This window comes from Elaeis guineensis, chromosome 2 (assembly GCF_000442705.2).
Source record: "Elaeis guineensis isolate ETL-2024a chromosome 2, EG11, whole genome shotgun sequence".
Taxonomy (NCBI): Eukaryota; Viridiplantae; Streptophyta; class Magnoliopsida; order Arecales; family Arecaceae; genus Elaeis; species Elaeis guineensis.
In genome coordinates, this window is record NC_025994.2 from 8570876 (window position 1) to 8632464 (window position 61589).

Here is a 61589-nt window from a genome sequence, read left to right on the forward strand (position 1 = left end):
TAGAATTATCAAATTCTAAATCTTCCTTTGGATCAACCACTCCTAGTCCTCAAGATCTGGATTCTTTGATCCTCATCTAAAAACCCCTAAAGAAATTAATCTCCATTGCCACCATAGGATCCTTAGTGATTTATCTGATTCCTTATATGATGTATACTAATGGTGGCAATTAAAATAGATTAGATCATAAATAGATTGAGTTAGATTCAAATTTGGATATAAAATTCTAAATCTGAATCCAAATTATTTATTAAATATGTCAGATTTTGAAATCTGAATATATTTTGTTTAGTAACTAGATAATCTGACACAACCTATTTGACTAGGATAATTAGAGTTACAAATTCCTAATTTTGATCTAGAATAGAAAAAAGCCCACCTAGACAAAAACTAAATCCTTTAGCAAAAGAAAAAAGGAAAACCTAGAAAATTCCCAAACCCTAAAACTCAGATAACCAAAAAAAAAAAGAATTACCAAATTCCTTTTCAGTCTAGAATGATACAATATACCATAAAATTCAGCAAGAATTTCTTTTTTGAATGTATGAATAAGAACTTGAATAATCTCGGAATCAAGTGGGGAAAACAGATTAGAAGAAAAAGGAAATCACTTCCGCTTATTCCTTTTCAAAAAAAATTAAAAGAAAAAGGAAATTAGAAGCACCTTTGTCAATTCTTTTGTGGAAAAAGAAATAAGAAAAAAAGGAAAATCAGAATCATCTCTACTTATTCTTCTCCTACTTATTCTTGAACCACCTTCGCCACTTGCACTCCTGGATGACCTTGACCTTCATCACCTATCACTAAAACCTCCTTTAAAGGACATTCTTAGGCTTACACTCGCCACCACTATTTGGATATTGTAATAGCCCCTCACGTAGAACATTACGTTCGCCCAAGCCAGAGAAGGGAAGCTACTCCACAAAACTCCTACGATCTCTAGCACTACCTCTATGGGAGAATGAAGGACTATGGTATATATTAATGAAAACCAGGAGAAACGTATTCTCTTTGCTTGTTGAGAGCTTCCGCCATGGCCAAAGCCTAAGGAGAGGAAGATATTTCTTTCTTGGCGAAGAGATGAAAGGAGGGAAAAAGGTTGGGTCGATAGAGGGTGGTATAGATAGGGTAAAGCTTAAGGATGCTCTGTATAGTGTAATCTGCTCAAAACTTGGGCCGAATTCAAGAAGTTTTAATTTGCTACTTTGCATGCTGAGTGGACAAATTACTAGGTTAAATGGGTTCCTTGATCCAATCCGACTTGAATGATGAATGGATTAAATGGGTTAAAAGATTGGAATCTAAATTTGATCTAAATATCAAACAGGTTAAATAGGTTAATGCATTTATAATATGAACCTATTTAACCTAAATCCAAACCTACTTATGGTAGGTCAAATACAGAATGGATTACGTTTTGCCAACCCCAAGGTTTATCTTTCTATCAAATCGACTAAGGAGCTTTGGGATGCTCTTGAAGCTAAATATGAAATGAACAATATCAATCTAGAGAAGTTCATCATATCTAGATTTCATAAATATGACATGATAGATTCCAAATCTATCTGTCTAAATTGATGAATTTCAAGAATTTCTTAGAAAAGCTAAACTAATTGATTATAAATTCTCTGAAAGTTTTGAAGTCTAACACTTAATTGATTCTCTCCCTCTTTCTTGGTCAAAATTTTCTCATGAATTAAGTCATAAGCAAAAGGACTTAACTCTATCAGAGGTCATAAGCTCTATTAGGCTTGAAGAAGAATATCAACTTAAGAATAAGCTCAAATTTGATTTTGGACTCAGGATCAATTTGAAAAATTCTTTAAAAGAGAAAACCCCTAAATTCTTTGAAAAATTCTTTAAAAAAGAAAACCCCTAAATCCTTCATGGTCTCTTCCTCCAAACATCCTAGAAGCCATAATTGTCCGAAGCAAAAGCCAAAAAAAAAGGAGATCTTCTGCTTTATGTGTGGATAGATAAATCATATGTTGAAGGACTATTACCATAAGAAGATTAAATCATGGAAGAAAGACATACTTAAATCTTAAGTGAACATGATTAACTCAATATTAATTAGTGCAGGTGCACCCGAGAACTTGTTGGAAAAGCTCTTTTAGCAACTTGTTACATCTTAAATAAAATACCTTTTAAGGAAGGAAAGTAATAAAAATTCTTTTAAATTTTAGAAGGGTAGAACTGCTAGATTAGATTATTTAAAAGTATAAGGATGCTTAGCTAAAGTAGATATACCAAAATCTAGAAAAAAGTATTGATCCTAAAACTGTAAATGCAATCTTTGTATGGTATTTTTTAGATAGTAGCACTAGTAAGTTTGTAGTAATAAATTTTGAGACAAGTGACATCTTTAATAATGCTCTCATAGAGGCTAGAGATCCAACTTATTTTAAAAATATTTTTTCTTCTAAAAATAAAGTTCTGAATCCAATTCAATTTGATCTATCCTCTAACTCTAACCTATTGAATCAAAGGTTCATTGTTATTCAAGAAAGAGGAAGAGATCTAGCCTTGATTATGGACCTTCTAAACCTAAAAAAAGCACAAAGACTAAGAAGGAAAAAGATCTTGATGAAGGATCTTTACCTTTCTAGTTGAAGGTCAATCTTTCACTTTTGCATAGGCAATATCTTCATCTAATATCTTTTTTTTGAAAGAAAGACATTAACTCTAATTTAACTGAATAATCCAAAATCAAACCTAGATCCTAACCGATCTTTCTTCCGATAATAAACCATTAGCTTGTAAATGGCTACTTCATAGGAATCTTAGACTTAATATATCAATAAAAAATATAAAGCTAGATTAGTAGCTAAGAGATATAATAAAAAAAAAAAGATTTCAATTATTTTGATACATATTCTTCTGTAGCTAGAATCTCTCCACTCAAAATTTTTCTTGCCATTACTTCTATCCATAAGTTGATCAGTTATCAAATGGATGTAAAGATTACATTCCTAAATAGAGATCTAGATAAAAAAATCTATATGAAACAGCCTGAGGAATTTGTTGGTGAGAAATAAAAGAATAAAATTTATAAACTTGATAAGTTCCAATGCGATCTTAAATAGGTACATAAACAATAGCATAAAAGATTTGATAGAACCATCCTTTCTTTTGATTTCTCCATTAATAATCATGACAAGTGTGTCTAATATTCCAAAATCATCGATAATGATTATGTGATCCTTTGTTTGCATATCAATGATATTCTGATCTTTGAAACTTCTCTTAAAATTAAATATGAAATTAAATAATTCTTTTCAAATCACTTTGACATGAAAGACTTAGGTGAAGTGGATGTTATCTTAGAAATAAAGCTGATCAAATTTCTTGAAGGGATAGCTCTCTCCCTTACTCATTCCATCAAGAAAATGATCGAAAAATTTGGATATTTTGATCAGAAACATATATTTAATCCTTATGATCCAAGTAATTATTTTAAAAGAATTGAGGTGAACCAATTGATCAACTCAAATACTCTCAAATCATAGGTTTTCTCCTTTGTATGGCAAATAGGATAAGATATGATATTGCTTACGTTGTAGGAAGATTAACTAGATATACCCAAAAATCTAAATTAATCTCATTGATTTACTGTTGGAAGAATATTTTGATATCTTAAAAAAATTTTTGATCTCTCTCTTGTATACTCGATACACTGAGATGGTTGAAAGTTACTGTAATAATATAGGATCTCATCCAAAAAAATTAGTCGAAAGATATTATTTGGATTTGTTAGTTCTATATAAGTATCCAAAATCTTCTAAATGAATAACTGATATGGGACTAAATACACGCCTATATAGATCCTTATATACTCCCTCCATTTAAGCTTTGGCATTCTCACTAGACTAAAGGTTCACATCTATATATCTACTCATAAATACCATGATCAGTCTGTAGTTAGCCCCAATGAATCATACTATGGTATCTTCTAGATTATAGGTTAGATCAACTCTGATATAATTTGTAACAAGCTATAAGCTTCACCAAAGGCTAGTCAAATGCTATTATTTGAGTTCCTTACTCCTGTATAAGTATTCAAGATCCTCTTAATGAATAATCTATGCGAGACTAAATACAAGCCCGTATGGATCCTCACAACTATAATGATGCAAATTGAATTATGGATTGTCTTAATCTAAGTAACTATCATATCTTGGAGCACCATGAAGATCTAGTTGATTGCTCTAGATACCATCTATATTGAGCCAAAGTGGATTAAAAATCTTATCTCAAAGCTATCTTTAGTACCTAGCACATCAATCCATGGATTGTAAATAAAGTCGTAATTGAACTGGCTAATCTAAAGAGACTAATAAAAAGATTTACTGGCATATATAGATTTATCATAAATTTATAAAATAACTCAAAAAAATAATATCTTTTTCTTGAAATATATCAAGTCTGAGAAAAACTTAGTAGATCAATTAGCCAAGGGTTTGTTTAGGAGTGGAGTCCTAGAATCATCAATGGAGATAAGTCTTAAGCCCACTATTTGGTCATCGACAGTGAATACTCAACCTGTATGATTGGAGATATCATGAAGAAGATTCAATATGATATGAAGCTGATTGAGTAACTATGTGAGAGCACTTTCTCAGTGTACATCTTCTCTCTATGATGAGTGCTATTATTAGTAATAAAATAAAATTAAAAAAATCAAGTTATGCTATTAATGTGTCAAAATCTATAGGATATTAGGGTACAATATCCTTGGAGGACTTATCTATATAAGAGTTATCATATAGACTATGACTAGGAGTTTAGGCTAACCCTAACAAAATTCTAATAAAAAATAAAGATGCTAAGCACAAGGCTTTTAAATGGTACTCACCACATGAAAATCCAATTGATCCATATTGTATGTGATTAGTAAAAGTCTGAGTCAAAAGACCTAATTTAAGATCTAATCTACTATGGTTCCTTTATATAGATATAATCAATACTAAGTGAGATTCAAGTCTATAGGATACCTCACTCATTGTACAGTATAAGTTGCTTGGATATTCTTTTTTATGATTTTCAAAATCTAAATCTTTTCTGAGAGATTATTAGAGTTTTATTCAAAAAAAAAAGATTAAAATTTTTATCCATAAATTTTAGTTGTTTAAAAGCTTTAAAATATCTTTTAGTTCGATGCCTCTTTAAGAAAAATTATGACTTTTTGAAAGAAAATGTTTAATGCCTCTTGAGAGGCTCTTCTTCCACTCTGGGATTCTACTTTCAACTTTCTTGTTTCTTTTCCTTTCTAAGTATTTGAAGAAGTCATTTGGTTTAGGCCTCCCTAGTGATCGTGCTCGTTGGAGAAAGATCGAACTGAGCTAGATTGTTGTATCTTGAAGATAAGATTACTGTAGATTAACACATAGGAGATGAATCATGTTCTCAAGACAATGTTCTTATATGTCTCAATCCAGGTAAGCTCTTTTGAATCTTTTGTTTTATATTAAATAGTTTGTCTCTTTATAACCTTATTAAAATCTATTAAAGAAGATAGCAATTGTCTAGGCAAGTTGCATGATTTAAAATCATAATAACAACAACATAATAATTTCTAGATAAGATTTACTTCTAACAATTTTATTTGGTTCGAGTTGTATCTACGAATGATTAATCTTCTTTCTTGAGGCTGACCATTGGACCATACCCTAGTAAGCTCTTAAAGCATTCTAAACTTCTTTAATCATTTATCTATACATATACATCTCGGCCATTGAACAACCCAATGATGGATTTATGCAAAAATGGTAAATCATTCTTTCATGCAAAAAATACAACCATTGTCCAAGAAAGCCTCCCAACTCTCTTCCCCCACGCCGCCTCTTTGTGCGTCCTTAAGGTGCATGTGGAGGCCCACACAATAAAATTATCCCATTCGAGTACCTAGCTTAATATATATGTGTGTCCTTAAGGTGCATATGGAGACCCACACAATAAAATTGTCCAATTCGGATACCTAGCTTAATATATACCTCCCCAGTTGGAACCTAAAACCTCCTCCAAAAGACGAATCTTGGTGGGCCTCCAGCAAATTAATTGTCTAATTCATGTTTTGGACCTCGAATTCATGTTTTGGACCTCGGTATCATACAACTATACGAGTTATTGCAATAAATTACAAAAAGATCTCATGTCCAACTGAGTTTCCTTGGTTCTCTCTTCCACCGACTAGAGGTGGCAATCAGATCGGATCAAATCATAAATGGGTCGAATCAATGCGGGTTGGATCAGAAAATAGATCAAAAATTCAAAATTGAATCCGACCTGTTTATTAAACAGGTAACCCTATCCGATCTATTTAATCCATTTATTAAATTGATCAAATTAGATTAAATGGATTAAACAAATTAAATGGGTTAAACAAATTAAACGGATTAAACAAATTAAACGAATCAGGTTAAATGAATCAAAAATAGGTTAAACAGATTTTAAACAGATTAAACGGATCTTAAATGGATGAAACAGATTAAATAGATCAGATTAAATACGTTAGAAATAGGTTAAATAGATTAAACAGATTAAATAAATTATCTAACTCAATCCGACTTGAATATTAAATGGATTAAACGGATCGAATATATAAAATCCAAATCTGATCCAATTATTAAACGGATTAAACGGATCGATCCGTTTATGATTCAAATCCATTTAATCTAAATTCAAATCTGTTTTTGATGGATTGAACACGGATCAAATTGATATATCAGATCATATTTTAACAGTCCTACCATCGATATATTTTTTTAATGGTAACTAAAAATTATCTCGCTGCACGTGCTATTCCAACAAAGCATCTTTATTAGAGATGCGCCGGGACTAAATGCAGGGGACGGATATGCGTTTGTATTAAGTTACTGGAGTGGGTATATGTCTAGCTGCTGAGCTAGAATATTATTCAACTATCCTATAAACAAAGTACTTTCTATTGCATTGACTGGTAACTTGTGGCATCATTTTAGAACTTAAAATATAAAGGCCGAATAATCCATCATCTCATGCGTCTTGTTCCTCCCTTCCTCCTTCCTTCCATCTTCTTGCATGAGCTTGGCCATGATAGAGGCTTTAGACTATATATGCTTCCCGCCCTAGCACTTTTGACCAATGGAAATGATGGCACTCTGAATGAGAATAAACTATGCATCTCTCCTTTTTTCGGCAAAGAGAATCTAGTTCTCTCTGCTCATTGTTCGATTAACTCATTCTATTGAATCATGGCTCCAGCATTCCAAACATGCAAAATTCGCTAGTTTTTACCGCGGCTTCGTGTCTTCGTGGCTAGCTAGACTGGCTTGAGTCGAGTGAAAGGAGGCTCCAGTCCCATCAAATATCGTCATCCTCATTGAACTGGATGCACAAATTATGATGGCTTGATTAGACTGATATATATATATATATGTTTGCTGTTTCTTTAAATTTCAATTAGCATGGTTTTAGTGTGAAGAGAAACTGGGTTTTCCACTTACTAGCCTCGGGTATCATGAGCACACTGGCGGTGTATTCATTCTTTTTTTTTTTTTTTTAATACATCCTAAATGATAGGGCTTAGATTCACCACTCATCTAAAATCGTGCCCGCCATCTCAACTGACCAATAGGAGCGCGACATGTTACATGTACAAATAACAACCGAGCAAATCTCCGTGGGTTGAGACAGATGGTTAGAATTCGCCACGATCGTGATGCATTAGATGAAGAAGATCGTAAGCATCCAAAGTAACAGATAAGAAAAGAGCATAACAATCCATTCGAAAATTATGCAATCTAAATCGTAATAGATCAGCATTCTTCTCTTTATACAAATCAGGCCAAAGGATCTTCAGATAAAAAATTTTTCATCCTGCTATGTTTCCACCATTCTATTTAGATCTTTATTGTTCCTTTCAAACAATTTATCCGTCTTAAACATTGAAGGATTATCCACTAAATAAATCCTGTTAATCTCTGATTGCTTCTCTCTAGCTATAAGTCGGAGCTTATATCATGCAGTCTATTATGGATCTATACCTCGACCTCGACTGTCATATCCTCGGTTCCAATCGAGCTATAGAAGATGGACACTTGTCGGGTAATGAGTATACGACAGATATGAAGTTCGTCAGACACGATCCATTGAATTACAGTAATTTTTATCCTTCAATCCGTGCCTACTTCATCTCGGCCTTAGACGATCTACTATAGCTCATTTATGGTCGACCAATCTTGGATCACCTGAGGACAATGTGCGCTCCACAGTCTCCAGAACCTCGACCCTAGATGATCTATTATAGATCGTCTGTAGCCGATAGGGATGAGTAAAAATCGAACATGAACCAATCAAATCGGTGAAACCAAACCAAACTACAAGTTTGGTTTGGTTTAAAATTTTATTCGGTTTGATTTAGTTAATTTTTGACATATAAAAAATAGATTTAGATTGGTTCAAATTTGTCGGTAAATAAAACTGTTCTCAAATCGAATCTGATCGACTTTAATAAAATGACGTCATTTTGATTAGGATGTTGTTTATATTGGAGTATTAATGTATTAGAAAATAATTTTGAATTTATAATATTGTTTATCAATTTGATTTTGTGTTGATTAGCCTTAAATCCTAAGTGATTTACTTACTGGATTATTTATTTTTTTTGTAATGTGTTGGAGATCTTTATCTTAATCCTCAATGATAGTGTTTGTTTAAGAATTTCATTTAGTCAAATAACAATATCTTATGCCAATTTAAATCATTTTACTTGATAAATTTTTTTGATAGTATATTTATGTAAAAAAAAAATAAGTCTTCACGATCATATAATAATAATAATATAAGCTGGTAAACCAAACTAGATGTTTAAATCATATTGGTTTGGTTTGATTTCAATTTTCTATTGATCTGATTTGGTTTCAATCTTCTATTGGTCCGATTTGGTTTCTACAAATATCAAACCATTTAGGACTGGATCGACTTAGGTTTGAGCATGAAAACTAATCCAAACCAGACCATGATCATCCTTGGTAGCCGAGCTAATGAGTTTCTTACCATCAAATCTATCTTTCTTTGTCCCAAATTGAGAAAGTCCAGATAAAGAAGAATTTTTCTGTAATTGAATCTCCCGCAAAAAGAAATAACTTCTCCGAATCAATCTACATGCCAAATTCAGAAAGTCATCCAGACTTCGAGACGGATACGACTCCAACTTTCTTATAAATAAAGAGATTCTAGGACCTTCAAAGTAAGTTTTCTACTCCTCGCTCTCTTTCTTATTGTTCTCCATCTCCTGACTTAAATGTCGGAGGGTCTTCACCATAAAATCTCTCGATGAAATTTTTTTGCAAATATTCTAATGATGCTCCAACAATGATTTCATCTCTCCTAGTACTCGATCTCAGGTGGAGAGATCAGAAGCAATACGGCCCATTTCTAGTTGAGGCGAGTAGACCGCATTTGTCAGATCCCCAATCCTGCAAGATTGGGCTTTTGGCAGCAACACTGATAATTTTTTAAAATGCACCAAGTACACAGTGATGGTGAGTGTGAATCTCAAAATCTATGGTACCGGCAAAATAGAAACTTAATTTTACATCAAACGGACTAAACTATATCCCTTTTTTATTTCTAGCGTAGGTAAATTGAATCAATGTAAACCGTCACAAGTTCACATGCTATCAATTCAATTAGGACTGTGGCGTAATTTTGCCACTATTAAGCCTAAGAACAAGCACGACCCTCTTAAGTCACTTAATTTTTTATTTAATATTTAATTATTTTTAAATTACAGAATCATTCAATCAAGGTCAAGTCATATAGTACCACATTGACTTCTCAGAACAATAACCCAACATACTCATAGATGAGGATAAAAATATTAGCACAATTCAAACCAGAGACATTTCACTTGCTACGAGGAAGAGAAAGAGGAAAAGGGTGGAAGAGATGGTGATGTACCTCTACCTCTTGCCTCTTTTGTAGTCCAACTCCAAGACAGTGATCTTTCTCATGGAAAGACAACTAAAACCCGATTTCGAGCAAAAAAAAAGAATAATTTAATCTTTATCATATAATTAGTAAATTCCTATGCAGATTGATGTTGAATTTGCATCTGTAAAAAAAAAAAAAAAATTACTATTCTTTATATTTTTTACATTTTGGAAACAATAAATCTTTAATCATTCAAGGTTTTAAAGATTTTATAATTTAAAAAAAGTGTTTCGTAGTGCATGCCGCTAGGCAGGGTTATATTTTTTTATTTTAGTAATATTTTGTTCTTAAATTATTTGAAAGCAAAATCCGGAAAACAAAAGCAGCCCAAATTTCTTACTCCTTTATAAAATATCAACCCAAGTCGCGGATTCCAAATGCGTGTCATCTCGAATCATCGTAATATGCATGCATCTCCGACCAGCCCCATGAACATCCACTCATCAAACCTGTTCCCGAGTCAAAAGTAATGCAAATCCAACGGCTAATACTCGATCACAAACAGACCTACGTAGGACTGGGTCCAGTCCCATCATGCGTGACGTGTCGATTATATATTGGCTAGATTTACGGCTCGCCTATCAAGAAGCCTTCTCCCAGTCAGGGGACGCAGCGGCAGTGGGGACTCCTTGTCGGGCACTGCGAGGATCTCTCTGGATACGGATCGTACGGCTAAGATTGGCCACGTGGTCCCCGCCTCCTGATTCTAGTCAGATCGGACGGTTGGGAGTCGATCAGGACCGGGAGTGGGCCCGGGAGTCCAGATATCCGGTCAACTGGGCTGACTCACCGCCACCGGGACGGTCGGCTCACCGCCGGCTTTTTCGGGACACGAGGTTTCGTGAGGACTGAGGAGAGCCATGGCAGGTGAGGCACAAAGTGCCCCCAACATTTTACTGAAACCACGAATATGCCACCAACGGCATCTTGTAAAAGCTTTCTATGCGAGCCTGATCTGCCACCCACCACGCCTGGAGGCGAGACCACACGGCAATGTGATATTTCCAAGCGGCAATTTATAAGCAAATGCAACTTGTTAGGCCATAAAAATAATAAAAAAAATATTATACATAATTGATGCCTGATATTTCTTCTATAAAATGAGAAATAGAATTACTGATTGGATGGCATCTTATATGACCGGATATCCTGATAGTGTGATTGGGACATCTATAACTGAGATTTCATATTATCTCCATGATTTGATTTTGTCTAATGCCTATTTTTAACACAGATGGATTCAATATATATATATATATATATATATATATATATATATATATAGGTATAGATGCCCGCGTGCACATAATTGATGTGGTTAGAGCATGAATGGCTTACATGCCACAATGGATCATAGTTCATGTTTCCGAATAATATTTGACCGGAGATTGGTCCAGGAAAGAGGTCAATTCCTATCTCTCCCCATTTTGGGGCCGCCAGGGAGAAAGATACTACATTGGAGCTCCCTACTTCCACCCCATGGGATTCTCCGATATTAGTGTTGGATCCTATGGAGTTTAGAGGGTGTTAACATTTAATAAGAGACATAAACGGTGGAATATTATTTCATATATGAACTATCAATATTTTTCTTTTATAAAAAAAAGAAAAAGTATAGATGAACAAGATGCTCCAGGACATCAACCCTCTATTTAATTGGGATCATGAGAGAAAGGATGAATAGTCCCCATCAATTTTTTGATTAAAAAATTTAAAAAATAATGGATGAAAAAGAAGAATTACACATCAATCGGATTGATAAATTTACATCCTTCTAAATTGAGAGGATACAAAGAAAAATAGATGGAGTATACGAAGGATGAATTCTACATTAGTAAAATTATCCCTTGCTAACTTTTTGACAGCATCCTAACACTTCTTCACTTTTTTATTTATTTTATTATATATTTTTTATTTTTACTTATATTATTTTCCCTATAGTACTGAATTTTATTGTTAATTCTTTTAATTTTAGCACATAAAATTTATAATTATAAGTACATAATTAAAATTATCTTTTATTTTTAATTTATAAATTAATTAGATATTTATATAATTAATATATGAATAAATTGATTCATCTATAATTAATTTATTAAATTATTTATTAAATTTAAATTAAATATGTATAATTTTTATATAGTTATAAATTCTAAAAATTATAAATTTATATATTATTTTATTTTTTTAATATAAATAAGTATTATAAATTGATAATAGTAATACTTTTTATCAAAAGATAGTCTAATAAAAATATCATATAAATATTGTTCATCTTTCTTTTTATTTTTTCCATAACAAATAAAGGAGAGAATATTCACATCCATCCTTCTATGTTTCACTAAATACATGAGAGGATGAATGGATCTTCTATTTATTTTCTTTTCTATCTATCTTTCTTTCAATCTATTTTTGGTATATTGCATAGAAGGGGAAGAAGAGCCAAAAATACTGGTTTCACAATAATAGAGAGTTGAATTCTTGAAAAATCAATAATAATTACTTATTGAAAATAGTTACGACATTTTGCCAAGTCTTGTATAAGACTACATTAAGTTGTGATGCAGATAATGCGGCAGTTAAGCGAGCACCAGGGAGCCTTTGAGTTGTGCCAACTTCAAATGCGAGCGAAAAAAAAAAAAAAAAGGCAAGCATGAAATATTTGATAGGCTCAATGACAACATAATATTTTGTTTCGTGACTTTACGTAAAGGCATACGATTCACAAAACTAAATGCAATTCAGAATTTTTTTTAGCAATATGGTGGAAATGTGGTACCATGAAGGCTCCGATGTTGGGACTTTTTCAAGAGCAAACACTTATCAAAGTGGTGCCAATCAGCTGAGACAAGACTAGTTGGGATGTAAACTTAGAAACTAGTAAATATAATACAACTGCTTAACATGGGTAATCAAACATGTAGTCCTGCGGATTTATAACAAAGATAGTGTTTTGGTTCCAAAATTAGATTGGCTTGTACTCGTCAAGATTTTTTTTAACTTGTAAATAGCTCCACGCTCAGATCTTTTTTATCATTACAAGAAACTCTCTCTTGCATGCTAAGTTTTTTTCCCTTTTTTTAATATTGATTTATTTATTTGAATTTTCATGTTAAGAAAGTTGAATTATCATATAACAGAAGTACCATATAGTTTGTTAATTCTAGAAGAAACAATACGCATCCTATGGTATCATATGAAAATTTCTGCTAGTTATAAAAGGAAACCAGCTTACAGATTGCACTACTAAATATAGAATTATGCAAACAACCATCGTCTAAGTTGGTCAGATATTCAAATCCTAGGTGTTGCGGAAAATATAAATCTAAAATTATTCTTATCACAGAGAACGAGAGTACTCTGATGGAAAATACAAAAGCTTGCTTGAGAGGATATTTATTATATGTGTTATGAATAGATGACAATACGTATGCAGTCAATGTAACTAATTAACTTATTTTGCGTTAAGAAATTTCATACTTTCTGACGTTGAAAATACTATAGGCCTCATCTAAATCATCATGTCAACTTATGTTGGAGAAAATTATATCCGACATTGCATCTCCTTTCTAAGAGTCTCATTCATCATATGCTCATATCAATAATTATAAAAATTATATCTTATATTATATGCATCGAGATGAAAGTTCGATGAATACGACCCATAGGTATTAGCAGTTATAATTAGATTTATGAATAATTTCTTCCATGAATGGACCAATATATCATTTGGTGCGCGCCCCCTGGTCTATAATTTCTCCCGGTGTTGTCAGCATAGATTAGTCCCACTATAATCATTATGATTTGACCGTTTCCCCAGCAATTGTTATTGTTATCTCCCCATACCATCCTAATGCATGAGACTCTTATAGACAACAGAAGCTAAACCCTCGCATTTTTCAAGGAGTGGGAATAATAAGAAGAAAGCCGACATCAATCCACATGAGGCTATTCTGATTTGGGCCACTCTTTCAATCAGCACTCTCTAACTTTGCTGTGAATTAATTGGACGTTGCCTTCAGCTCCACGTGGACAAGCTTCTGTAAATGAAGCTAGAGGATGCTTGGTGCCCGGTAATCGAACAAAACTATTCTGATGTGCATATCAGAGAAGATTGTGTGGAGCGGTATTTCTTTTTAGTCCTGCATCCTATTTCATCCATCTTACCATAGAAAATGAGAGGTCAAAGCGAGACGGAACTTCTCTTGCGAATGGAACTGGTCCGTGCTGTATCTTGAAAAAAAGAAGTATGTTTATGAGATGGTTCACCCATGTCTCTTTATTCTTCTCATCAAGCTATTCTTCTCTCTCCATCCATCCGTGCAGTCTTTTTTTTTTCTTCTTTTCGAGTCTCTTTTCTTCTCCATAATATAGAATCCCTTCCTTCCCAGGGTCATGGATTGCATTCATCCGTACGTGATGTATGGCTATAAAAAATTAATTATTTAATAATTCATATACATCTTAAGAAAGCTGGCATATAATTTTTAGAATATCATATTTACTAATGCACAATATATATCTATACGATACATACTCAATAAATTTTTTATATATATTTTAAATTTTTTAATACATATCTAGCAGCAATTTTATATATATCTCGATATAAATCAATATACATCCATGCAAACTGATACACCTAAAATGTTATTTTTGTTAGTGCAGAATGCATATTTAGATGATACATACTCAACAAATTTTTGATACTTACTTTAAGTTTATTTAATATATATTTAGCAGTGATCATTATCTTCGAAAAAATTGATACACATTCAACCAAATCAACCTACAGTTTTCAAAATATTATATTATTGATATACAGTAGGTGATGTACATTGGATAAATTTTTGATATATTATTCGAACTTCTTTGATATACATTCAATAGCAACTGAATACACATCTTAAGTAATTTATATTATTTTTAAAATATAATATTTATTAGTATATAATTTATGACCATATGATGTATATTTGGGATGGATGCGAAGAAGATTCAAAAGAAAAGAAATGAATTAGAGGATGAGAAGGAAAGTTCCAATGATGGATGAAGAGTAAAGAATGACCTATAATATACAGATTGGACAATGGATTATGATTTTTTTTTTTTAATCACGGTACGAACGGTCCAAGAATAAGAAAGCAATCCCTGAAATTTTTTTTTTTTTTTTGATAAGGTACAAGAATTTGAATTTTTGTTCGGTTGGAATACATAAGCGTAAAAAAATTTTGTCCCAACCGTACGATTGTACTCTCCATTTTAATATTTAAAAAATTCCAGCTGCTCACACTCACCGCGGAGCAGACTGGAATTTTTCTTTTTTTTTTTACCAGAGTGAAGTTGCTGCCATAATAATTTCATATACCGCTCTCCTCCCCCCTTTCTCCCCCCGTCCCGTTCTCGTGCCTTCCCTTCTCTCTCCATTTCCTCCTCCCCTCCCCTTGTTTTCCTTTCTCTCTCCTCAAAAACCTAATCCAAACTACAGATTTGAGTCCCCGCATATAAAAGTTCAGGCGTTTCGGGGATTAGATTTTTCCTACATATATATATATATATATATACACTTAGCGCGATCGAAACGGTTCAATGATAAGGGTATTGATTGATTCCATTTGTTCGGCAAGATATTAGCTTTGCCGTTCGATCGATTTTGTCTATTTTGATTCATATCGAATCCTCTTCTATTGGTGTTTTGATTTGGGGATCTTTGGAAGAGATAAAGAGCGAGAAGTTACCAACAAGAGTATTATTTTGATCAGACATGGGGAAGAAGAAATCCAAGAAAAGATCGACCTTATCGATCAGTGGCGGCGGCGAGGGATCATCGGCGGCATCGGAAGAGACCGCAGCAGCAGCTCCACAGGAGCCTCCAAGAAAGCGAGGTCGGGGCCGGCCGCGAAAAGTGATAGCAGAAGAGGAACAGTCCAAGGAAGAAGCAGAAGAAGAAGAAGAAGAGCAGGGAGGGGACGGAGGCAAGGAAGGTTCCGCGAAGACGAAAGACAAAGCCGGAGCTTCCTCCACTACTGCTAAAGAAGAAGAGGAGGAGGAGGCGGTGGCCGCGGAGCAGCCGCAGCAGCAAGAAGAGAAGCCCCCAAGGAGGAGCAGAACAAGGAGAAAAAGCCAACAGCCTCGTAAGAGCACCTGATCGAATCCATCCGTTGCCATCTCTTTGTCTTCTATTCACTAATCTCTCTCTCTCTGATGTGTCCGTTTAGTTCCACTTGTTCTTGTTTCGGAATTGTAGATGTTTGTTTGCTTTGGCTTTTCATGGTAGCTTGGAATTGTAGTTAATTTATCGCTTTGTGTTTGTGGGGGTGAAACCTGTGGCCTTGGATGTGAATTTTGTATCAGTACTAGTATAGATGCGTCTACATCGAATGCGAGCTGTTCTTCGACACTGCTTAGAGTTTTTTTTCTTTTTTTTTTTTGCTTTTTTTAATTTAAAAAAAAATGGAAATAGGCGATTGGGAACGTTAATTAATTGAGTGGCTTCAAGCATAGCAACTGTTCATTAGAATGGTGGGTTGCTGGGTCTTGGTTGGTCAACAGGTAGGCCAGGACAGTGCCGACTTTTTTGTAGGTATCGGTGGGTGTTGCTAATTTTTGGACCTACCAAAATATAGCCTTGCGTCCTGCTCATTAAGAGCCTTAGAAGAATCAATCGGAAACATTAAATTTTTGTCTTGGAACTACCTGGGAACACGACGATCAATTAAAATGACCCAGTCAATCGTAATATATGGTTGGTTGCGAAGGTGGATTGCATCATTCATAGAATACCTCCACCTGCAATGTAACTTTTAAAAAACTTCTTTATTTTAAAAACAAAGGCACCGCAAGGGAGCTTTGTTAGCATCGCATGATCTCACGTGCGCTGCGTAAGCACATTACACTTCGAGTATAAAACTTCCTTCCCTATTCTCCAAAGAATAATGGATCTTCTTTTGTAATCTCAATCATTGAGGTCATGCTTTATACGGTTTTCAAAGCATGATGAACCATTTTCTTTTTCCGTAGCATAGATGATGAAATCGATGTTATATTTTGAAAACTATACAAAACGGTGATCCAATAGTTAAGATCATGAAAGAAGATCGGTTATTCTTTCGTACAAAAGATGCAATCCAAACCCTCACATAAATGATAAGTTGATACCAATAAAAAAGAAGCTATTAGTCACAAGCCTAGCTGCTAATCCTTTGCCTAGCTTCCGTCTTGGTTTAAATTTTTAGGAGAACCTTACTCCCGTTAAATGTTTTTGGACCAACTTTTCTGGACCTGCCAAATTTAGGAGGGCTAGTAGATATTCCCTATCTGTCTAGGGTCTATGGGTATCCTCTGATAGAGCACAGATGTCTCAGTTCACTATGAAGGCAGCGTAAAGTCTAAACCACCTTAGATCATAAATGGCAGCATGCCTGCTGTCATTTTCATGCGTATAGAAAAGCTAGCCATGCAACCATCACATGCCGATTGTAACAAGCGGTTGCTATGTAGCTTGTGATATAAGCAGCATGATACGCAAGCAACGTGCCTCTGCACCACTCCTGCGACATGTCAGCGAGGTGCAATCTTTTGAAAAATTTGGCAAGCCATGCTTGGAAGTAACCAAATTGTTTTGTTTGGACAAAAACTTGAGGAGAAACCATCACTTGGATATGATAGAAGCAAACCAGGGAGTAAAATACTCAAATTGGAATGGAACCAAGGGATTGAGAGGCCAGAATTTGAGGTCGTACTTCTAAAACAATCATGAAGACAACAATTATTGTGCCAGCGACTTTACATAGGACACTTTGCGCTGAAGCCAACAAGTTTTCCAACAGGACATTAAAGGTTTAAATGCTGACTTTTGGGCCCTTAAGGAAGGGCTTTTTGGAAACATTTAGTTGATGGTCCCTGAGATTGTGCACTTGTCCCATCAAATAATGAAGGGTTTAGCCAATTGGAAAAAGCGTTTGAGCTGAAGGGGTCCATTTAATCTGGATGGACCACACTGACCATCGTCACCCCCACCGAACTTTTGAATGTCAGATCAGTAACCGTGCCATGTTGCATGTAAAAGTGGAAATACAAAGGCTGTCACGATAAGACTATAGGACCATTTTGAGACAGCCACCGCCCTATCCCAAAATTATCCGGAAAACCACAACGGCAGCCCTTGTTACCCAAGCTCCATTGCCCAATAACCAAATTCACTAGAAAAAAAGGATGAACGATGGAACCCAATAAAGTACCAAATTAACTAGAGAATCGAAGTTGCAATGATAGGGCCTTTTTCTTTTTTCCTTGAAGAAAAAAACAAATGGGAGGGGCTCTAATCGCAGCAGCTACACCACCCTACCTAGGCTGATGCCAAAGCCACCATGCAGATCAAGCCAAAATTTTCCAAATCGGAATTTTGCTAACTGAGATTGGAATAGAGGATCCAACAGCACTTGAAATCAAACCCTGACGTCTCACTCAAGAATGGATGAGAAAACTAAAATTAAAATCAAATATAGCTTAGAGTTCTTCATATAAGGGGCTGAGAGAGCCAGCCCAGAATATCAGGGCAAGACTTGATGGTTATGGTCATAAATTCCAACTTGGACCCATGTGCAATAAGCTGCAAGGTTTTATTAGATGCCCTGATACAGTCGCATTGCTTTACGTCAAAAGAACAGGGGGGAGAAAACTGAGAAGAGATCGCCATAAAGCATAGTATTACATGGCACAATAAAGATTAGTAACTTTGACGAGGGACTCACTCATGAAGCTTCACATCTTCAGTGACAGCTAGCTCACTGTTCCATCTGGGAAAGTAATTTGGAAAGCATCATCACATCAACGGATTCAAATTGCATCTTTTGCAAGAAAGAATGATTGATCTTCTTTTGCAATATTAATCGTTGGATAACATTTTGTACGGCTTTTAAAATGATCCAACCTCTTCTTTCCATCTGCAGCATACATATATTAAGATACGGATATCATGCTCTAAAACCCATACAAGGTGCAATCAGCAGTTAACATCACGAATAAAAATCAATCGTTCTTTTACACGGAAGATGCAACCTGAACCCTGATATCGATAACGATCTGGATGAGTACCTCCACAACAGTGATGGACAGGTAATATACAATCATATGGCAGAGCATGCATGTTCCAAACACAACGGTGACAGCATACTGTAGCCATGTTTGTTAAAATACACCGTGGTCTTCTAACGACCGAGTCAACATACGCTTCTAGCGATGCACACGCTAGGGCCCATCTCTTGCTGAAATTGCTGCAAATAGGCAAAAGATACGAAGGTTGATCGTTGGTCCCAGCTGGTCCCCATTGCAAGAGAGCAGCCTCCAATCCAATCCTTACTATAGAGTAGGGCCACATAAGAATAGAATGGCCCTTTCACTTGGTATTTAGATATAAAAAATAAGAAACAGATTGCAAGGTAGCGGACAGCCATCAGAATCCACCGTTATAGCACAAAAGAGAGTGATTCCACATACATTACCTGCTATCTAAACAATTGGTTCATGACTCTTTCTCCCAAAAATTCTGTTTGGAACAGACAAGAACAATCAAGCCCTCTAAGCTTTACAGAAGCAATGAGTCCGTTCTCCCTGGTGAGTCCATATTTTAGATTAAAGAGGGTTCTGCCAATAGATGCATCTTTTGACCCTCCTTTTATCATTGAATTTGATCAAAATCCTCTTTAGAGGGTGGGTACATGCAAAAGTCATTTCGATTGTATTATCATCTAAATAGAAAAATATATCGTGCACATCTAATTTACAAAAAGAATCAATACCATAACAAAACAGTACAGGCATACCGGATGGTGGATCTTGCTGACACTCGCTAGCTTTAGAAACATTGCTTACATGTCCCAACCAAGCTACTGGTGCCATTTAGGGAGCCATTGGCTAGCCTCTAATGCTTGCAGCTCCATGGCGCCTCTCCTTTTTACAACGAGATTGATCTGGATCAAATCCACCTTCCTCAGCGCCATAGACAGCCCAGGAAGGTGTCAGGGCCATGTAGTCTTCACTTTTAAAAGGCTTCCCAGAAGCAACCTACACTTCAATGAAGGTTTGTTGGTTTTGGCTGTGATTGATCATTATCAGACAATCTGTAGGGGTAGAGATGAAGTTTACCAGCTCATGGAACCGTTCATAATCTATCCATGTAAACCATTGACCCTTGACCTTAAACTTGCTAGCTTTTGCTAGAAGAACGCAGCAGGAGTGGACATGCTCACAAGCAACCTCATATTCACCACTGCTTTTAACCGCCAAAGCCTCTGAGAAGGCCTTAACGTCAGAGTGCCAGGGGACATTCTCCATTGTCAATTTTGAAGTGGCAGACCTATGATAACAATACAGCAGTAAGCATTAAGAATTGCAAGTCATCCAATCAATTTGATATGCTTTTTTCAATAATAATAATAATAATAAAATCTACTCACGAGCCACAGTATGTGACGCCTTTGATTTCAACTAAATCTGGTTTTCCAATGCCCAGCAAGTTCGCATATGCATCTATATCTTCCGCATTCCATCCTTTAACTAAAGTTAAACGGTAAACTGTTCGCTGTTCTTTGTCTTGCAAAGCTTTTAACGAATCCTGTTAAAATTTAGGCAAACACCATTGAGGAAAAAGCATTTTATCAGCTTAATCTCCACCAAATTCATGTCTTAATGAGATTGGATCACCTTTCTGAGTTGTTACAAAAAAAAAAAAAAGAAAAGAAAAGAAAAAAAAAAAGAAGCAACATAGACATAAGGGATAAACAAGTTTATCTATTGTCAGACTAAATACCCTTTATGGCATGCTCACAGTGGTCCAGGAATACTGGGCTTTTCCTTATGCCTGCACCCTCCCTCCAAGCACCCTCTTTTCTTTTCTAGGTGTTCTAGAAAGGTTTTGTTTTTCTCTTTTTTGTGGTTTTTATTTCATTGTTGCACATACATGCATGGGTTTGGGGGAATAGAATGTATAATGACAAATTAACCACCAATGTTCGCCAATTGTTGTTACAGTGCCACCTGAGTGTTCCAGAAAATGCTAGGGGAAAAAAAAATAGTGATGGAAAAGATGGATGGGTGGTGATCACAGAGTAGGGAAGATCGGATTTCAGAATTCTTCGGACTGCAACAGTCATCAGCAAAGGCTGGATTTCCTAATTGTAACAGAATTTGCATGAACTCAAGATAATATATACAGCAAACATAACTAACCATGCAAGGCAATCTAATGCCTGACACTCTTTATAAACATAACTAACTATGCAACATAATTTAATGCCTAACACTCTTTACAGGTGATAAATATGATTCATCCGGCCCCAAATCACATTTGACTAAGCATGTGTACCAATGCAACCTTATGACAAGGGAAAGCACAATAATTTATTGCATTTGTGAAGAGCAAATGATCAACCCAATGCCTTGAAACTTATCCCATTGACATCATGACAACGGAGATAATATTGAAAAATGCCTCGGGCTTAACAAATGTTAATACAAAAATTAAGTAGCAAGCATGAGGGTAAATAAAATGATAAATTAATGGAGGGAAGAACACCCAATACGTAGAATTATATTTGAGTGAACTCCCATACCAAATATTCACACAATAATAATACAATATATGTGTGTTTAATGTAGCACCATACACACCCAACATGTTTCATTCCACTTCAGAACTCATTGTGCATCAGGAATTTGGCCAGTATTCTGATACCAGGAAAGAACATAATGGTTTGAATTTTTGTTTTTGTTTTTGTTTTTTTTTTTTTATAAGAATCTGGAAAGTGCACTGGAACCAGCTATGAGGAAGATAAAGAATAAAAGTAATTGCAGAATCTCCTGCTGAATGAGACCTGGCTTGTCAGAAATTTCACGGCCAGATACTTTCAAAGAGTAGAATAACTTGAGTGCATGTCTTTCTTACTAAAATAAATTAGAATTTGCCTTGCACGACTTACATATCGATCAACTAGGCAAGTCCATCTATATTAAAAATGCACTAAAAACAAGAATGGAAAGAGATACGGTGCCCACACTACCAAGAAAGCTGCATAAGGAAGCACTTTCAAGAGCATCACAGTGAAAGATTCGTTACTGATAGTATGGATACTTACAACAAAACGCTCCCAGAAGTCACTAAACAGTGGCCTATCAATTGCTTTCAGGCTGTCTTTTGTAGCCGCATCTACACTCACATATAACTGCAAGCATCAAAAGGAAGTTAAGCTTTAAGCAGCCTCAATATTTAGCTAGGGTTCACAACTAATAACTTTTAATATAGGCAGAGGATTACCTGAGTAACAGATCTCAGCATCTTTATCCTATCTGGAAATTGTGCATTTGTGACAAGGAAGGTAGAGATATGCCTAGAATGCAGCTCATCAATAAGTGAATTTATCTCTGGATACATGATTGGTTCACCAACCAGAGATAAAGCACAATGCCTAGGAGAGAGACCTTCTAATAACTGTTCCTGCTTTACACCTTCGAGAAACGGTAACAAAGGCATCAGATTTCATATTTGAGGTGGATACTCAAAAACATGTCTCAATAGGCTGCTGGATTAGAAGGTTATAACTCACTTCATATTGACAATGAGCAAAAAAAGAATTCAACAAAAATGACCTTAAAATTTTATAAAATCAGCTCCCTAAAATTAAGGAGATTTTGAAATAAAAAAATAACTTAAAGCAAAACAGAATAAATGGATGAAGATGCGTACAAGGTGCCATTACAACACCAAGGTGAAAAAAATCCTTTTAAAAAAATATATATGTTCTGTGCTTAAATGCCTCATAAACTTGGATATTGTACAACTCTAGCAATAAGAGAGGACGTCAGTTTACTGAATTAGCTTACACTCCCATATACGTTATGAAGCCATTATCCAATTCATGCTCATGGAGGGGTGGCAATGTTTAACCCATTTAATTTGGTTCAACCCATTGTGGGTCGGCTTGGGTTACTTGTTTAATAAAACGGTCATGTTCGATTCTGGATTTTTGACCCAACCTCCGTGCCGAACTGTTTTCCACCCCTAACTTTGACTTACTGCAAATATAAGTACAAATACTGACACTGTCAAAACTATCAGCAGTAACCTGATTGGGCCAAATGAGTACACCACAGAGCTTAAAATGCTGAATGGCACACTACCATGAGTTTTTAGTGATTTAAGGATGTCTTGATGACCTAATAGAAAAAGAAGGATATACATAAACACACACCTGGGACACCTTTCATTTGCTTAATCATTTTAGTATGCTGGTCTATGGCAGCATTGACAATTACTAAAGGATCATCCATCTTCCATCGCCAGCTCTTTCCAACAGGATTTGTATGATGCCTCCAACAGAAAACACATTTATTTGCACAAGCCAGACTTGGGGTTGCTTCCATGCACCTGTTTCATGAAAAAATCAGAGATTCAGAATTAAATGGAAAATTTACAGAAATTATTCTAGTCCATACAACAGCCAGCCATAGTTTTTAGCATATATAAAATACTCAAGAAAAACAAATCTACTTCACCCACTCAACTCCAGAAATATCTTCATCTACTTTCTGTTCTTTGTTATAATGACACCCAGATTGCATAACCTATCCCCTTCAGATATTACTAGATCATTAGTTCCAGCTCATGCCTATATGATTCTTCCCAACAACATTTGTTCTACAAAATAAAGTAGCAAACTGTCTGCTATAAACATGGATCTATCCCTTACATACCCTCTTCCACTTGTGTAATGGATTAATAAATATGACAGATTTATGCTATCCATCTCCTACATAAAATCAGAAAAAAGATTACTAAGGGAAACTTAGTTTTTTCCATTACCCAAAGCAAGCTGTGAATACTTAAAAATCCTTCAAACTGTTAAACAATTTGATTGAGACCATGCTACCCTACATGATTGGCCTTCTAAGGAATGCCACATTTGGTTCTCAAATTTTGCGGTGGTTCTTTCTCCTGTGTCACGTAAAACAAAATCCATGATAGTAAGGCAACTTTATGCATCGGCTATATTAGTAATTAACAGCAGAACTTTACTTCCTTAATCATTTGACACACGCTTGTTTCTAAGAGAATACTAAATATGTTGCACAAAGCATTGTGATCAAAGTGCTCAAGAAAAAAATTTCAAGAAGGAACAGCACCCAAGGATTTAAACTGCTAATGATCATAGCCATATAAAATAGTCCCCAGCATAACTAATTTATTTATATCGGAAAACATGCACATGTCTAATAAGCATTCCAAGAACTCTAATACTCGTAAGCTTAGCATACAAACTTCAATATCAATTTGAATGAACCTGCAAGGACTGCTTTCATCTGAGTCTGGGAATTTGACTACTTGCTCCCTTAAGAATTATTACAGAATTCATTTAATAAGCATTGTTTAGTAAAAAAAATGTTTAACCCTGACCTTTTGTTGATAACCGTTTTGTGCAAAAATCAATCAAAAAGAAATTAGATGCTAGATTAAAAAAAATCACTTTATTCTTGGCCTTCCCACCAATGATTGCACACCAAACACATTAATTATGAGCAAATATGCTAGAGGAAATATAGGGGGTGCAGTTGATAAATAACAATCATCACCTATGACTCTCTATGCCATAAAATGAATGCTTGTAACAACCACCACGACCTCGGAGTTGTGACTTGGTCCACCTGCAAAGTTTAACTCCACTATGTGAACCGATAATTTTATATCCCTGCAAAGATTATGCATGTGGAAAAAGAGCATATCAGTTTCATTATTTGGAACTTGTTGGAAATTAAGAAGTGCAGAAGCAAGTAAATGAGAGGTTACAAATAGTAAAATTGAATGCTAAATAATAGATGAGCACATACATATGTGTATCTTGTGCAGGATTCATTTCAAAACTACCAAGTTCATGCATTAATAGACCAAAAAATAAAGAGTAAATTACAAAAACAACCCTAAGATTATGGATAAATTATACTTACACCCAATAATTTGGAAAAACTTATGCTTACCCCCCTTGAGGTTCATCGTTATCCAACACTTTAACCCAGAACTTAATAGAACGTTCGTCAAACCGTTAACCTTATATAAGACCCAAATGCCAAGTCAAAAAAAATTTAAAACTGGCCAAAATAACCTTAAGCAACATAACAGCAACCCAAGGACATAAGAAAATGTGTGGCATCCTACTTCCCACCCAAGGGCAATTTTGACTTGTTACATGAGGTAAACAATTTCACCGATGCCGTTAATTTAATTGGGTGTAAGTGTAGGCTTTACAAACTATTGAGTGTAAGCGTAATAAACATAAATATTAGGGTTTTCTTTTTGTAATTTACCTTAAAACAAAACAAGAAAGTTATTGCTATAGAACTGGGAGAAAAGATGACCTCACCTCAAATAAAAGTTGCATAGTGAATGGATCAAAAGTTAACTAATAAGAGAGGAAAAAAGGGTTGCTGCTGGGATGTGAGTGTAATTGGGCTGAGATAGGGTCTGATCAAGCCTAGCTTGAAATTAGTTTTCCACCTAAAGTTCGAGATGGCTTGGTTCATTATTATTTAATTGAGGATAATTTGGAACCAAGACAAGCACATTCATTGATTTGATAACCTTAAGTCGAGCAAAAACAAATTTGAGTTTGTAATAGTTCAGGCTTCCTAGCTTGAAATTAGTTTTCCGCCTAAAGTTCGAGATGGCTTGGTTCATTATTATTTAATTGAGGATAATTTGGAACCAAGACAAGCACATTCATTGACTTGATAACCTTAAGTCGAGCAAAAACAAATTTGAGTTTGTAATAGTTCAGGCTTCAATCAAAGCTTGGTTTAAGTTGATAGGGTCTATGTTTTTGATCGCCCTAAGCACCCAAAACATCAGCCGTTGTATCTATTCCAACGGTTGATTACATCTATGCTTGCATTATATAATATAGTTACATCCAATCTCAAGCCTAATTAAGCTAAATTTTTCCCATGCTTGGCTTGAAATTGAATTTGAGCTTCAAAACCATGACTGAATTCAGCTCAATTAACATCAAACTGAACTGGATCAAGTTTATATTCGAGGAAGATCTAGCTGATCTTATGAATTCAGCTCAATTAACATCGAATTTAATTCACTCCGCATACAAATTCTTGAGAAGGATCGATTACCTCCATTGAATGAAGTTTTCTCCCTTATTCGTGCAGAAGAAAGTCGACGGTCTATTATATTAGAAACTCAGTCCACCGAAAGTTCACTAATGATCTCTACAAAGACCCTGGATGGAGGAGGCAGACCAACTTCTCTTGGCCAAGACCACGATGACAAGTCAAATGATAGCTCCTCTCCAAAATAATTCATTCGAAATAATCTTTGGTGTACCTATTATAAAAAGCCATACCATACGAAGGAGAATTGCTTTAAACTTCATGGCAAAGTCTAAGTTCTCAATCGTAATGACGGATTTAAGGATCAACAAAGGAGATAAGCCAATTTCACAAACAAGGAGAGACCATCAGATAAACCAGCCTTAAAAAAGAAGAAACCCGAGATTTCAGCAAAGATGAGATTGAAAAATTGTGAGATTTACTCAACTCCTTCTCTAATTCCTCTAGCTCATGTTTATTGGCTCAATCTGATAAGTATCTCATTTCTAAAATTTTTAATGCCAATCCTATAAACCATTTCGGCTCCTGGATCATTGATTCAGGAGCGACTGACCATATAATCAATATTCCCATCAGATTTAATACCTATAAGCCAAAACCAGACAATAAGCTAATTACTGTTGCTGATGGCACTCCAATAACTATTTCTGGACATAAAACCATCACAGTAACACCTCTTTCCCTACAAAATGTCCTTCATATTCCCAAGCTGTCCACCAACCTCATTTCTATTCATCAGCTTACAAAAGACTTAAATTGCCCAGTGACATTCTTTCCTACTCATTATGTGTTTCAGAAATAGGGTTCAGAGAAGATGATTGGATTTGCTAAGGAAATGAATGACCTCTATCTTCTTGAAGGTATGAGTAGTTCTATGGATGAAGGGGCTCGATTGACTCTCTCGTGCTCCTCCAAAAATATCCTCTCTAACCCTTCCACCTCATCCAATAAATCTGAAATTTGACTTCATCATCTTCTTCTTGGACATCCACCATTTTAATTACTAAAGACAATATTTTCTTTACTCTTTAAAAATGTTCTTATTGATAGTTCTCATTGTGATACTTGTGCAATTGCAAAACATCATCATGTATCATTTTCTTTGAGTAATACAAAGTCATTCTATCCTTTTTTCTTAGTACATACTGATGTTTGGGGACCATCTAAAATTCCTAATATCATTGATGCTAGGTGGTTAGTTTTATTTATTGATGACTGCACAAAAATAACTTAGTTGTTCCTCATGAAAGAGAAGTCTGAAGTTAGCCATATCTTCCATTTTTTACAAAATGATAAAGACAATTTGAGATTCCTATTAAAAGGGTTCGATCGGATAATGCTAGGGACTATTTCAGCCTAACTCTATCTCCCTTCTTGCAAAATGAAGGCATTATCCATGAGTCTTCTTGTGTTGACACACCCTAACAAAATGGAGTGGCTAAACGAAAAAATAGATACTTAATATCATTGGAGCCCACTTATTTCAGTCCAATGCTCCTAAAAATTTTTGGGGGGAGGCTATTCTAATAGCAGCTTGTTTAATAAATCGAGTTCCTTCACAACTTCTTGATCACAAGAGTTCTATACAACTCTTATCCAACTTCTACCCAGATTTTCATTATTCAAACACTCTACCACTTAGAGTGTTCGGTTGTGTCTTTTATCCATATTCACCAACAACACAAGAGTAAGCTTGACCCTAGAGCTCTCAAATGTATGTTTATAGACTATTCAAACACACAAAAAAGATACAAATATTATCTACCCTCTATCCAAAAAGTCTTCGTTTCTATATATGTCTCTTTTCAAGAAAATGAAACCATTTTTCCAACCTTCCCATTCCTATCATCGAGGGGAGGAGACTAATGCAATTATGAAATGGGATATCCTTTTTGATAATTCAGTACCTCTTATCTCTTCTTCTTCCTTGCCTTCGCTAGCCTCTCCCCCCTTACAAGTCTCTTCCTCTCCTCCTCCGTCGGTATCTCCATTGAAATTACAAGAGAAACAGCAGCAGCAGCCGAGCTCCAAATCACCAACGAAAGTACTAACATACTCGAGAAGGAAGAAGTTCAATCCATAGCTAAGACAAATTCATGAATTTGAGCCGGATCCAAGTAATAAAATTCCTCTTTCTCCTACTCCTATTGAGTCTGATCCTATAGAGCCTACACCCCAAGATTTGGACTTATCAATAGCCTTGAGAAAAGAAACCAAAAATTGTACCCATCACCCAATTTCATAATTTGTTTCCTTCCATAGATTATCTCCGTAGCAAAAAAAATTTCTCACCACTATAAACTCAATTGACATTCCTAAAACCGTGCAAGAGGAATAAATGAATGCACTAGAGAGGAATAAGACTTAAGAGATTGTCACTCTTCCTAAAGGGAAACAACCGATGGGATGTAAATGAGTTTATACATTGAAATATAAGGCTGATGGTCTCTTGAGAGATACAAGGCGAGATTAGTTGCACAAGAACATACTCAAACTTATGGAGTGGACTATCAAGAAACTTTTGCACTTGTAGTGAAGATGAATACTGTGCAAATTTTATCATTTATTGCTGCTATGTTCGATTGGTATTTACAGCAGTTTGATGTCAAAAATACATTCCTACATGGGAACTTAGAGGAGGAGGTCTTCATGGAACCTCCACCCAGATTTGATGGGTGTTTTAGGACCAATAAGATATGTCGTTTAAAAAAGACACTTTATGGCTTGAAACAATCATCCAAGGCATGGACGGGGAGATTTACAAAGGCCATGTTGAGAATAGGATATAAACAAAGTCAAGAAGATCATACATTGTTTATCAAGCACTTAATTAAAGATAAACTCACTGCTCTATTAGTATATATAGATGATATCATTGTGACAAAAAATGATGAAGCTAAAAAGGAGTCCCTCAGAAAACACCTAGCTCGAGAATTTGAAATCAAAAAACTAAAAAAACTCAAGTACTTCCTAGGTATTGAAGTAGCGTACTCAAAAAAGAGCATTTTCATCTCTCAAAGAAAATACGTGCTAAATCTACTCAAAGATACAAAAAATTTCGGCAGTAAAGCATCAAGCACACCTATTGATCCAAACCACAGAATAGGAAGGATAGAAGAAGGCAACATAGTGGACAAAGGAAGATACCAAAGACTTGTTGGAAGATTGATCTATCTTTCTCAGACACAGCCAAACATCGCATACTCAGTAAGCGTGGTAAGTCAAATCATGCATAATTCAAAAGAGGAACATTTGGAAGCGATTTATAGAATCCTCCATTACCTCAAAGCAACACCAAGAAAGAAAATTGTATTTAAAAAGAAAAAAAAGATTGAGTCTAAAAGCCTATACAGATGCAGATTATGCAGGATCCCAAACAGACAGGAGATCAACGTTCGGCTATTGTACCTTCCTTGGAGAAAATTTGGTGACATGGAGAAGCAAGAAATAGAATGTGGTTGCGAGATCCAGTGCTAAAGCTGAATTTAAATATATGGCTCATTGAGTGAATTTTTGTAACTAAAAATAATTCTGGACGATCTCAGAATTAAGAGAGAAGAAACTATGAAGTTGTATTGTGACACTAAATTTGCTATAAATATAACGCATAATCCTGTTTAACATGACAGAACTAAGCACATTGAGATAACAGACATTTCATAAAAGAGAAGCTGGATAGTGGCTTGATTAGCACTCCTTATATGCCATCAGATTGTCAATTAGCCGATATTTTAATAAAAAGACTACCCACAGCAAGATTTCAGAAACTCACAAGCAAGCTGGGAATGGAAGATATTTATTCACCAGCTTGAGAGGAAATGTTAGAATCCCTAAAATCTCTCATTGTTATTTTATTTTCTTATTTGTTGAGATTTGATCCTCTAAATATGGTCATCCCTTTTTCTTTGGGATTGAGATTTGATCTTCTAAATATGGTCAGATTTGATCCTTTAAATATGGTCATCCCTTATTCTTTGAAATTGAAATTTGATCCTCTAAATATGGTCATCCCTTATTCTTTGAAATTTAATCTTCTAAATATGATCATCCCCTATGTATTTATACAGCTATGATGCCATTGTAAATGAGAATACAATTATCTTTTTCCTCAATTCTTAATGAAAAAAGGCCAAGAGAAAAACTTTAATAAGCATTATACAGTAATGCCAGAGAAATATCTTGTTTTATTAGAGCCCAGTATATTATTGTTGATTGAAGTTCACATAAATTCATCATGGTCTTATTCAAGAAAATTTTGAGTACAATTCTAGTTTAGGATGCATATTCCGACATCTCCAATAATCCCTCTTCTATTTTACTAATCTTTTACTCCATTTTATTCACAAAGTGAAAAAAAGTGCACTTCTATATGTTTTATTCATATTCTTGTACATTGGATCAGCTTCCTTGCTCATTTCCCTAACTGGCATATGTACAAACATCCACTTACTTCAGTGCTAAATCGGATGTTCTCATATCTGTACTGACAAATAATGGAAAGATGTAAGAAGAAAGCTTACTATATTGACCATAAATTATGATTGAAAAAGAATTAAAAAAAAAAAAACAATAAACTGATACATGAAATAGACAAGTTGGACCAGACACACAACTCAACATGAGGCATGATCAATAACCACCATCAAAACCAAATTGATTATGACAACCAAAAATTTCGAATACCTTGAACTCATGAGCATAAAATTGTATTTGTTAAACATGAACAGGAGGAAAAAAAATTCTGGATTCTAGTTTAGGTTAGAAAAATTGATACGTGTGTTCCCCTACAAACAATTTCTTCTAGTACATGTTGTATCCTTGAAGAGAATATCAACGCTATTCCATTCATTCGGATGGACACATGTAAAGTATAAGCACTGACCAGTGTTGTCAAAGACACCATGGGCAAGGGAAGAAGCTCTTGCGTGCCTCAAGAGTCCACCAGGTGGGCCAAGTTTACTAAGACAACACCCTTAAAAACAAAAGGACAACCACCAAAATAAACCAGGACAACCACTTCTCTAATGTCCAGCAATATTGTCCCTATTCCTATTTTGCCAATTCTTTTAGATGTTTGTTAGCTTTATTTTGGGGGTTATACTGGTTTGCTGGAGTCCTTATAAACAAAAGGCTACTCTTGGATGTTCGAGGACTTACTTTTTCTGTATTACATTTTGTTTAGAAACATCAAACTTGTTTTGGAAAGTGGTAACTTTTTATCATATTTGAACTTTAAAGCTACTAAAGGATGTCCTTTTTTTTTTTTGGTTCTGACTTTTGCTTAAAAATATAATATCTGACACACTACATTGATGTGATGTTTTGGAAGATATGAGAAACAAAATCTAATGTACGAGACAATTATGATTTAATGTTGACATTGGAATGACTAATCTTGTAATGTTTGTGTTGTTTTCAGATGATACAGTATATATTTCTAATGTATTTACTGCAAGTTAGTGCACTGTTTTTTTCAGAGCAAGCATCATTTTGGTGCCTAGCTCCTTAAGTGATACGGGGTCCTGTCGCTCTAAGGGTGTTTTTTGGGTTTCCATAATTTTAAGCATGGCAGTTGATCATAAGTGAAGAATCATCTAAACAAAAATAAGTAGAAAAGCAAGCTGCTTATGGTTGAGCTCCAAAGTAAAGATCTTCTTAGATGGATAGATGGAAGCTTGTAAAAAGAGGACTTGAATAAGTTGGATGGTGGTGGCAAGCATGTGATTCTTCAAATATGAAAAGTCGGACACATGAATAAAGGTAGATCTCCAAGGAGGTCATTAGATAATAAAGAAATCCCTGAATATCATCTCACACATATAATCTTCTTCAAATGTATTGCGCACGCAGTGCAAACTCCTTTCTTTAAGCAAGTTCATAAATTGCTTGACAAATGCAAGTATTACTAACATCTAGCATCAATTACGATGAGACACAAAAAGAACATTCTACGATACACAAAACTTAATAATATAATTTGAATTAAAGAATATTATGAAAAAAAAGTAAAAACCAGTGCAACAGAATTACCTGCTTCTCTAAGCTTGTTCTAATGATCGGCGTCACCATTTCTCTCAGACCATTGTCACCATTTTGCCCTCCATTAGATAAAGCCCCAGTTGATTTCCTCGAAGGAGCTTTACCAGCGATGTCCTCCATATCAACAACAGCTGATTCCATGGCCTCCTCCTCCTCCTCCTCCACCTCTACCGAATCGAAGCCATTGATCTCCAGAGTAGAAGCCAAGTGCCCACCGTTCTCCCGCACGTCACCCTTCAGTAACCCGATAACGTTCTGACTCCAGGAATCGAAAACTTCATCCACGTCTCCATTGTCCACATCCCCCTCCCAAATAGGCAGCATCTCCGTGGCTCCGACGGCCCTCATCCACCTTGAGAAGTCCTTCGCGGTGGCATTAAAGGTCTCACCATAAGACCTCGACCCAACACCGAATACCGCGAAGCGGCACCGGGAGAGGAGCAGGGAGCCCACCCGGAAGTCCTCGGCGCTCTCGGCGAGCCACCGGGCGAGGAACTCGGCATTAGGCGGGGGCTTCCCGTCCTCCCAGGTCGAAGCGACGATAAGAACTAGGGTTTCTTTAGGGAGGTCCTCCGGCTCGTAGCCGCGGGGGTCGACGAGGTCGAAGGGGAAGCCAGCGGCGTGGAGGCGTTCGGCGAGGCGGCCGGCGAGGGCTCGGGAGGTTCCGGTCTGTGAGGCGAAGAAGAGCTTTCCCCTCGGACTGGGATCGGGGTTAGGGTTTTGGGAGGAGAGGCGGAGGCGGCGGAGACGGCGGGATTTCCAGAGGAAGAAAGAGGAGGAGAGGGAGAGGAGGGCGAAGAGGGCGAGGCGAGAAGGGAGGGAGACGGAGTGGGAGGTGGCCATCATTGGTCTCTCTCGCTCGTCGATGCTTTGCGTTCTCCGGCGGCGGAGCTCCGGGAAGTGGGGTTGGTCAGGGAGAATTAGAGAGCTCCATTTCGCCGCTTCAAAGGAGGGCAGAAAGTCGGACCGCTAGAAGGGTTTTCCGGTCCAGAGAAAAGACGCGATGAAATGGCCGGTAGTCGACTCTGTTGAACCGAAGTAAGTTACTGATTTTCTTTGGCATTGAACTACGTATTTATAACATAAATTTAAATAAAACAGTTTTTTAATTTTATTTCTTTTATATTACACAGCTTGCTACGCATCTAATGGATACCGTCGCTGCTAAATGTGATAGATTTGAAATAATTTGCCTAAAATTTAAATATTAAAATATATAAAATTAATTAAAATTAATTAGTATATATAATTAACATATATATATATATATAAGTAAATAGAGGGGCTAAAGCTCCAATGAAATAAAAGCAAAACTTAGAAAATGACAATCGAGCAAAAGAAACTCCTGCCACATCGGCCAACGCGAGAGCCCGAACACGAGAAGGATGATGGGAAAGCCAACTAAAAAATAGAGTTGTAAACAAGTCGAGCTAAACTATCAACCGGTTGATTAGCTTCTCTAAAAATGTGGGAAATAAAGAAACACTCTAATCGAGGACAACAATAAGCAATATCTGCTAACAGGAGATGAGAGAATTGGGACAACATATTTCTTAATGCTGTTAGAGATCCAATTAACAATAATTGAGGAATCACCTTCGAGCCATATTCCTTTCAATCCAAACTAATTGGTTGCCATCAATAATCACTTCCAAGCTGCCTGGAGATCTGCCTCTGACATAGAAGATACAACCGAGGGAAAAGACCAAGCAGAACGTGCAACACCATAATCATCTCTGATTAGATAATCCAATTAGGCCATCTGTCAATGGTGCATCAAAATTAATTTTAATCATACTGTAGGATGGAGGCATCCAAACACCAATCTAGAAAGAAGATAAGTGAAGCTCACAGAGCTAGGGACATCCAGGATTGCATCTCCTTGGTATTCTAATTATCTATCAACTAGTTGTGAGCCCATGCATTGGGTACGGTTCTACGTCATAGAATTGATCATTTATTAAAAAATATTTTTTATGAATAGTAACATAAGTTCATTCATATTTCTAATATCAATAACAACAGTTTTTAATAACATAATTATATATATATATATATATATATATATATATATATATATATATATACATGAATTTTAATTCAATATATTAATGACATAATATTTTCATTTAATGCTGAAATGATTATTAGATAAGAGAGATCAGATACGTAGCATATTGAAAATTATTTTTAATTTACATGACATTCGTAGATGAGAATTTACTACTGATATGAATAGCCTAATTGACTGCTTTATTTTCTCTTAATTTCTATATTCATATATATATATATATATATATATATATATATATATATATATTAGATGTTTGGATAAACTCTTATATCAGATGATGTACTATAAGAAAAACTTTAATGGGGTTGTGTTGAAGACCCTGAAATATGTAATTAATTTTAAAACTCTATATGGTCCAAGCTGTATAAAAAATATTGCTTCCATACTGATCATTCACTGCTAGGTCTGAAGAAATATATTTTATTTATCAAAGTTTTTGAATTCTTTCTTTCTTGTTTATTTGAATTTTCTCTTGAAATCCAACAGTTCTTTCCTTTATAGAAATCCAATAGTTCATATATCTTAACATTAAAATTTAACTAATTTTACTAAAAATATCTTAGATCTATAGCAAAGTTATCTTATTAAGGTTATTTTTAAATTAAAACTAAGAATTGGAAAATTAAGTGGTATTTATATAGTTTAAGGAAAAGGATTTAATAGTAAATTCAGAAAATGAGCTACTTAAATTAAGGTATATTTTGCCATGAAAATCTAAGAAGATTTGGAATATCTAGAAATTAATCAAGTATATCTTCAATTAATTTTTAGTTTTTTCTTGTTAGACCAAGCAATATTGCAAAAGATTCATTTTCTACCAAGTGATAATTAAATATAAAGTTTAGAGGATTTTGTAGGTATGAAATATTTGATGGCTTGGTCAAATTCATGTTACAATAGCCATTATGAAACCATCAAAATATACTTGATATGTAAGGGAAAGATGGAGTGCTATGATCCCATCCAATTAAAGATATTATGGTCATCCTTTAACTTTTTTCTTCATGCACTCTTTTCATTTCCATTTGCTTGAAAAAGAGCATCAATTCTTCAGTACAGCCTTGTTTAGTTGTGCAAACTAGAAATGATTTTTCCATTCTTGGAAAATTCATTCATAGAAATTGTCAAAAATGATGATTTACATTTTTACCAATATATCCGTATTAGTATTGATATCCTTATATTATTAATAGTATAATATTATATTAGCATTATGTAATATTATGATAATGATTATCAAAATAGCATAATGTACAAATAATACAATATAACATTATTCAGATGTCCCATGAAGAAAAATGAGTTTTGGTTTTTATAACTTGGTGCAGATTATTCAATTTCTGAAGGGCCTCATCGTCACAAGCCAGTGGAATTCGATTAAATGAAGGGTTAATTTTTGAATGGTGTGGCATTCAGGAATTAATTGTTGTCACCATGCATTAAATATTTTATTTCTTACCAAAAAAAAAAGAAAAAAAGCCCCTCATCTAACCATGGTAATAAGTTTACCCATTGGGATGATTGACCATTGTTGCCACACATCAAACATTTTCTAATGAAGTAGAGAAAAAGAAAAGGGGCCTCATCTAACCATAAGAATAAGTTTACCCATTGGGATGATTGACTATTGTTGCCACGCACAACATTCTCCAGTGAAGTAGGGCCCTCATAGTCACGCTCAAAGAGAGTAGCTACGCTGGTCACTCCTTATCTCTTACCAAAAAAAAAAAAAAAAACCTTCATCTAACCATGAGAATATATAAAGTTTACCCATTAGGATGATTGACCATTATCGCCGTACATCAAATATTCTCATCTCTTATCAAAAAAAAAAAAAAAACCCTCATCTAACCATGAGAATATATAAAGTTTACCCATTGAGATGATTGACCATCATTTATCTTTTATAGGTTAGTAGATCTTAGCCATGTATAAGCTTGAAAGGAAAATAATCGCTTATGTCTCACAAAGATAACAATGTCTTTTGGCTGTCACAGGCTCATCAATCATCATTTCAAAACTGGTCCAGGGTACATCGCAATTCTACAATTTTATCCGGTGTTGAATGGTAAAACAACATAGTTTTTTTCTCTCAAGCCATTCCAAAGTACAGCTTTTTTTTAAGTTTCAAATTACAATCACAGATCTACATTTTACAAGCTTAGAAAACTGTGAGCCTAAAAAGAGGAACAGTTGAAGTGAGAACTCTCCAGAACTGTGTATGCTTCTGAGTAATCCCGGAATCAAATGCTTCTAAATAAAATTCGGTTTTTCATTTGAACAAAACAATCAAGAGAGGAAACTGTAAGTCAAGCAGAAATCCGTCCACTTTTTCTTGAACGATAATGCATCCGATGAAAATGGTTATCATATACTTGAAAGGGCACCGAGATGACATTAATCCATAAGAAAGGAATCAAAATTGAATCATGTCAATGATGAACAAAAATCCAGAATCCAAACCCCAGCCTTTTCCCTTAGAATGGAGGAAAATTGACTTAATGATTAGACATGATCAGATCAATAGCTGCTTTATGGCCTCCATGTTGTCTTCTGTGCACAGATAATACCCTCCTTATCCTTGGCATAAGTCATCCTTATTTCCCAGTGCAGCGATTTTAGGATTGTCTCCAATGTATTCAAGATCTCCAACTTATCGCGGATGATAGCCCAACCTCCTGGCCTTAGAATTCGATCCATCTCAACCACGACGACAACTGGCTGCTTACACCTGAATTGTGGTGAATTAGTAAAATTGGCATAATCAATACCTCATATCAACCACTGCTGTAGCTAAAGCAAATGCTAACTTGCAGATTAACAAACTCAAAGAAAACGTAAGCACCTTTTAATGAATACTCAAGCTCATACTTGACCAAGAATTCAACAAAGTTGCATCCAAAAACTTCACATGATGCACTTTTTACCACTACATTAGAAACTATGCTACAGCATACAAATAAATATTTCAGAAACCCACTAAACAACTTGGCAATTATCCTTCTGTGGATCCACCATATATACTTGTTGACAATGTGGTCTGCTTCTGCAAATAGAGTGCAAACCATCACATGATCACACCAATGACTCCTACAAGAAATACTTGGCACCTTGCAATGCACCCAAGGTGGCATTTTGCAAATAAGAACTTGAAATTTTGCATGAGGGGCAAATATCAGCTTTTTGTTTTTCATCACAAACCATCAAGACCCTCTTGACATATTCCCAAAATAATATCTACAAGTGTCTCATATTTCATCCTTAAAGTTGTTATGCCTAGATCTTCTATGCTGCTCTCAACTTTATCATCTCCGAAGTTTTTCCTTAGTTGAAGCTTCAATCACTTGGTTTAAGAAATGTTTTTTTTTTTCTTTGCAGCAACGTACATATTTTCCTTGTAATACATGCACTGTTGCATGTTATCACAGGACAGCTGTCTCTACACAAACTAAAAGACTATCCAAAAGTCGCTTATAGCCCACACCATACTCCAAAATTATTGTAAGAAATTCAAATGCCTATGACAATCCTTAGATCCCAACACTTCGGAGTCATGCCATGCAACAACCAAAAAGAAGAAGGAAGAAAGAAAAAAATTTCTCCCTCCCCCTTTCCAAAATAGAGTCAAAGAAACTACTGCTCAAAAGCAGGATGCCTGCTCTTAGATGGATACATGAACTATCAGATGACACATAACCTAGATGATGATGACTTAAAACTCACATCATAATGAAACAAGAAATCACATGATGATCTGTAAAGCAATTACATAACCACCCCAGTCCAAAGTAGCCCCACAAAATTAATCTCATAGTAATTTAACAGGCCACTCCCCATCCTCTCATATCTTTCAAAGAATCTAAATTATCTATTTCTTCTCATCCAATCTTCTTTCTTCTCTAATTTATATTCGTTCAAATGAAGATAATACTACCTTTTCACTTTTTCACACCACCAGTACTCAAGAATTCTTGAACTAATTTACTCATACATTAACACATAAGCAGAAATAAGTATATCCATTTCATTGCTCTTAATTATCATTTTTCTCCTTTCTGAAAGTATGCCAAAAATTTCATTTTGGAAACAATTTTCTGATGAACTAAACAGCTTATTGCCCTGCCAGTTATGGTCCTGCAGACTGCATGATTGGTTAAAGCCTTGCTAGATTAATGCTACATCAGAGGGTTACCAAAAGGACATAGCATTTATGAAACCATAAAAAGAAACTTCCAGCACATTAAACCTTAAAAGGAAATAGAGGAAAATAGCATATATGAAACCATATAAATGACTTTCTCATTCATTAAAACACCTTTTTTTTTGTTTGGGGGGGGGGGTGCTGGGGGCAGGCGTGGGCAGGAATCAGGGTGCAGGAAAATCAATAGAGAAAAGACCAAGAATTTATAGATATATATGCATAGCGACATGCATATAAAACTAAATAAATAAAAGGTTTTGGGTAGTTGAAGAGGACAGCTCAACACTTTCTAAGAAGAGTAATGCATTACAGACTATAAATTGACATGGCACATTTGTGAGGCAGACTTTTATGTTTTGAAGTCACAAATATAAGAGAATTAGGGGGTGTTTGGTTCGTGAGTCAGAATTAGAATGGATTGAAATGGGAATCAGAATGGCTATATTCCCCGAAGTATTTGGTTTGTAATCAGAATCGGAATGGATGATTCTCGTTGTTGTTGTTAGGTTCATTTAAGGATAGGAATCAAAATCAACTCAAATTTCCATTTTTATCCTTAGCTAAAAATATTCAAAAATTGATATTAAGTGTTGAATATAATAATAATAATAACTATGGGGTTACAGCGTTTCATCATTTTTTTTATCTTTTTTTGGTATACAATGTTACATCAAGGCAAATGACCCTATGCATTGTTGACACGTTGGCATTTAATTAAGTTGAGAACACCAATAGGATAAGCTCAATTGACCAAGAGGCCTTATTGAGCAAACCATGAAAATCAATAATATACGCAACCCAACATATTCATTATTTCAAGTCCATGTTTGATAAAAGATGATGATCTGTCTCTAAAGCAATTTCAGATGGGCCAATCAACCTAAGTCACTATCTGATTTTGCATAATTAATTTGAGTAGCAATTTTTGCAAAAAAAAATTGAGCAATAAACTACACATAATATCGGAGTTAGAATTGTTAAGATTTTGGACCAAACAGACTAATCAAGTTCTTGTACTTTCATGGAATGGCCTACTAAAAAGAATTTATCCATAAGAAGGGTCCGGGTTGTATCTTTCGCATGAAAGAGTGATTGATCTTTTTTTGCCATGTCTGCCACCTCTAGAGGCCTCATCGCCTGCCTCCAATCCCCTCGCCCCCCACATCTCTCTCTTCCCTCCCCGAGCTCTCCTCCACCCACCACCATGCCCGCCACCTCCAAAGGCCTCATTGCAAGCCTCCGCTCCCCTTGCCCCCCACATCTCTATCCTCTCTCTCCTCTCCCTGAGCTCTCCTTCACTGCCGCCATGTCCACCGCCTCTAAAGGCCTCATCACCCACCTCCACTCCCCTCACCTCCCACATCTTTCTCCTCTAGCCCAAAGCTCTCCTCTGCCCATTGCCTCTAGAGGCCTCATCACCTACCTCCGCCTCCTCTCTTCCGCCCCTCAGCTACCATTTTTGCTCTACCTGAGCTTCAGCTCGGAGACCCTCATTGGTGCAGGTGAATATGAGCATGCAATAGAGGCCAAATCATCAAGGCAAATCCTGGGGTTATAAGCCAAACTCGATAAGGATGAGGGCAATCAGTGGTCTCTTTTTTTATTCTCATTCCAGTGGAATGAGATTTGAATCCACTGAGGAGAGTCTGAATTGGGTTCCGGAGGGATTGAGTCATTCCAGATGCACTTTGGAATCAGAATCGAAATCGGAATGGGACTCCCTCCAACCAAATGGTTGAAATGATAGTCACCCATTCCCATTCCCATTATAGGCTCCATCTCTCCCAAACCAAACATCCCTCATACTCTATGGTGCATGACATATCAGAATGTCATCCTTCAAAGGTCGCATGTTTTATATTCTTATAGAGCTTCTATAAAGATTTTTTGTAGAAACTATGATTGAGATCTCCAACCATGCTTTTACTAGTGATATTGCCTCTTGACGTCATATATCTTATTCTTGATAGGTGGTCAAGATAATGTGGAATCCAGAACTTTATCCAAGACAAGATTGCAAAAGAGAACTCCATAAGACAAAAATTATACACAGCCAGCATATTAGTGAATACATACCTGTTCTTAAGACGTGAGAACAGATGATCAGCATGCAAAAGATCATAAGACCTTGGGTATGTGCTGAATGGTTCACACCAATCATGGTAGATGCCAAGAAGTCCACGCTCATAAATTATAGGAAGAGTGTTTGGAGAATGCACAGGAACTACATTCATGACCCAAACCTTTTGAGATGAAAGGGCTGCAGCAAATCTGTAATCCAAGTAGACGAGTTTAATTTTTCATTTCCAATGAAATAGCAGGTAACTACATGCCCCAAAAAAGAGGCAGTCAACAATTCATTTCTGAAATCAAATCAACATAACTAAAAATTCCACAAACAGAAACATTTTGTTGATAGGACAAGAAACAACAAAAATTTAAATACTAGTTTAAGGGATAGCTCTGCATACCCTCCATAAATGGCTTTCATATCCATAATATTTCTAATATGAGACCAATCAATGCCTATCCCATTAAGATAGGATTTGTTAATGATAGCCTTCCAGTGCTCATGATCTGCAGTCAACTTTTCTCGTGAATCACCCAGCCATTCAGGAAAAGTTTCAAGCCTCTTGGGCCATTCCTCAGGCCAATCAGTTCCATGTTGCTCTATAGCAGATGGAACTTTATGTAAGCATGATTTTATGGGAGTATACCTGAAAAGACAAAATAGGTTTGCTCATATATATAGGCACTTGTGAGAAGCTGAAAGTAACATTGAAGGTAAGAATCCACCAGAACCCCCTCTCCCCCCACCCCATCCTGCCCGAAAAAACAAAAAAGGAATAAAATAAAACAAAAGCAGCCTAAACTTAAGACAAATGAGTTTATTCCATGATACATGTTATCTATGGCTTACCAAGCAGCATCTATTTTGTCATCTTCCTTGCAGAAAGGAGGTTCTTTAGTCCGTCGTAACTCATATATATCATTTGATGCTGGTCTCTGATATATTCTAACACCCACTTCACTGACCTCATCAGTTTTGTGTGCCAGAATATTCCAGCAGATTGATGCCATCAATGTTGACATGCCTGGAAAAGGAAAAGGAAGGAAAACAAAAACATGAATAACAAAGCAGCATTCAAGAAAGCCCCCACTACCATTATAACACAGTTGGCTCAAAACAAAACATTAGGAAAAAAAAAAAAAAGATGGCAGACACAAATATAAGCTCATAACTCTACATGATGTGAACAAAGATGAAGAGGAACCAAGACCCTGGTCACCTCCTATGCTTATGAAAGATGAGAACTGATGGTACAAATGCTAATTAACTTAGCACATGACAGGCATTGACCTCATTCTTTTCGTTCATTTAATCAGAATTGTGACGAAAGCAGCTAATTTGAACTTAATAGACCAGAAATGTAAGATTCACGTGTTTGTTTTATGGTGTTAAAATTTATAGGTGTTTAGCAGATTTTACAGAGTTATAAGACAAAACTGTTAGGAGTGCAGATGTGCAGGATTGTTCCCAGTCGAAACTGTTCTATTCAACATATAGCTGTGATTAGGGGGATACACCTTTGGGGCTGGCCATATGACATCTAGCAGCAAGTTAGTCCATGAATTATATCTGAAGACTGTTGATTACACATTTAAATCAAACAAATGGATGCATGCTGTGGGCAAGAAACTCTTGAAAAAACCCACCTTTCTTTTTCCCCCTCTTGGTTTCTACACATACATTATCCAATGAATGTGCAAATGCTCAGCATAACACGAAGACCTTACTGAAATAAAAAGGAAACTCAGAACAAGCATTTGCATATAAATACCAAATATTACCATTCTTAGAAGCATGACAGAATAAGATAAATTAAATCAAATTTGGTTGAAACGAATGCTTCCATTCATTAATAGATTAATTAGAGAGAGCAGGACAAAGGAAGGAATGCAAGGTTTGCCCAAAACAAAGGTGACAAAGTTGGAACAAACAAGAAAGATGAGCATTACACTTGTGTAGAAGGTGACATATGCATGGATTTGTACTTAGAAGAATGTAGTGCAAAGAACTAAATTCTGAATGCTATTATTTTTTTCTCCAATTCTAACTGTCATTAGCTTTTTCCTCCTTTCTGGCTACGCTAATATCAGGCAGCATATAGAAACAGATAGGTTGCATGTTGGACAAACCACCTTCTCCAGTTTCTATATCTCCATGTTTTGTTGCACCTTCTTCACTATTGTTATCTACATGTTTAGTTGTACCTTCTTCACTATCGATATCTCCATGTTTTGTTGATATAATGAAGTATCCTCCAGGACGCAGAATCCTGTTCATCTCAAAGAGGAGCCTCCCACCTACAGAACACAAAATACACACTCATATGAATGATTCCAACAAGATACCATGTCTTCTGCCTCTATCAGAAAAGCAAGCACCAAATACAAACCACTAGACTGCCATGGTATATTGCATTTGCCACAGTGAATAGCATCAAAAACACCACTTGGAAAAGGAAGCCTTCTTGATCCCAAATCTCCCACCACTGCAGGGATACCACGCTCAAGGACTAGTTGCGCTAGATCTATTTGATCATTCATCAATCCCAAAGACAAAGTTATCACATTTTTCTTAAGAAGAGTGGCTCCAAAACTAGCACTTGTACATCCAATGTCCAATACTACGCGAATATTCTTCCCCCATTCAATGTCTGGTGCCATCTATAAGAGCAACAGATACACTTCAGTCTATGCATGACAAGTACCTAATATATTAATTACCAGGTAATTCCCATGATGTGAAGGACAAGTAAAGAAGGAGCAAACACTCCAACAAGCAAAGATGCAAACATATGCAGTTCATACTACAAAATCAATTTGCCAAGAACACTACAAGATGGCAAACAAGTTAAATAAGCATTGCCAGCATCCAGATAGGGTCTCAAGATCCAATTCAGGAAAGCACGGGTCAATCCTAATGTTCATCAATGCTTTAGAGACTGGCAAGCATACTGTCCAGTATGGCTTTGACATAAACATGACTATTCAAAATTAAAGCTCAAATAAGTAAGGAACATGCCCAAGAGATCATGCCATCAGTCCATTTGTTTCCTATTCCATAATGACTAACATGGTTTTGACTGTTGTAAATTAATGAACTATTAATGCTTAAATCTGGATAGCGAAACGTCATTAAACTTATGTTGAAAATTTAAACCTCAAAGTATGCAATCTAGCTTCTAATAGAAAAAAAGGAAGGCTTCTTACCTCTTCAATCGAATTGATATAGCGCTGAGCCCCACCCTTATACTCTGATTCCTCCCGAGGAAATAATAAAAACTCCTCAGACAAATTTAACCAACTTTGAGTTTTAATGAATGCAGAGAGCTTTGGGTGAGCCACATCCTTATAAAATATCTGGAGCATCAAATTTGCAGAAAATATCAGCATTACCTCAGAAGAAAAAAGTTCGATACAAGCTACCAAATGAAGTAAAGAAAGGACCTTGGATTCTCTTTCCGGCCAAGGCAGTGGAGGTTTATACTCCTGAGGAAGAGAAACCAAGCACATCAACGGTATCTGCGGGCAGCTCCTTTCATGGTGCCGACGACCACCTTCCATATAAACACAAGGGATATAGTTATGCCCATGCCTGCCACCACAAAGCTTCCAATTATACCGAGCCCCTGGATCGAACAGAGGTCCCAACTTTTTCTTCTTCTTGTTCTTTTCCTTCCCATTCGCCCCACTCCTCCCCTCATCCACTTTTTCCACCTCCGTATTCACATCAACACCATCCTCCATGTCCTCATCGATCCCTCCCTCCCCTTCCACCACCTCCGCCTTCTCCTCTCCCCCTTGCTTCTCGTTCTCCTGCTGCCCTTCTGCGTCTCTCGTCTCGTTCTTCGCCGCCGCAGCCGCCTTCTCCTCGATCTCCCCTTCTTTCATTTCCTTCTCCAGCGATCCATTCTCACTCCCATCTTTCGGCGGCGAGCTCGGATTCCTCTTCTTGTTCTCCTCCACCTCCTCCTCCTCCTTCGCCACCGGCGAGCTCTCAGGGTCGAAGATGTCGTCGAAGCTGCTCCTCTGGGAGGAGACCTCGGCGGAGGAGGAGGAGGAGAAGGTGTACCGGATAACGATGAAACCGATCGCTAGAAGTACCACCAGCGTCACCTTGGCGCAGAGCACCAGGGGGACGCGTTTGGTGCTCCGCCCCAACCGAACCCCGGCCATGAATTCGCCGACTATAGAAGGAAAAACTCCGTGAATTTGACAGGGTCTCCCATTGGGTTGCCAATGGTTTGGTGGAGACGTATCAGTGGTTCCAGCGGAGAAAAAGAAGCGCCACACAGCGTACAAAGGAAGTTGGGGAATTGGCAAATGGTGGTTGGAACTTAGAAGAATAATGGATTTCTTTTGTTTAATATGGATTTGTTTTAGATAATTAAGAAAAGCAAAATAGAAGAAAACGTAGGGTTTGGTTTATGTAGTAGTTTATGAATTAATGAAGGATTGTTTTCGTTTTTTTTGGTTGGGGAAGTTCTCTTCCAGTGAGCTCTGTGGCTGGTCCAGGGTCATCCTCAGTGGAAAAACCAAAGTGCCGGACGTGACGGTCGTCCGCATACGAAACAGGATGAGTTTTCTTTCTATTTTCTCGTCTTCATCGAGGGGGTTTGAACAAGCTTTGAGCCCTGAGAGCGAGAAGATCATGCCAGAAAACGACGAAAGGTAGCCGTTTGGGTTTGTCGTATGGGGCTGTGGGCACGCAGGTTTGCCGTGCGGGGCTGTGGGCAAGTAGCCTTCCGCTTCCGGCGCCGGTAGTTCTGGCGTATTTAGATTTCATTTTTTCAAGGTGCTAGAATTATAAATATGATACGATACATCCGGTATGTGAATCTTGGCTTTAATGGCATGACGAGAAAACAAGGAAATGTCCCAACGAATGATAACGACAAAGTAGACGCGGTTCACAAGTGCTACATTTGACTAGTCGGGCATCTACAAGTATTTTTTTTGAGGGATAAGTAATTTATTAATTATTTGCGAATTAAATAATTTCTATCTTCAATCTGATGATGCTGAGCAACTGATGACTGTTGTAATTAAAATTTAGTTTCTGTTAAATATATTGATGAAGAAAACATATATAACAGCTGTTATTTATTCATCATTTGCACTTCCTGTGCTGATCAAAATACAATAAAGTCTTTCATTTTCTTTATAGATAGAGAGCTTTTAGCTTGCTAAACTACACGGTCAGGCATGTGAAGTTATCTGAAAATATTTTGAGATGTCCATTAGCGTACGTGAAGAAGTGGTGATGGTGATGGCATGACAGTGAGCATTAGCTCTTAAAGGGATGATGGTGGGTTGGTGGTGGTGCGGTTGCTGGTGACAATTATAATAAATTGTTGCTTTCTTACAACTTATAAAACCTAAGAAAAAAAATCTAGCTCTTACTTTTTTTTTTTTTTTCTAGAAATATCATAAACTAATTTTAAGAACAAAAAATAGTAGCAAACATATTTTCTTCTCTATTTTCATATTTTAAAGAAAAATCGACAACATGACAAATTGATGCCAATATTGTAAATTAATTTTCCTGCTCTATTTTTTTACCAAGTTTAAGCAAAAATTTTATCATGATATTGATAGAAAAAGCCGGCCCTCGACAAGAAATGTTGTGGATCATCCACAGCACTCACCTCTCACTATAATAGTCTAATTCAGCTAAAAGATCATAAAAATAAACAGGTTCTTGCTTAAGGAAATTGAAAAATGCTCCAAGAAGGTTAAACTCTGATCCCCGAACTTGAGGAAGGAATATATTAATACAACATGGCATCTAGAATAAAAATAGGACACAAAATTATTCTGTTTGCATCCTCAGAACTTAGGATCCCTGTGTAATCTTTACAAAAGCACTAATCCAACCACTAATTATACTTTGTTATTTTCTTTGCTCTAGAGTTCACTTCTCATTTACTCTTTAAACATCTTATGCTGTGGGTTGCATAAGTTAATAATGGGGCCACCAACCAGAAGACGGCAAATTCCAGCACCAAATGAAGCTTTCCAACAGTCCAAAAGATGCAGATGTTTGTCACACCTTTCCTCTTTTCTGGCTAAGCACTTGATATAACTAGATTCAAATGCCTATTGTGAGATGGATAGAAGAAACCCACGCTGTATCGGTAAATCTCCAATCAAGGAGATTTAACGAACTAATGGATGGCCCAGATTGACTGCAGTCCTTGAGTTCTATCCACAGTACCACATCTATCCCCAGCAGGTCATGCACCACCGTGTAACCTTCTCCTTCTCCCGAAAAAGAGGGTGGGATTTTGTTTTCAAATTGTCAAGCGTGGGTGTGTGACTCTCTTTTCTGATCTATTTCTGCTCCTCCTAACAAAACCAAACACTTTTAAATCATGCTTCTTCCTACATCTCTACTACTGCTCTACAGCTTTTGAAGTCCTCTCCAGATCATGTCAGAAGAGGAAAGACTTTTGAGGCACTGTAGTGAACTCTGTATGGCTGGAGGAGCTCAAGTTACCAGAGCTGCTTATGTCTGAGACAATTTGATCACTGCATGCAACTATCGATCATGAATAGGATCCAGTCCAACTCTCCACGTGCCAGATTGCAGCAGGACGAGCCTTGTGGAATCATGTCATCCACAATCCAGTGGCTGAAATCCTCGCAGGGGAGAGCTTCCTCCGAAGCCCTCATGAGAAGATGAGAAAAGACCAGCTTGGCAATGCTCGGGAAGTTTCGGGTGTGATGCTAGCTGTCTGAACCTTGTGGTTTGATCCAGGATTGAAGCTGCGACAAACTTTTTTGAAGACTGAAGAGCACAGGTCGTTCTTCTTGGTGCAGGTCAGTGCCTGCTCTGTAAACTAATTTGCCTCCACTATATTCAATGCATAAAACCATAACAATCAAAATTTCAGAATGGACGGTTACCTTACAGGAATAGATGCAACAGCTTACCGCCTAAGCTGCCTGAAAGAATGCAGTGTCTTTGAAGTAGACTTCCCCAACCTCTCGCAAGTGAAAGCTGCTCTTATACAAGAAGCTATTAGATCAGCAGAGCACCAGTAGATTGCGATAACAGCAAAGTCTTTGATCAGAGTGGCTGGCGACATTAAAGATGGTGACAGATTTGAGAAGCTCCAGAGGTCTGGGTTTGTTCCTGAGAGAGACGGTTGCTTGAAAGTATCCTATATTAACTTCCACATCTCCATGCCATGCAGGTCCTTCAGTCTACAGCTGCAAACTGTGCCTCGACTCCAACGATCCTCCGTGCCGACTTCATGAACAAATCCTCTGTCTCGCTCTACTGTTCCATCTTCCATTTTTACAGTGTCTGGCCAGATCATCTGTTGCCTACTCTTAGGTTTTCCAATGTTAAGCTTTCACAGATAGGCGATCCTGATGCCCATTTTGGATTGCTGCATGAACACCAGAACCTGTTCAACAAGATAAGGAACCTACCCAGATCCCTGCAGACCCATCCAGAGGATGGAACACCCTGCTGGCGTTTGTATCTAGTGGAAGCCTCACCTCAAGAGGAGGAAATTGTAATGATTATAGTTGGCAGCAGAGCTCTTTTTTTTTTGGACAATAAAGATAGCTTCTTTCCTCAGCGTGCCATGATTCACTGATAATATAATCATGAATCTTTTTATAGTATTCTTGATATTTATCTCTTATGCTGTACCAAGTAGCACTATCTAAGCTTTGGAGTTTTTTTTTTTATTAATTACTTTTAGAATTATATCTGCAATTAATAAAAAAAATACAATAGAACTTAGCAAATCAAAATGAGCAGCTACCAAAGAAGTCTCTTCAGGCATGACAGCAAGGAACTTGCTCAATTGAATGGAAGGAATCTCATACTCCATCACAAGCTAAACTGAAGGTGGTGAGAAACAGAGCAATGATTCTGTGCAGTGGCAAAAAATGTGGGATAGAAGCTTGCAGAGTGCAACAGCATTATTATAAACAATCATAAAAGACAGATCTACAGCATTTCAGTATATTGTAATCACAGCATTCCTACCTATCTTTAAAACTAATACATATAAGACCGTTATCTTTGCTTAATCTATACATGTGTGCATAGATGCTCTTCAATCTACACAACTTGGCTTATGGCAAAAATTAATTGTTCACCGTGCTTCAGATGATAATTTATCCTGAACGGTTCTCAGAAAGGAAGATTCAAACCAAGGGATGCAAAATGTGCATGTGGTGGCATCCCATATATGCAACTCCTAACGTGAGTTGTACACAAAGTAATGGCCAAGACCAATCAGATAGTCCTGCCAAATTATCAAAAGAAACAAATCCTGGATGGTGTTCAGCCAACAAATGGCTAACATCTATATAATGCAGTAACCGACATGCATAATGCAAGTAAAGAAGACCATGCAAATTCTGAGTAAAACTGCTGAGAGAAGCTGGAACTTCCCTGGATAAAGTTGCTACATTTGAATCCCAAGGGTTTGGAATTTCTATATAGCATCTGCTGGTGCTTGTGTGCACTGTCATGGCAAAGCTGCATGGTTTATGCATGCTAATACATTGAACCCAAAAGGTAACATCTTAGCTTAGAAAACTGATATGCATGCATTGTACCAGCAGACAGAGAGTATTTATAACTTATAAAAAAGTATGAACTTCTTATATATGAATCAAACAGATACAGTTAACTGTTTCTCAGGCCTCTGTTAGCAAGGATGGTAGCATTGTTTCCTTTTCATTTTTCATTAGTAATTGGTAATAGTAGGCAACTAATAAATAACAGCACAAGAACCAACATAAATTTTGCAAACCAGATAATGCAACTTGACAATAGGATCTATTTGCTTCTGATTGCAGAGTCAAAAATGACCAACAAATGCTGGTTTTTAGCAAAAGAATATTCTTGCTTTTCCAATCTTTCAACAATTAAAATGTATATAAAAGGAAATGAAATTGATGCCTCAGATGTTTTAAAGAAGAGGTTGCTCCATTTAACAGTTCCAGAAATCACACTGTTATACTAATTGCCTTTTCTGAGTTGCAAAATAGCAAGTCAGCATTTTCTGCCAGTTCATAAGGAGATTTTAGGAACTGTTTTATTACCTCATAGCTCAACTGGTAAATACTGGATAGCTGCAGCTCCTGAGGTCATGAGAACCCTACCAGCTTAAGCATTAAAACAAGTGTACACAGGTTTGGAGCTATAAATCATAATCAGAAGCTAATTTTTCAATAAACTATGCACCTAACCTTCATCAAACCATCTGTTCACTGCCTTGATGCAAATTCTTTAACTTGCCCTTTCAACTGCCCAAGTAAGAAGCCTCAATGGTAAGCCTTTCTAGGCTCTAGCATAGACCCAGATGCTATTTTGAAATCAATGTTAACCATCAAGATCTTTGTTCAACTCCCTCTTTTCACATCTTGGTGCAATACTGCAATGACTGATTGGATTCCACTAGATGCAATTACATAGGAGCCCCGTGTTATCACCTGTCCGATAATAATCGTCATACATTTGGAATCCTTCCAGCCTTCAATATCTAACTAAAAACATTGCTCGCCTACCTCAAACTTGGTCTGTTGTAAAACTTGCCAAAGTTCAAAATCTCAAACGACATTCCATTTCATCAAGACAATTTTCTTACCATCTGTTGGAGTGAACTTTGATCATAGAATCTCCTTAAGTTCTGTATTCGTTATAGCGATCCTCCTGTAAGTTCCCAGCATGCCATTTAACAATTTCTACAAAGTATTTGCCCTATTCTTCTATATACTTACTATCTTCCAGAAAGTATTCAACTACTAGTTGCCAAAACTTATGTACACATCAATTGATGATCAAGAAATTGTGCTGAGGTCCAGCCGTCCAGGACTGGTATAGGCTTGTGAGTTTGGATGCCCACAAGTGATGGACAACCCCAACGTCTAACATCAAGTGGCTAGGAACTGGAGAAATCCACAAGACCTCAAATTCTCTGCAGGTGATAGCTAAGGTTTAATGCAGAAACTAGAGTTGATACAAGAACAAACTTCCTCTAATACCAAATTTGATACAGGCGACAAGTGGGTTCCCCTGTTCAGCAAATTTTTCAGAGCAATAGCAAGAAGATGGGGTTTACAAAAGTGATATAAAGAGGCAGAAGCAAAATAAAATGGGTACACAGAAGCATAAATAACAGTACAAAGTAAAGGAGAGGACCACCCAAGAGAGTCGGCATGCCAAGGCTCTCACTCCATATCTCGTTCTTCAATTAGAATTGGCACAGCTGAATGACACTCACTTCATAATACAAAGCACCGTGCACTACATGAGATTGCTTAGGCATTAGTACTAGGTTTGTCTCTCACAGATACAGAGTCAACACCATTGAGTTGCATGGAGAGTCAGCACCACACTGAAAAACTCGATGAAGGAAAACTCAAATAATTTATTAATCAACATTTTGCAAGCAAAAATGAGCTACATGTAGAAATAGAATATTTGTAGGTTCTAGGACCCCTTACATCCAGTAGGCCTTGTTGGTGCTTTTAAAATCTGGCAGAACTTCGAAACATGGTTTGCCGTACCGGGCCGAACCGCCCGGTACGGGGCGTACCGAGCCGGACCAGTCCCTTACCGGTCCGGTTCGGGCCTGTTTTTCGGAAAACGACCCCGAACCGCACCGAACCGCCCGGTTCGGTGCGGTTCGAGCCCATACCGCCCGGAACCAGGTGGTACGGCTCGGTTCGCCGTCGGTTCGGGGTGAACCGAATCGTACCGCCCAGGAGACCATTTCACATGGGGGAGAGGGGAAGGTAGGGGCCTTTTCACGTGGTTGGGGGGAGGGAGGGGGGAGAGAAATGGGCGTGGCCCACTTCACATGGTGGGGAGGGCCTGGTGCTTTAATAAGCACCAGGCCTTCGGTGTTCTCTGAGAGTTCTCAGAGAACACCCATGGCCATGGGCAACTTAATCATTGAGACCTCCAAAAAATTAGAAAAGAAAACAAAATTTCGTGAAATTGGAGTGATTTGAGAAGAGGCTGATCTTTGACCGGAGGTAAGATAATCTGTTATTTTGTTAGTCAATATTTTTTTTATTTTTATTGTTAGAAATAGAATAAAAATGAGGTAAAATAAAAATAGAAAAAAATCATGCCAAAATCTTATGATTTTGGTATGATTTAATTATATGTGATAGATCTTTGGAAGATCTACACGATGACACCAAAATTATTAATTTTCGTTAATTATATATTTTTTAAATATTTTTAAATATTTATTTATTTAAAAATTAAAAAAAATTAAATTTTAGGAAAAAAATTAGAGTTTGGGAGAGTCAGAATTTTAGCGAGAGGTTTGAGATGTCTTACAATCCAGAGAGGATGCTTTATGGGATGATGAATATTCGAGAGTACGATGTAGCTTGGCTAGAGGGTTGGACTGATATCCCTTCAGACTATGTTGATGATCCAGACATCTACGAGCGTCACAAACACTCGATAAGAAATTAAATGCAGAGTACATCTTAAAGTTCGTATATCAGTTATTGCGCTTTGTACTTAAATATTTAGATACATTTTAATGCATATTTTATATATTTTTTCTTTAGTTTTAAGATGACATAGTTAAAATATAATGTAAATAAATATATGTTTGAAATTTTGGATCAAAAGTCTTTGTACCGCAACCTAACTCCAAATTGAACCCAAATATGTCAATAATATGCAATATAATGCCATATTGAGATTGTATTTATCAATTATTAACTTCAAAAATTCAAAAAAAAAATTTGAAAATCGAAAAAATATTGTGTACCGGTACCAGACCAGTACGTCTCGACGTACCGTATGTCGGTATGATACGGTACGACCAATTCGGCACCGGCACGCCGTCCGGTACCGGTACAGCGAACCTTGTTCAAAATATTATGCAAGGAAAGGCTAAATCGACTCAAATTGAATAAAGTACATCAAGATTCGCTGTCTCGATATCAGGCCCCGTACTAGTGCCAACCTGTTACTGTGCCCTTATGAGGCCGGTTTGGCATACCGAATGTTGACACATACCCTGTACTATGTATTGGTACCGAATCGGTATGATTGTACCACCTAGTTTGGTCCAATTCAGCAAACCTTGAAGTAACTTATGATAGTATGAGATTTTTAACTACTAATTCTCGGCCATCAAAAGCTTCTACCAGCTATGCATGGCCATCAAAATTTAGGACTTAAATAATGGGTCCTAGAGTATTGAAGGCAACATTTATGCTGTCTAAAGCTTCTGACAAGTTTGATTCTGGCTGTCAGCATAACACAAGTATAATATTTTGGCCAAAATTTCCTTGTCCCACATCCAATGTAACAATACTAGGTTGCATCCGAGAGCTAACTCAATGATAGACTCTATTGAAGTGGTCTAACATTAAAAAATCCAATTACACTAGTCTCAGTGAGGCTATTTTAGAAATGATGTGCATGGCAACAGTCTTATGAAGACAATAGGAGCTATGATGCATTTTATTATGCTATATCCACAAAATTTAAGCTTTTAGATACTTATAAGTCAGGGGTCTGATGTGACACCTTATTTGTTGGTGCCAAATGGGTTCCACATGGTCTGGATCCAACATTGTATCCCCTCATGCACCCAAAGCCCATAGTTTGGGCATCTTCTTTAACTTCCAAGCCATGTTGGGTCTGAACTTCATCATAAAGGGACCATTGCTTGCATCTCTCTTTATCTGCTAAACTTTACAATCTTCGCATATCACTAACCATTAGAGGTGGCAATACGGAATGTATTGGTCGCATAGGCTGTTACTCTACCCTATCACACAGTTAGGAACCACATATCCATACCTGCCTTGTATCCGCCTCACGATAGCGTGGGGCAAATAGAGTTAGGCAAGGCGGATAAAGCTATAAAAATCATTTTTTTCGGATGCAAATCAAACAACTAAATAACAATAAAAATAAATCTCAGTACTTGACGTACCATTAAACAAAATTAGAGTTGAAGATGTGGAACATAGCAAACCAAGTTTTCAACAATAAGAGAAACAACAAACAGAAATGTTGTTCTTTAGGAAGTCAAATGTCTCTTAAACTAAGAAAAGCAATCAACTAAAAAAAGGGGACAATTAAGCATGTACCTTGTAGCTTTCTATATGATTAATCTTTTTTGTGATTGATCACAATACTTTCTTCTCCTTTATCTCCATAATCATCAAGGTTTATATATAATTAAGTCGGGTTCGGGGTGGGCATTACCACTATCCACATCCATCCCAGATCTGCTGCTGGTTTTAGAATGAAGAATCATCCTTGCCACCAACTCTAAACTAGTCAGACAAAACTTGTCCCATTTGGGTCCGATTGGATATCCAATGGAGCGGAATAAATTACCATCCCTATTGGTCATACGGTTGCCATAGAAAAAATAATCTACAATTCTTAAAGTTTACTAATTGTTCATTTTTCTCTTAAATAAGACATGTCACTAAAATTTCAAGGACATATATTTCATCTCATTCTAAATTTCAATCCTAGCGTTTTCTGAATTCTCATAGGCATCATCATCCAAGGTTTGCTGTCACGGTACCAAACCCCATCCCGATGCCAATCTATTACAGTCTAGTGTTACTATGCCCCCTGTACCACATATTGCTTTGGTACTAGTACGGTATGATACGGTTGGCATGTATTGATACCAACCGGTACGTCAAACCTTGCCATCATCTCTCACTACATGCTCAAGCAGGACTAGTAGAATTCCTATTTCTTTTGTGCTTTTGTCATGCTTGAATGACCCCTCTATTCTTTTCTCATGTCCAACCAAAAGCACACATGCCACAAGAAAATTATCTTCCTTTGTCCTAAATAAATACCAGCCTAACACCCATGATCTTTACATCACTAAGTATTATAATTCATATCCTTGAACCTACATCCCAACTCCATCAGGATTGTGAAAATGCACATACTGCAATTATTATCTGCTTCACATCAATTCCATCTGTAGGAATTTTGTATTGACCTTTCCCCTTATCACTGCTTATGCTATATTCACAACTCAAACAAATAAAATTCCAATTTCCAAGGAAAGGCAAAAAATTTCTTCGTGTACCTTACATTTTTTTCCTCATGCTTGTCCCATTTGGTGTGGCCTTGTGAAAGACCAGAGACCTATCTTGTGATTCAATAGAGCATTCTTGCAACAAGAAACTCTGAGGAATATTGCAGCTACAATATTGTTCAAGACCATTTAGCATGAAACATTGTTGTAGCCTTGTAGGACATTTGCCTGTCAGGTCAAGGGTACAAGATCAAGCAAAATATGCCATTGACCTATGGAAAAGATTAACATTCAACACAATTCTGCACATCTAGTCTTACATAAGGTCAACCTTTCTTTTTGGAAAAAAAGCAGGTTTCTTTGTAATATGAAAGAAGTACCAAATTGGCACATCTTTATAATATAGATATATCATCTTTTCCCTCTTGGTTTCCTTTTAGAGAAAATATTCCACGTGTTAACCTCTCATTCACATTGAAAGCATAGTCCGTGGCTTTTAGTTTATACACAATATGTTGTCATGATGAAAGGAAAAGAAAAACCAATTTCACACACTACCAAAACTAGAATCAAAAACTCATAACGTTGAACAACTAGCACACAAGCCAAAGTAATTACAATATCTTTCACAAAGAAGGTTGCCAAATCTTCTTGGTACTTTGACTTGAAAAGCACAGCAGAGACGTCTTCAACAAATCTCATCATTCATCAGAATAAAGGGGACAGTCATATATGAGAATTTTAACAAAAATAGACATTCTACAATACTAGTATAAAATTTGCCAGGAACAAAACAAAATAAAATAAAAAATTAGACAAGACCAATTGGAGCATATTGAGCTTGCTTGGTGCAGAAGGCAGAGAAGATTAGGTCTGATGGAGAAACTGATTTGATGCAGCTAGCACCATATCCTGAAACTTTACAAGGTTGACCCCTGACAGACAAAAATAAAACTGAGCACGCAAGGCACCATAGATGAGTCTCAATTATGCAATGATCAGACGCCTAAGCAGTTCTTAATTCCCTGCTCAAATCTATCAAGTGAAGAAATTGTATCCATTAACCCATCTTTCACCTTTTGTCTGCAGCACAGAAAATGTTTATACATATGAATCCATCTTTTTAAGGCAGAAAGTTCAGAAATAAATCATAAGCTGACTATGAATTCGAAGCTAATAAATACATTCGTCTAGAAAACAACTTGTAGCATGAGAGGGAACACAGGAGGGGGAAATGCATGATGTAATAGCAGTATCTGTGAGCATGCATGAAATACCAGAAAAGCTAAACGTGCTAGAAGGATTACAATCAATCAGGAATCAACAAAAGATTTAAATTTAAAATCGACCAAGTGAACTCATCTTATGATGCTGGTGCCTTCCACAAGCCAAGTTGTGGCAGAGTTGTCATGCTTGTTAATGCTATACACTAAATTACTAATATGATCCAGACAGGACCATCGATGACTGATTCCTCAGAAGCAAAAATGTAAACAGTGGTTCTATTCATTTGGAAACATGACATACCTATCAGTTGTGAACTCGAAGTTGCTGCTGTCAATGACACTGCCAAGCAAGGAAAATGATCTGCAATGACAGAGATATAAAGATAACATTTATGATAATATAATTTAACATAGAGATGTACAAGAACAAGCTAGATTATCACTGTAAGTTCATCTGAACACTAAATATAATGCTTGCCTCCCAGACCATTAAGGGCTTAACTAAAATCATTAATTCTGATGACTATGAAGGCATGTTAGTTACATGTTAAAATGATAAAGGGAAAAGGATAAGTTCTAGTTTCCACTTCATAAAAGTCTGATGTTATTAATTATTATTGATGGAAATAATAGATGCTATGTTGCACAAGGTTGGACCACAAAACAACATAGTTGCAGTTCTACTTGAGGCAAAATTTGGACCAAATACCTTGTTTGATTTATCAATAGTCTTATGACATGGTTGCCTATGTGATAATTGCATTCTGGAAGTAGTGTAGAAAATATGAAATTTACATAAATTCAAATAGAGATCAATCAGATTATGCAAAATGGACCGGATAAGTAATTCATGAGTCACGTTTTTTAAAAAACTATGTTTATCGTCGCAATTAACTTTTTGTCATTTTCTCATCTATTAGAAGTTTACAATTATGTTCTCCATAGCACATGTGTACTCATTTTGAAATTCAATTTCCAAAATCAATATGCTTAATGTCATTACTTCTTCCACATCATCTACTTCAATCCAATTCATGACCAAAGAATTCAATCCCTGTTTAACAACAAGTAAGTTTGTCTTTTTTCTAGCAATTTATGATCAATATTAATACAGGACAAATTCAGCTACCTTATAAGATCATTGAGCATAGCCTCTACATCCAATTTTACCGGATCGCCTTTATCAAGCAAAGAAGCCGCATTCTTCACAAGCAAACGGAATGTGCACACCTGCATGACATCAATTTCTAAACAAACTTTCCCACTGTCAAAACATTAACTTAACAAGACATATTCGGTTCCTACAACAAAACATCAACATAGTTTCTAGATGTCATCACTGTCCATTTCCTTCTACCACAGTAAATAAAACAACTGAATTCACACCTCCACTCCAGTTCGGGATTGGAATTCGACAAGGGAACTCCTCCGCTGTGGAACACAATCCTTCACCGCCAAGTTCAGTAGCCTCCGAACCTCTCCAGAATCCTCCACCGGAGATCCGGCTTCCGATGCTGCGTTCAAGAATCTAACAATTGGACCAAAAGGTAGCAAAAAAAGGGGGCAAAGGGGAAAGAAGGGAAAGAAAGAAAAGAACAAGTGAGGGAGAGTACAGAGCAAGAGATAAGCATTGCGGAGGCTCTCGCGGGAGTCTTCGATTGGGGCCAAGATGAACCTGGCCGCCTTCTTCTTCTGATCTCTCAGCCAATCCTTGGGCCCCGCTTCATTTATAGCAATAAACAAATAAATGAGAACACAAAAAATCAATGTCGGATTGCCGGTGAAGAGGGAGTGGAAGAGGCGTACGAATGCCAAGAGAGAAGGCGGCGGCGGAGGAGGAGTCCGCGAGGGAGGGAAGGAGAGCGGGGAGGGCGAAAAGTAGAAGGGCGTCTCGACGAGGAGCTTTTGAGCAAAGAGGGGTATGTGTGATTTGGAGCTCTCTGGGGTTCGCGTCTTTGGATGGAAGGGGGTTTTTGGCGGGGCACCGCCGCGACGGAGGAGGTCGAATGGGGCAGGAGTGGATAACATCAACTCCTCGTCCTCCTCCCATGGCGACCACTGATGCTGCTTCGCGGTTTCTTTCGTTTTTTTGTTTTTTCCGCATTTTTGGGCTGGTATTTGTCACCATTTGCAGCAAGCAATACTTGTGGCAAGCGAAATTCCTTGCGCACCGGGGCGGTGTAGAAAATCCGATACGGAGTGCACTTCCTTGCGCATTTTTTAATATATATTTAATATTTATAAATTAATTTTTTTATTTAAAAATTTTATATAATAAAAATATTTTAATTTTTAAAAAAAATTATAATATTTTATATTTATATTATAATATTTTATATATACTGGATCTCATAATTTTTTTTTAAAGAATAGAGATATTTTTATCACTCAAAATTTTCAAACAAAAAAATTGATCTACAGAAAGTAGTTGGATAAAAATGCTCCTCTCATATTATGATATCTTAAACCATATCAGGATATCCTGAATTATATTACATCATAGGATATCATAATTTTTTTTAAAAGATAAAAATATTTTCATCATACAAAAAATTTTAAACAAAAAAATCAATCTGCAGACATTAAATACGCGTTAGAAAGTAGTGACTATATGGACTAATCAGATGAGACGGTGCACTCCATGATGGATTATTTATGCTGCCCATGATGTACAAAGAATTTCTCCTTAGAGCAACATGAAAACAAGCTCCATTTGGTTGGGTTGGTATTTGACTCCATTGTCCGTTCGTTTGGTTGCAAAAAGAAACAATCGGTCCCACCAGTTCATTGGCCGAGATTTCTACTTGACTTACATTACTTGTAAATATTAATTTTATTAGTATTTTGAAATGAATTGAAAATTTAAAATTTTTTTTAATCAATTCTCAATTAAATCTCTAATTCTATTTTGTTTAGTTTCGTTACATAGGAAAAAATTTTAAAAAAAAATTATATTAAAATTTTTTCTCATCAATTTTGTCAAAAATTTAAAAAATTTTGAATCAAATCATACATTGGCACAATCGCACAGTACCTATCTGCAACTGCAGTAGGGTGGGGAAAGTTTTTTTTTCATCCACTTATTTTCTCTTTTATGACCATTTGCTATCATTTTTTATTTATTTAAAAATAAATATTATATTTTAATATTAATTATCCGATTAATATTTTGCCCATTGGGTGATTAATATTTTATCCGTTTGTTTTCTATTCATTGGTCTGTTAATACATGTTTAATTATTTTTACCATTTAATAGCCCAAATGGCTTTTGGGCCTATAAATTGAGCTCTTGGTATGGGTTGAAGGATGCAAAAAAAATCTTACTCTCTCTTTAAAAAAAAAAATTATCCAATCTGATCGGATCGTCAAAGTACATCTAAATTTTTTTTCTATAATAAGCTAACATAAATTTTATATTACCTGATATGTAGCGGAATAGAGATCAAAATCTCTAAGGCAATTCGAATCTGATACCTCGCGAGGCCTGAAAGCACAAGCCCTCTATATTGCATGCACGTTAAGCTTCGTAGAGAAGCAGGATGAAGCCCTGCACATCAATCTTCAGAAGTGAAGCAAGGGAAGGAAGGAGATCTGATTTCCTCTCCTTAGGGATGCTTGAGATTGGATCCTTATGCCTTCAACCAAGGCGCCAAGAAATCCTACATGCCAGAAAGAAGGGATCGACTTCCTTTTGTTGTCGCACAACACTCTCTACCAATGATTATTTTTATTTGTCACACAAGACTTCTCATAACCTCCGGTTGTTAAGTGGTCCCCTCTTAAATAGATGTGGCATCCCAAAATTAATTAATGTCCTAAGTTAGTTAGGATTCAAACCTTTGTCCAAAAAGGAATCCTACTTATGAAAGGAGACTAGCCAAAACTTCTTCATGGAACACCTTCATGCATGCCCCCATATGGGGCAGAGAAATTTTGGTGCTCTCTCCTTTCTTAGTCGGCTCTCATGAGAGAGAGTCTCAGGTACATGGGACTCTTTGGTTCTAAACCAAATGACATCAGATTTGATTCAAATTGGATCCGATTCAAACCAGATTCGAAGAGCTTATCAATCCCAATCTAATTAAAATTTTGGTCCAAGTCTAATCTAAATTTTTAACCCAATTCAAGTCTAACTAAATCAGATCTAATCTAAAATTAATTAGTACTTGAATTCAATCTCTCATAAATCTCTTAGATTATTGATCAGAACATCATCATCTCTGAAATTAAACCTGAACCTCATGTCTAGTGCTAGCTAGACATAGTCAACTGTTTAATTCCATATGATCTCTAACTTAATGTTTAATTAAGCTAATCTATCCATTCAATCAAGTCAAGTACTTTTAAATTGAACTTATAGACTTAGGTCACTTCTTTCCTACATCGTTTGACTTTGTGTGTGACTCCATAGATTCAAACACAAAGCTAGTAGCATAGGAATAATTTTTTGTACTAATCAAAATTATCATCTAGTAATGATTTCCTACGTTCGAATAGGTCGAATATTTATAAAATAATATTCAAATATCTACGCATATGGTTACCAGATAATTCATTCATGTGACCTCGAATACTCGAGGATGACCTAGGATTTAATTGTCAACCCTGAATGAGTCATCCACATTGTATTTCAACCTTTTACATCCATCACATGGATTATCCAGATCCAGATTTTATTAAATTAAAATACAGTGATGTATTAACTCCTATAATCCAGAAGGATCAATCTCACTTGATCCACACATAGACTTCGTAAGTACTTGACTGTACCTAATATCTTTTCGTCACTGTATTAGAAATGCAGGTAGTCCAGTATCAAAGCACAGTGAGTTATTTGTAAGTCACTATGGTGATCTCAGATCTGAGGGATACTTATATCCATATACTTTGCGAGCTGCTCTTAACAGCAGAGTGCTCCATAAGTGAGTCACTTGTTCTGTGACGATGTACTCCTATATATCACCTGTATGTCATATCAGTATCTTCACACTTTTTGGTTAAGAAGACAATCACCTATATGACAAACAATAACCTACACTTGATGAACGTCATCGTCTTTTAATGATGTATCATTTGGTCGCGACCATATTTAAGAACTATTCGATAACTCTTCTTTTATCGATTGTCATATAATTTTAAGGATTTCATCACAACACAAGAGTCCTACCTAATAAGAAAGATATATAATTTATGATAAAAATATTAAAATAATTTTTATTTATTCATAATTTATATACAAATTATAAAGAGCACAATCATCCAAATAATTGGCTTTAGGATATATTTTCTAACACTCTTCTCCCAAACTCTTCTATTCTCTTCTAAATCCTCTTTAGATTTTTTCTTATTCTATTTCTTTGTTTTTCATCTACTGAGTTGAAGCTTTGTTTTTCATAAATCCTCTATAGATTTATGAAATTGTATGAGATTTGAATTCCCAATTATATCTTTTAATTTCACCTTTAATTCCTAATTAAGTTCATAGATCTAATTCAGATGTCAAAATAATTTTGAATCCAAATTAATTAAGTTTTGTATCTCATACAAAAATTTAAAAATTTTCTACTTACCCTCGAGTCGACTCGTCTTGGACTCGAGTCGACTCATCACAGTGAGTCGGCTTGGATTAGAGATCGAGTCGGCTCTTTGTGACGAATAGAAACCCTGTTTCTAGCCTGCAAAACTTGAGTTGGCTCGGATGCAAATTGAGCCGGCTCCATAATCTCTTGAGTCAACTTCGATGAAAAAGGAGTTGGCTCGTCAGGGACTCGAGTCAACTCCACAGGCCAAACAAAAACTCTGTCATATG

The 61589-nt window shown here is 36.3% G+C and overlaps 4 protein-coding genes across 8 annotated transcripts; 1 reads left to right on the forward strand and 3 right to left on the reverse strand.

Moving 5' to 3' along the window:
* Positions 1-18950: 18950 nt before the first annotated feature.
* Positions 18951-33222, reverse strand: LOC105060806 (S-adenosyl-L-methionine-dependent tRNA 4-demethylwyosine synthase). Of its 2 annotated transcripts, XR_834486.3 has the most exons (9): positions 32173-33222; positions 24601-24716; positions 23223-23398; positions 22289-22479; positions 22110-22196; positions 20433-20590; positions 20122-20332; positions 19800-20040; positions 18951-19677 (listed from the first exon to the last, which is right to left on the reverse strand). XR_834486.3 is itself a non-coding variant. In XM_010944643.3 (8 exons), exons 1-8 carry the CDS (start codon positions 33025-33027, stop codon positions 19891-19893), a joined length of 1944 nt encoding a protein of 647 aa, XP_010942945.1. In that variant the 5' UTR covers positions 33028-33222; the 3' UTR covers positions 19692-19890. The 2 variants fall into 2 exon arrangements, 1 of the variants encoding a protein (XP_010942945.1); XM_010944643.3 differs by lacking the exon at positions 18951-19677 and having other exon boundaries at positions 19692-20040.
* A 2977-nt stretch (positions 33223-36199) lies between these two features.
* LOC105060818 (probable methyltransferase PMT28) lies at positions 36200-44779 on the reverse strand. Of its 3 annotated transcripts, none has more exons than XM_010944662.4 (8): positions 43971-44779; positions 43734-43883; positions 42917-43187; positions 42732-42824; positions 41377-41551; positions 40928-41173; positions 40533-40727; positions 36200-36986 (listed from the first exon to the last, which is right to left on the reverse strand). In XM_010944662.4, the coding sequence occupies exons 1-8, from the start codon at positions 44697-44699 to the stop codon at positions 36788-36790; spliced, it is 2058 nt and encodes a 685-aa protein (XP_010942964.1). In that variant the 5' UTR covers positions 44700-44779; the 3' UTR covers positions 36200-36787. The 3 variants fall into 3 exon arrangements, with proteins under 3 accessions (XP_010942964.1, XP_073107646.1, XP_010942955.1); XM_073251545.1 differs by having other exon boundaries at positions 36200-36976; positions 42660-42824; XM_010944653.4 differs by having other exon boundaries at positions 42660-42824.
* Positions 44780-47389: 2610 nt separating this feature from the next.
* LOC105060828 (uncharacterized) lies at positions 47390-48133 on the forward strand. The gene is given in 2 exon segments (XM_029262062.2): positions 47390-47670; positions 47673-48133. Coding segments are annotated over 2 exon segments (711 nt in total). The 5' UTR covers positions 47390-47420.
* A 7101-nt stretch (positions 48134-55234) lies between these two features.
* Positions 55235-57922, reverse strand: LOC105060835 (uncharacterized). Of its 2 annotated transcripts, none has more exons than XM_010944701.4 (6): positions 57586-57922; positions 57393-57500; positions 57166-57293; positions 56909-57009; positions 56081-56140; positions 55235-55488 (listed from the first exon to the last, which is right to left on the reverse strand). In XM_010944701.4, exons 1-6 carry the CDS (start codon positions 57905-57907, stop codon positions 55365-55367), a joined length of 843 nt encoding a protein of 280 aa, XP_010943003.1. In that variant the 5' UTR covers positions 57908-57922; the 3' UTR covers positions 55235-55364. The 2 variants fall into 2 exon arrangements, with proteins under 2 accessions (XP_010943003.1, XP_010943014.1); XM_010944712.4 differs by having other exon boundaries at positions 55235-55636.
* Positions 57923-61589: the final 3667 nt, after the last annotated feature.

Bases quoted from the DNA above. Each gene is read 5' to 3' on its own strand.
- LOC105060806 (XM_010944643.3), bottom strand. From the start codon at position 33,027: ATGATGGCCACCTCCCACTCCGTCTCCCTCCCTTCTCGCCTCGCCCTC. The intron at 24,717-32,172 runs GTAATTCTGTTG...TAATCTTTGCAG, and splicing joins GAACAAGCTTAGAGAAGCAG to GGATATAAAATTATCGGTTC. The intron at 22,480-23,222 runs GTGTGTGTTTAT...CGTTTCTCGAAG, and splicing joins GCAAATGAAAGGTGTCCCAG to GTGTAAAGCAGGAACAGTTA.
- LOC105060818 (XM_010944653.4), bottom strand. From the start codon at position 44,699: ATGGCCGGGGTTCGGTTGGGGCGGAGCACCAAACGCGTCCCCCTGGTG. The intron at 41,552-42,659 runs GTGGTTTGTCCA...TTCCTTTTCCAG, and splicing joins AGATATAGAAACTGGAGAAG to GCATGTCAACATTGATGGCA. The intron at 36,987-40,532 runs GTATGTATTCAC...ACCACAATTCAG, and splicing joins TTCTCACGTCTTAAGAACAG to GTGTAAGCAGCCAGTTGTCG.
- LOC105060835 (XM_010944701.4), bottom strand. From the start codon at position 57,907: ATGGTGACAAATACCAGCCCAAAAATGCGGAAAAAACAAAAAAACGAA. The intron at 57,501-57,585 runs GTACGCCTCTTC...CTATAAATGAAG, and splicing joins CGCCTTCTCTCTTGGCATTC to CGGGGCCCAAGGATTGGCTG. The intron at 55,489-56,080 runs GTATGTCATGTT...TTTGTCTGTCAG, and splicing joins TTCGAGTTCACAACTGATAG to GGGTCAACCTTGTAAAGTTT.